Below are 60443 nucleotides of genomic sequence, written 5' to 3'. Positions count from 1 at the left end.
ATGACTCCTTGTAAAAAAGGTGTCAGTTTTGTTGCCACATAAAAGGATAAAAAAACAATTATCATATTTTGTTACTGGCAAATGAGGTTTCCAATACTGTAAGGTGGGGCTTGTCAACAGCGTGGTGGTGTTCACTCTAGATGCTTGGCGGTGTTCACTCTAGACACGTGGCGGTGTTCACTCTAGATGCTTAGTGGTGTTCACTCTAGACGTGTGGTGGTGTTCACTCTAGACACGTGGTGTTCACTCTAGACGTGTGGTGGTGTTCACTCTAGACGCTTGGTGGTGTTCACTCTAGACACGTGGCGGTATTCACTCTAGACGCGTGGCGGTGTTCACTCTAGATGTGTGGTGGTGTTCACTCTAGACGCGTGGCGGTGTTCACTGTAGACACATGGTGGTGTTCACTCTAGACGCGTGGCAGTGTTCACTCTAGACGTGTGGTGGTGTTCACTCTAGACGCTTGGCGGTGTTCACTCTAGACGCTTAGTGGTGTTCACTCTAGACGTGTGGCGGTGTTCACTCTAGACACTCGGTGGTGTTCACTCTAGACGCTTGGTGGTGTTCACTCTAGACACGTAGTGGTGTTCACTCTAGACGCGTGGCGGTGTTCACTCTAGACGCTTGGCGGTGTTCATTCTCTACACGTAGAGGGGAGACCGGGGGATCGGGAAGGAAATCCACACGACCACGGAGAGAGAGAGAGACACGCAGCCTCGGCTGTGTTGATTGATCCTCAATTAACTACTTGGTGGAGTGAGGAAGCATTAATACTGAGCAGGTGAAGGTGGCCAGGCGTGGGTCTGGACACACCACCTGTGAACCATGCCAGTATGTGACAGTGGTGGAGCCAGTGGGGGGTGGAGTGGCACGTGCCCCCCCAACGATCCGATAGAAATCCCTAATTTTGATAGGATCATTTGGGTTTATTAGTAACGAGCTTCACTACCCAGCTTCGCCAGGGACTTGGATTCTTGTCTTTGGTTAACTTCGCATTCCCTTCTATTTCACTGAAAAACCTTGGAAAAAATTTATGCTTGCAAGAAAGAAAAAAACCGAAACAATCAATTTACCTAAATTGGATGTTTTCACTCAAGGAAATTCAACCTTACCCCACTGCTACGTAAGGCCGATTTTGGCCACTCGGGGAAGGGAATAATGACGTGGCGAGCTGAAAATAGTCAAATTTCGATTTAAAGCTTTCGTGACTGCAATTATTCATCTTCTTTGGTTCTTTCGGTAAAGTCACGTAGAATGAGAATATTATTGTGTTATTTTATTTTATCAATTTATTATTTTATTCTCATTCTACGTGACTTTACCGAAAGAACCAAAGAAGATGAAAATAGTCACATTCACTTAGAAATTCCAGACAGCGTCAGCTGTGCAAATTTTCACGACGCCAGAGCTCAGCGTTGGAGAGGTTTTTGCTGCTTCGCACAAACAAACAGATGGAATGTTCTGCTTCATATTTTAGATAGCAGTTCTACCCGTTCTTCGCACGGAGGATATGTATTGAACTCCCGAGAAACCAATGGCTTCATCGGCCAGGAGCGAAGCGCCACCTAAAATCTCCCGGCACGCTGTTAACAGCTCTAAGCATTGCAGAGCGCTTAACTCAGAGGTGTTGCGGGTTGACGCCAGACACTTCATGGTCATTCCCCCCCCCCAAAAAAAATACAAAAGACTTTTTATATTTTTTTACATTGTGTGCAGTATGGAACATACCCACATGCCAAATTTCAAGTGTGTGGCAGGTTGGGAAGTATGCTAAACATTTCGAACAGACACACGTATCCACACATTTCCCTTTCATATATATAGATAAATCAGCATTTTGCGTCCCCCACTGCCACCGTGTGGCATATTATTACGTGCCAGGGACTCTATGAGAGGACAACAGACCGAGTCCATAATTGGCAATAAGTAACGGCAAAGCAGTTGTAAGTGACTCACAGAATTTTGCGCATTTGCGTATACAGTACACGACTTCCCTGAAGGCAAACACCTTCAGTGAGCGCAATGCCGATCACACGCGTCGAATAAAAAGCAAGGGACAAGTCATTACTTACTAACAACTCCTTACTTACTAACAACTCCTTACAACTCCTTACTTACTAACAACTCCTTACTAACAACTCCTTACTAACAACTCCTTACCAACAACTACTTAGTAACAACTATCATTTTTCATTGCTGGAGGGGTTGTCCCCCCTACCTGAAAATCCAGGCTCCGCCTCTGAGTGTGTGACAGTGTCAAGTTTGTGTTTGCAGTAAAGTCTATTAACTCTATTGAGCACGGAGGTTATATCAAAACAGGAGTTTAGTTTTGTTTTCCTCTGCAACTCTTTGTAAGAATGGAGTCAGGAAGTTAACACAGCACACACGTGCAGCTGAAGTCAGGATCTTTTCATCCCCAGCATTCAAGGACATCTGTGCTTGGCTTCACACCTCTTAAGTTCCTTTTGAAGCCAGACAGCTGAAATTGTGTGCTCGGAGTTTTGGGTGAACATTCATTTTGAAGATACGAGGGCTTCCAGGCATGTTTATAACCATTTGCCCTCTCATTGTGTGCCATAACAGACCGTGTGATGAATTTGAGACACTTTTCCACTATATCATGAATATATGAATGAGTATAGGCGTGTAAGTCACGTGTTACTGTATATATATGCTTTCCTCTGTGCATCGATACTGACGTGTCGATGGTGTGGATATTATTTTTTCTGTCTGCAGCTGACGCTTCTTCTGACGCTTCCTCTGCAGAATTGGTCTGATGGAGCAAATGCACTCAGCGCAGCTCGGTAGGACAAGGCAACAATGCGACCGGTGCGCATACAGCACGGATCGTACTGGAGATTTCACACGGCACAAGAGAACTCACACAGGAGAGAAACCCTTCAAGTGCAGTGTGTGTGGGATGGCGTTTGCACATTCATCTACTCTAGTAGAACACCAGAGAACACACACAGGAGAAAAACCATTCAGGTGCAGTCTGTGTGGGAAGGCGTTTACACGTTCATCTGCTCTTGTAATACACCAGAGAACACACACGGGAGAGAAACCCTTCAAGTGCAGTGTGTGTGGGAAGGCGTTTGCACGTTCATCTCTTCTTGTAGTACACCAGAGAACACACACAGGAGAGAAACCCTTCAGGTGCACTCCGTGCGGGATAACGTTTGCACAGCAACCACATCTTAAAGTACACCAGAGAACACAGAAGCATCAGAGGATCCACAAGGAGTGGAGTCTGAAATCAGCTTGTGAAAGTCAAAGTGCCACCATGAGCTCATCCCTCATGATAGAAGAACCGGAGGAAAATCCCAGCTTTGACACTTTTAAAGGTATCGAGGTGAAATGTGAAGAGGTGAAGGTGAAATGTGAAGAAGTGAAGGTGAAATGTGAAGATGAAGATTCAACTCCAAAATGGGACCTTCACATCGTGAAGCAGGAGGAGAATTCTGACTGTGAGGCAGAGCGAGGCAACTCCCAGCAGTTTGTGGAAGTGGAGGTGTGGGTGGACTTGCTCCTAGACAATACAAAGTCAAGTGGAGACCCGGTAGATGTGTAAGCCAGAGACGATGTCGCTACAATAGATGCACCTTTGTCACACACTTTGTGGGCCCGTGGGTTGGGTAGATCTCTAACCAGGAGCAAGAGCCAATAAGCTCCCAAGCATTCACTATGTTATCATAATTGCTTTTACATGGTGCTTGCTTAATCGCCTCAGCAACTCGGAGTTTTGTGTCGTATCTCGCCTGAAACACTCGAAGAGCATCCCCAAGTAGCAGCTGTCCCTGTGTGGCACAAGATGGTGGCTCTGCACCGGCCTGCGTGTGGACAAGAGCCTGTCAGTAGGGGGCGATGATTGATGCGTCATCTCAGTTGTGTAGTTTGTAGGTAATGTTTAGAATTTGCTACATTTTCACTCAGACGCCAGCATGCAATGACCTACTCGTTTTGAATGACACAATAGTATGTTTTACATACACTGTGAAGCAGACTGCAACTTTTTTGTAAAAGCTTCTTGTTAATACGATGTAACGTGATGCAGTATATTTCACTGCATTAATCCAATTTTGTTAACATGCCTGTCAATAATTTAGAATGAATACTTGTCTGGTTTTGTGCATACTTGTAACATTTGATCTGTAAGGGTCAAACATTGAATAAGTGATGTTAGGACAAAGTGTGGGTGTGTGTTTGAAAGTAACCTGTACAGAGAACTCAGGTGAGACCCGTTGTTCTTGTGATACAGGTCAAACGGTGTTTTTGTGTTCCATGAAGCATCTGCCTCTGGAGCAACTCATCGTCTTTGAAATAGGGAGCATGCTCGGATCATTCATCAGTTACAAGGCATACCACTTAAAAGTTACACGTATAGGAGGAAGTACATTCTCTACAACACGAATTGTAATTTCGTCTACGTGTTGACGTAGATTTTGTCTAACTGAGACTAGAAATGCACCTTGCTGATTGACGTCTGGATGTTCGTAGCCATCGGTTGAAGCAAACCCCACTGCTGTTGTTGAGACGCTGTGCACCAATAAGGGTCCAACACATTGACTGCCTTCAGGCCAGGAAAGTCACAACATTTGCACACGAAGGACGCATTCACGCAAGTACCCCATGCTCCGTTTTGAAGTTTTAAAATGAAACATCTTTGAATTGTGTTATGTTTTTAATTAGATAATTGTATTTCTTCATTAAAAGCTTGTATCAATTTACATGTGGAAGACTTCATTGAAAAGGACATTTCGTGTGAATTTTCTCTCAACGTTAAGTAGACGGCCTTGCCGGGGGTTCGGTTCGATGCGGACTTTCACCTGGTTGGGATTGTGGGATCGAGATAAGGCGACACGGAGCTGGCCGTGCGAGAAGACCGCCGTCTGCAGATCGATTCCAACGTAATCGAACGTCTGTCCCTGCGCCTCCGTCGTCCATGCAGGGGGTGCGTAGGTTTGCAGCGCCCCCTGCATGAAAACAACGGAAAGTGCAGCGCTCATCACAGATAGATAAAGTTGTGCGCTTATATTTAAAATGTTATTCTTTTATAAGGTGATGTTGAAATTGGAAAGCGTTTGATGATTTCAATCAGATTGATTCATTATTATGCAACACATCTGAGCTTTTGTGGTCCTGTTGAGATCAAGTAGTAAAGAGTCCGTGACTATAACTTCGCTCAATATTGTAAACGTGTTTCTATTATTTAGTTATTGTTGTTTAATACCAACTACTTCAGATAATGGGTTTCAAGATGTACTTGAATGGCACGTTCGTTGTTCCGGTGTTTAATGGCTTGGACGTCATGGCAAATGGCTTCCATCGATGTGGAAGTCAATGGTGGATGATGATTTGACATTTCGGTGTTCATTTGGAGTAGATTGTTTAACTGTTTCATACCGGGTGGTGAAATGCTTTGCCGAGTACCTGAACTGTTTGACCAAGTGAATTCATGAAGAGTTCGATACGAGTTTGAGCGTTAATATTCTTGCGGAACAACAAAGGTCTGATATTTTAAAGATTCCTGATCGTACGTTTATTGCGACAATGTTCAAGGGGAACACGTGTGGAGGAGAGTTCCGGGTGAAGTCTCCCCTTACCTGGCAACCATGGTGGCTGTCCGCTCATCACTCTCGCTCCGTCACAGCTACGAGCTGTAGGGATCGGGACGCTCCACCCTGTCGCTGTTTTAATTCATCCCTGCAGTGCCCTCCTGTTGTGCCGCAGCATTTACCGCGTAACGAGGCAACGTTTTCATGAGCAGTGCGTTCCACTACACACCCGCACAAGCGAACCATGTGCAACAGTGTGCGTACATACAAACACGAACAAACTTCCGGGTGCACATACACACACGAGCGCTTACTTGCAGACACGGACGGGTGGAGATGCACGCACGAGTGTGGTCACCACCTGGCTAGCTACACTAGTCACGTGATAACTAGTATACTAAACTGTACACTACACTATACACTACACTATACACTACACTATACACTACTATACACTATTAACTACACTATACACTACAATAAACACTATTATACACTACACTATACACTACACTACTATAAACTACACTATACACTACACTAAACACTTATACACTACACTATACACTACTATACACTACACTATACACTAGTATACACTACACTACTATACACTACCCTATACACTTATACACTACAATATACACTACACTATACACTACTATACAATACACTGTTGTACACTACACTATACACTACAATATACACTACAATATGCACTACTATACACTACAATATACACTACTATACACTACACTATACACTACTACACACTAGTGCTGCACTAGTCCCCAAACTGCAAAGACAAAGGCTCCCCAATGTAGACTGACGCATCCACAGACCCACACATGGACCCACGGACTCGCACAGAAACCCACGGACTCATCGACTCCCACTGGGCGTGCGCTGTTAGCGAGCACCGGTGAGGGTCGCAATGGAACAACACCAGGGGCTGGTGTCGACCGAACCACGGCTGGCCGTTCGTCTCTCAAATTCTGATGTTAGCACCCCCACCCACCTCACCACCTCCTTAATTATGGCTGAGTCCACCTAAGTGACGCTCAGGACTGCTTCAGGTAAGGGGCCGACCTTAAATGACGTCACGTGATTTTAGAGGATTTTTGACCCCCCCCCCGCCCCCATCGTCACATGACGTCACAAAAAGTCAGACCCCTCCCCCCTCAAATATGACGTCACAAAGCTCTGCCCCCCCCACCCCCCCAAAAAAATAAAACATGCTTCAAATCGCTTTAAACTATTGTTGTCACTGTAGTGCGTTGTTAATGTGACGCTGCACTCTGATGTAGGTAGAAAACATTACAAAGTCGATTTAATTAAGTAGAACGTGTTTATATTTATTTAAAGTTGCGCAATTTGATGTGACGTCACTTTTCTCAACCCCCCCCCCTCGTCACACATCGTCACAAACGTCTGACCCCGCCCCCCCCCCCCTCTAGGTGCGTGACGTCATTCACGGACGGCCCCTAATTGTCGCTGGTATTGGCCGTGAGCGAGAATGGCGCAGCGCCGCTAACCGCTACGCCGTGATGGTGCCCTTACCTGCATGAACGGAGACGCGGTCGGACGATGGGTGAGCCGTTGGTGCGGGCAGGACGAATGATCTCGGGCGTACCTCCTGATGTGGAAGGCGAGGGAGGTCGGAGTGCGCGTGTGAAGAGAGACGGCAAGGGGCGGGAGGAGAGGGGGGCGATCGGACGGAGCGAAAGCAGGAGGACGAGGGCAGGAGAGACAGCGGAGCCGTGGAGGAGTCTGGGCGCGCTTGATGGTGAAAGTTGACGTGGACGCACGCTGCAGAAGAGAATAAAATCTTCATGCTCGGTGCCACACACAGCCAGACGTAGCTCACCTCATCCGTCTTGCTGATGATGTGTAGGACGACTAGACTCTGATTGTCTTGTAGCTCTGTGGAAAGAAGGAGAGGTATCAGGTACCACTAGTCAGTATGCCTGCTGTAATCATAGCAGGTACCACCACAGTCAGTATGCACTGCTGTAATCATAGCAGGTACCACCACAGCAATATGCACTGCTGTTATAGCATAAAAAATATAACGATACTATCATAGAATGTTAACTAAACGAGCATAAATTTTTAACTAATTTAGGATAAACATTAAACTTAATGAGTATGGATAAATATACTGCATTAGCATACAGATTAAAATTAACTAGCATACCAAAATTAGCATAGGACAACCGTTGACCAATCGCTGCGCACCATCGCCGGAGACGCGCCCAGGTTTGCCTCTCGACCAATCGGATCGCTGGCCCTCCCCCCCTCCCCACTTTGGAACGCGACGACCAATCAGATCGCGGGAGGACGCTACCATTTTTAATGCCCTACACGCTGAACGCCGCGCGCCCATGTGCGTGTGAGCGTTTAGTTTTGTTTTAATTATTTTAATCATTAAAGTTCGCGAGTGTCAAGGTAAGCTACGTTGACTTTTTTTAAAAGCATTTTCTCAAGAGAACTGTTGTTGCTGCTGCTGCGGCTGCTGTTGTGAAAGGCCCGGTACACCCTGAGGCCTTGCCTAGACTAGGACAGCCTTGATGTCACGTGGGTCCACACTCTTTGCGTCTTTCGGTAAAGTCACGGAGGTAGAAAATAAAATTTATTTATTATTACATTTTATTACATTTTATTTAAAAATTTTAATTCAATTAAAATGTATTTTATACCTATGTATTTTTTTGTGTATGCTCTGACTTCAACGTAACTATTTCTGTAGCAGTTACAAGCGAATCACTCAGCCATTTCAATGCTAAATTCTATGCTAATCCCATTATCAAAGGGTGCCTCTGCGGATGTGTATGCCTTAATTTAGCTATTTCAATGCTAAATTCTATGCTAATTCCTTTTAACAATGGGTGCCTCTGCGGATGTGTATGCTTTAACTTTTAACATAGCTATTTCTGTGACCAGTCACAAGCTAATCATTCAGCCATTTCAATGCTAAATTTTATGCTAATTCCTTCGTCAAGGCTCTTTGTTCCTCTCACACAGCTTAAAAGCCGTGATCTGAACGTGGCTCTCTCACTCCAGCGCTGTCCTACCAGACAGTCTCGCTCCCTTCACCTGATGAAGGCCGCTTGTGTTGTGGCCGAAACGTCGTGAGAATATTATTGTGTTATTTTATTTTATCAATTTATTATTTTATTCTCATTCTACGTGACTTGACTGCATCACGTTACATCGTATTAACAAGAAGTTATTTTACAAATACGCACCGTCTGCTTAACAGTGTATGTACAACATACTATTGTTGCGTCATTCAAAACGAGTAGGCCGTTGCATGCTGGCGTCTGGGTCAAAATGTAACAAATTCTAAACATTACGCTACAAATAATAAATCAAGGCGTTTCGATGGCAACACAAGCAATCGTCATCAGGTGGGACAAGCACAGCAGCAAGAAGAAACTGCTGAAGTAGGTGCCTACTACTTCAGCAGTTTCTCTTGCTGTGGTTGTCCCACCTGATGACGATTGCTTGTGTTGTGATCTAAACGCCGTGGTCTGTTATGTTTCTACCCACGTGATGACTTTACCGAAATAACTAGTGAGTGTGGATTCCTGCAGTCACAAAAGCTTCGAATCAAGATTGCCGACAAACTACACAACCGAGATGACGCATCAATCATCGCCCCCTACTGACAGGCTCAGGGCCACCACCCTGTGCCACACAGGGGCAGCTGCTACTTGGGGATGCTCTTCGAGCGTCTCAGACGAGATACGACACGAAACTCCGAGTTGCCGAGGCGATTAAGCAACCACCGCGTAAAAGCAATTATCATGAGAACATCGTGAATGCTTGGGAGCTTATTGGCTCTCGCTCCTGGTGAGAGATTGACCCAACCCACAGGTCCACAAAGACTGGCCGCTCTTTACTCTGCAGGTTGAACCTAGGAATTGAGTGTTCATTAAAGGCCTGTGACAAAGGTGCATCTATTGTAGCGACATTGTCTCAAGCTTACACATCTACCGGGTCTCCATTTGACTTTGTATTGTCTCGGAAGAAGTCCACCCACACCTCCACTTCCAGTCAGAATTCTCCTCCTGCTTCACGTTGCCTCCATCGATGTGAAGGTCCGATTTTGGAGTTGAATCTTCATCTTCACATTTCACCTTCACTTCTTCCCTCTTCACTATCACCTCTTCACATTTCACCTTCACCTCTTCATATTTCACCTCGATACCTTTAAAAGTGTCCAAGCTGGGATTTTCTTCCGGTTCTTGTTTCATGAGGGATGGGCTCATTGCGGCACTTTGACTTTCACAAGCTGATTTCAGACTCCACTCCTTGTGGATCTTCTGATGCTTCTGTGTTCTCTGGTGTACTTGAAGATTTGATGAATGTGCAAATGCATTCCCGCAAACACTGCACTTGAAGGGCTTCTCTTCTGGATGTGTTGTCTGGTGGGTTTTAAGAGCAGATGAATCTGAAAATGTCTTCCCACACACACTGCACTTGAAGGGTTTCTCTCCCGTGTGTGTTCTCTGGTGTTTTTTAAGAGTAGATAAATCTGAAAATGCCTTCCCACACACACTGCACTTGAAGGGTTTCTCTCCCGTGTGTTTTCTCTGGTGTGTTTTAAGAGCAGATGACTGTGAAAATGCCTTCCCACACACAATGCACTTGAAGGGTTTCTCTCCCGTGTGTGTTCTCTGGTGTTTTTTAAGAGTAGATGACCGTGAAAATGCCTTCCCACACACACTGCACTTGAAGGGTTTCTCTCCCGTGTGTTTTCTCTGGTGTGTTTTAAGAGCAGATGACTGTGAAAATGCCTTCCCACACACAATGCACTTGAAGGGTTTCTCTCCTGTGTGTGTTCTCAGGTGTCTTTGAAGATCAGATGAATCTGGAAATGCTTTCCCACACACAGTGCACTTGAAGGGTTTCTCTCCCGTGTGTGTTCTCTGGTGTTTTTTAAGAGCAGATGAATCTGAAAATGTCTTCCCACACACAGTGCACCTGAAGGGTTTCTCTCCTGTGTGTGTTCTCTGGTGTGTTTTAAGAGCACATGACCGTGAAAATGCCTTCCCACACACACTGCACTTGAAGGGTTTCTCTCCCGTGTGTTTTCTCTGGTGTGTTTTAAGAGCAGATGACTGTGAAAATGCCTTCCCACACACAATGCACTTGAAGGGTTTCTCTCCCGTGTGTGTTCTCTGGTGTATTTTAAGAGCAGATGACCGTGACAATGCCTTCCCACAAACGCTGCACTTGAAGGGTTTCTCTCCTGTGTGTGTTTTCTGGTGTCCTTGAAGATTAGATGAATCTGGAAATACCTTCTCACACACAGTGCACTTGAAGGGTTTCTCTCTCGTGTGTGTTCTCTGGTGTTTTTTAAGAGCAGATGAATCTGAAAATGTCTTCCCACACACAGTGCAACTGAAGGGTTTCTCTCCCGTGTGTGTTTTCTGGTGCGTTTTAAGAGCAGATGACCGTGAAAATGCATTCCCACACACACTGCACCTGAAGGGTTTCTCTCCCGTGTGTGTTCTCTAGTGTTTTTTAAGAGTAGATAAATCTGAAAATGCCTTCCCACACACACTGCACTTGAAGGATTTCTCTCCCGTGTGTGTTCTCTGGTGTGTTTTAAGAGCAGATGACCATGAAAATGCCTTCCCACACACACTGCACTTGAAGGGTTTCTCTCCTGTGTGTGTTTTCTGGTGGGTCTCAAGAACTGATGGCCATGCAAATGCCTTGTCACACACAGTGCACTTGAAGGGTTTCTCTTCTGTGCGAGTTCTCTGGTGCTGTGTCAAATTTCCAGTCCGATCCATGCTGTATGCACGCTGGTCGCATTGTTGACTTGTAGTACCGCGCTGGTGTGCTGAGGGCCTTTGCTCCATCAGACTAGCGTCAGCTGCAGACAGAAAATAAGAATATCCACACCATCTACACGTCAGTATCGTGCCATGGAGGAATGAATATAAACAGTCACACGTGATTTACACGTCTATATTCATACATGTATTCATGACTAGCTGTACTACCCGGCTTCGCCCGGGACTTTGATCCACCACGTCCGGCCGCCTTTGTCTCCCCAGTGGCAATGTTCACACCACAACAGTTACTCGTTTGAGGCTGAGTCGACCTAGGGGAGGCCCAGAAGCGGTTCAAATAATCGTCGCCGGTGGTGGCCGTGAGCGGGAATCGAACTTGGGTCGCCGGGTTCGTAGCGCGGCGTAGCGCTAACCGCTACACTACAATGAGTTACTCTTCCACACACACACAGACACACAGACACACACACACAGACACACACACAGACACACACACACACACAGACAATGCTAACCACTACACTGCAATGCATTACTTTTCCACATGCTAGGGTCACGTGACAGATTTGACGTCACGGCTCACTTGCCGTGCAAAAAATGTATACATTATTGAGCTCCCCCCTAAAAAATCTAAAAATGTATTTGTATAATGTTTGCACGGTGTACAGTCTGGAAAGTACCCACATGGCAAATTTCCAGTTTTTTGCATGTCGGGAAGTACGCTAAACATTTTAAACAGACAACACACACAATCACAACTTTGTCTTTTATATATATTTGGAGATGCAGTGAAAAACTTTCCCAAAATTCATCACGCGGTTTCAGTATTTTTGATTTTCAGTTTGATTTATTTTGGTTATAGTCCCGTGAGCCATTCGGCTCTTGAATCGGGTGCAACCACAACAAGCAAAAAAACAAAAACACGACCAAGAAAAACATCTTACAGTGACTATGTGTGACTATGCAAACAGCACTGTCATGGCACGCAATGAGAGGGCAAATGTCAAATATTCCTGTAAGCCCTCGCATCTTCAACATTAATGTTGCCATAGAAACGTCGTGGGGGTTTTTGCTTCATTTAAAAAAGAAAAATGATTATCTGTTATTTTTATTTTATTTTCTATCTACGTGACTTTACCGAAAGAACCAAGAATATTAATTCCTACAGTCACCAAAGTTTTAAGTCAAAACATTCACACACGTTGACAAAGCCTCACCTTGTGTTGTTGTGGGCAGGTCGCTTCTGATAACAAGAGCGGTATAGCAGCTCAAGCGGGCTTGGCCTGGTGAAAAAAAGAACGAAAATTAAAACTGCGTGAATATTTACAATAAAACAAAGTTACAAAGTGGCGAGCCGGGTGAAGACAAATTAAACTTAAGCGAGATAATTAAAGTGAACGCAATCAGGTGAGGGCAGGAGGCAAGGCCCCGCGTGGCTAGGCACCGCGTTGTAAAGTTCCAACCTGGACATCGATCCCCATGCTCGCTGCTACTCAACTGACATCCCTACGAGAGAGCGAGGCTCTACCTTGGTAAACAACAACCACCACCACAACCACCACCATGAGAATTTCTCACCTCGGATTTCAGTGCAAGCGTGGATTGGCAGCCTCCTGTTACCTCGCGACGTCACGCGGGTAAGCAGGTAACATGACGTCACTTCCGGGGGTAAGAGACACGCCCCTCCCACAAAGAGCGGCTCTGTAACTGAATAAATTATGTTAATGAGCCCGGGCAATACGTCGAGGGATGGGGCGTGGCTGCTGAATCCGTTGCAATAAACTCTCGACGGCTTAAACGGATACATTATGTTAATGAACCGCCAGTCACTGGGCGTAGCTTTGCCCAAATAAGGATTGCCACTGGAACGATATCGGCAGTGACCCAAGCGGAGGTGACGTCACGCTCAAGAACGCTGTGGACGGGGTTGGGGGAGTGTGAATACCTTGGTGACATGACATCACTAGCGAGGTACACCTCCCGCAGGCACTTCATGCCGATGAGGTCATGCTGAGTGGTGACGTCACAGAGCGGAGATGGAGTTTAAGTTGATTTAGATTAATTTTCCATTGCCCCCTCCCTTGGGTGCGTGAACTCAGCAACAACAACGTGGACATTATTGTGTATACAGTGTGTGTGTGTACACACTGTGTGTGTGTACACGTACACACTCAGTGTGTGTGTGTAGTGGAGGGCAAAGGCGGTGCATTGGCCAGTCATCTGAGTCAGTCGACCCATGGCATCTTATCATCAATTAATTTTTTAAAATGTATTATTTTTATTTGTTATTTGTATTACATTTTTAAATCTTTTATTGTTTATTTTTTGTTTTCTATCTACGTGACTTTACCAAAAGAACCAGGAATATGGTAGCGCATTCTCTATTTGTTGCAGAGGTTCAAAGTTCAAATCCGACAGGCACACCTGGCTACCCCAGTAACATTCACCACAATATGCGCTGTTCTGCTTCACGGCGGATGTAAAACAGAGTATTGTGTCACTCACAACGCACAGGTCATTGCATGTTGGTGTCACGGTCAAATTTGTGGTTAATTCCAGACATTATCCGGAAACTCCACAATGTAGATGACGCGTCAATGATCGCCCTCTACCGACAGACTCATGCCACGTGCAGGCCGGTGGAGGGCCACCTTGTGCCACACAGGGGCAGCTGCCACTAGGGGGCGGCCTTCGATTGTTTGAGATGAGATTCGATACGAAACACCGAGTTGCTGAGGCAATTAGGCAAGCGACTTATGAGTGAAAATATGTTTATAACGTAGTGAATGCTTGGGAGCTTAATTATCTCTCGCTCCTGCTCACAGATTTACCCAGCCCACATATCTTACATATGAAAAGCTAACGGTCAGTGAGGTCAGCAGCACTGTAGGTTCTGGTGTCAAGGACATGGGCCTGCATTAGCTGGTCCACTGCTATATAGTCCAGCGGATGTTCTTGCTTGGACCCGGCGTGAATCCATGATGTTGTCTGGATGCACAGATGCCAGAACAGTGTGTTGGCAATGACAAGCTCACAGGCTGCACAGAAGTCTAACAGCCTCCTACCGTTGTTATTGAGTTGATCTGGCCCATGCCTTCCAATCGCTCCAGACCAGGTGCCAGCATCATCACCAAGTCGGGCATTGAAGTCACCCAACATGATGACTTTATCCCAAGGGGCCACTTTTAGCTAACACCTGTGACAGGTTATAGAAGGAATCTGAATCCACGGGCTTGCCTGCATCCCTCCACTGATGTTCGTCTTCGGTGGGGGCGTAAGCAGCCACCACCACCACCATTCTCTGCCTCCTGTTGATGGGGAGGCGAGCCCATAGTAGCCTGGGGCTTACAGCTTCCCACACCTCGCCGCCACCTTCCCACGCCGCCTTCATTCTTTTTTTCAGAATAAGAGCCACTCCTTGTTGTTTGGCAGTCTCCTGCCCCGAGTGGATGACTCTGCACCTCTCATGATGATTGGAGTCAGAGCCGGTCCACTGGATCTCCTGAATGCCACAGAGATCCAGGCGGTACCGGTCCAGCTCTGTACAGAGTAGCAGCCTCTCCTCCACGTGGCCACTCTCAGTGACTTTTTGCCATTTCTAGAGGAACCCCAAGGGTAAGGATTCAGGCATTGCTCCTCACAACGTTATCATCTGGCATCACAACCACCAACAACACACCTGTATTTGAATTGCAAGTAACTTTAATGAACACAACGCAACCCAAACAACTGTTCGTTTGAAAAACATAATATCCTAAAGAATCGTCACTGGGTGTTGGCTGTGAGCGGGAATCAAACTCGGGTCGTCATGTTTGTAGAGCAGTGCACTAACCGCTAGACTACCGCCACACACGTTACACACACACACGTTACACACACACGCACAGTACACACACAGTACACACGCACGCACAGTACACACACACAGTACACACACACACGCACGGTACACACACGCACGGTACACACACACACACACGGTACACATACACGCACAGTACACACGCACAGTACACACACACGCACAGTACACACACACGGTACACACACACACGACATACGCACAGTACACACACACGCACAATACACACACACGCACAGTACACACACACTCACGGTACACACACACACAGTACACACACGTACGCACGGCACGCCCACACTCCTTCAGTCACGTGACCAAGGTTGACGCGCCGCCGCGTCTCCCGAGGTGACCTCTTGGCTCTCTCGTCTCTCCTCGACACGTAGATTTATTTCTTAATCTTACCTAGAAACCTCATTGTCTGTCTGTCTCTGTGGACGCAACTTCGAGGAATTGTACTCACAAACTGTGGGGTTTACGTTTCAAATAAAGTGCCCAGATACCACGCGATAAGCCCCGTGGTGAGCCAGTGCTATTCCTATTTCCAATCCGTCAACTTGAAAGTAGTTAAATTAACAATTTATTACTAATCTCCATATATACCAAAGGCAAAGTTGTGAATGTGTGCGTCTGTTCAAAATGTTTAGCGCACTTCCCGACACGCACCAAGCTTGAAATTAGCCATGTGGGTAATTTCCAGACTGTATACCGTGCAAACATTATAAAAATAGACTTTTGTATATTTTTTGGGGGGGGTGCGCAATAATGTATAAGCATGAAAACACCACGATACATAGGACTTACTTTGATTAGAATCTTGGAATTGATTGTGTACATGTTGAAATTGTTAAATGAGCATTTTGAGCACACTGCTGTTTTAATAAATGTTCATGATTCTGAGAATATAAGTGTAATTCTGAGCATCATAATGACCATATTGGAATTGTCATCATGAATGGGGGTACAATGATTTTTTTATAATAGGAATGCAGTTTTGAGCATGACTATTCATATTTCAGACTCATTTATGACAATAGATTCACGATTAAATTGCGATTTTCTTTTGCTCATCAATCAGGATACTGTTAATGATGCGCATGCCCATAAATTGTTGAAATGACTAGAAATGCAAGTTGTGTATACTCTCCAACCCCATTCCTCTACCTACCCATTCCCTTGACGGGCTCCGTGCCCACTTAAACCCATGACGATGGCGGTGATGATTCCGCATCTCGCTTTAACAATCAAAGCACCTCCAACTTCTGAATGCAAAGGTGCTGCTTGATGTAACGCCAAAACACATCGTCAACGCCGCTCCCAAGCCCGCCCTACGTTAGTTACATCGTTAGGATCAACAAAATGAAAAGTTCCACGGAGGAAACTAAAATGACATTACGCAATCCCCAAAGTCGCACGCGGTAGGCTACACGACTCGGAGAACAGCGTCAGACTTCAAGACTTGCATCGCCATCATCAGCATCATCATTCTTCCTCTCCACAAGTCATCGCACGTCAATATTCAACAAGCTGCACACACGTGCAAGTCACCTCTCGACCCGCCACCTGCACAGTTAACGCGATCAGATCCGGGGGTCAAATTAAAATTGTGTCGTCTTTGGTGACGTATTGCAATCGGTGTAATTTTAATGATGTATGTACAGCAACTGCTGTACGTACATCGAATTATATCATTGACAACGGGGTCCGCTTTTGCGATATCTGCGTGCGGCCTTTTAATTATATAGATACGTAGTCAGTTCATTAGTATGGGGTTCCTCTATAAGGAATTGTAAAATGTATTACTTAATAATACGCTTCCAGGCCGCACTTAGCTTGTAGCAGTCAGAGCAGTTAAAATGACTGTACATGTGTAGGTATGAAATAAAATAAATTTAATTTAAATAAAATACATTTTATTTATTAAAACATTTAATTTAACATAGGTATAAAATAAATTTAAATAAAAAAATAAAAAAAGATTAACGTAGGTATAAAATACATTTTAATTAAATTAATTAAACATTTTAATTACATTTAACGTAGGTATAAAATAAAATGTAATTAAATTAAATAATAAATAAATGCTATTTTCTACCTCCGTGACTTTACCGAAAGATGCAAAGAGTGTGGACCCACGTGACATCAAGGCTGTCCTAGTCTAGGCAAGGCCTCAGGGTGTACCGGGCCTTTCACAACAGCAGCCGCAGCAGCAGCAACAGTTCTCTTGAGAAAATGCTTTTTAAAAAAGTCAACGTAGCTTACCTTGACACTCGCGAACTTTAATGATTAAAATAATTAAAACAAAAACTAAACATTCACACGCACATGGGCGCGCGTCATTCAGCGTGCAGGGCATTAAAAATGGTAGCGTCCTCCCGCGATCTGATTGGTCGCCGCGTGCCAAAGTGGGGAGGGGAGGGAGGGCAGCGATCCGATTGGTCGAGAGGCAAACCTGGGCGCGTCTCCGGCGATGGTGCGCAGCGATTGGTCAACGGTTGTCCTATGCTAATTTTGGTATGCTAATTAATTTTAATCTGTATGCTAATACAGTATATTTATTAATACTCATTAAGTTGAATGTTTATACTAAATTAGTTAAAAATTTATGCTCATTTAGTTAACATTCTATGATAGTATCGTTATATTTTTTATGCTATGATTACAGCAGTACATACTAACCGTAGTGGTATATGCTATGATTACAGCAGGTATAGTGACTGTGGTGGTACCTGCTATGATAGCAGGCATACTGACTAGTGGTACCTGCTATAATTACATCAGTGCATACTGTGGTGGTACCTGCTAAGATTACAGCAGGTATACTGACTAGTGGTACCTACTTTCACTACAGCAGTGCATACTGACTAGTGGTACCTGCTATAATTACATCAGTGCATACTTTGGTGGTACCTGCTTTCACTACAACAGTGCATACTGACTGTGGTGGGTACCTGCTAAGGTTACAGCAGTGCATACTGCTTAAATGCTTTATCACGTGTCGTGAATGTGATAGATTCATCCCAGAAATGGTGTCCTTGACCGGCCCAGAGCAGACATTTCACTTTGCCTTCGAACCTGAGGTGGCACAGCATTAGCAATTCCAAGTTTTTTATGTGACCAATAGCAACAAATTATCTGGCAAGCATTTGAAATGAGTGGGTTATGACGTACTGTACTTCACTCTTATCGACCATTAACAAAAGTCTGTGTTACTGGCGTTGTGCTGCCTCGGCTGGCACCAACTTCTTCTTTGACCACGTGGACCACGCGGATGAATGGTCTACACGAGTCGAGCGACCGATGGAGAAGACCTATGGGGGCACGCGGCGGGAGACTCTCAGGCGAAATCGTGGAAGCGGCGTGACAGAAGCCACGAGTGGGGGATAGACGCATGCTGGCGAGACGTCGTCTTCAGTTTAATTTAAGTTTCATGTGTCAGGTGTAGAGCCCTGTGAGCCGTGCGGCCCTTGACTCGGGTGCAACCGCAACAAAAACGTGAACATATTCATGTTGTGGGTCACTGTTGACGATGTGGGTCCCTACTGATGAGGTGAGTGAACATATTCATGTTGTGGGTCACTGTTGACAATGTGGGTCCCTACTGACGAGGTGAGTGTCCATATTCATGATGTGGGTTACTGTTGACGATGTGGGTCCCGATTGAAGATATGGGTCCGGATTAAAGAGGTGAGCATCCCTTTTGATGTGGGTCTCTATTGACAAGGCGAGCATCCCTGTTGACGATGTTGGTCCCTGATCACGATGTGGGTCCGTGTTAACGATGTTAGCACTGAATTGGTCCTCGTCTAATAGCCTATATGTTCTACCATATGTAAACCCATACGACAATAAATGTTACAATACATAGCATGTGTAGAGGTGTTAACTACACGCTGTTGCGTAACCTGCGTTGCCACCAGGGCAGTGCAGCATTACCCCTGGATACAACGGTTGGGGTCAGTCGAGGTGAAACGGATCGTGGCCAGGGTTTGGCGCGAACCAATCAGATGGTTCCACGTGGGAATGTATGATTGGTTCTACCTGGCCACGAAGGGGTATAAGACGGGTGACCCAACGGACCTCGGGGAGTTCTCTCCCTGCACGAAGATAGAAGACTGGGCTGAAGCCTAGCTAGGACCCTGGACCAGCCTTTCAGCCCTTCTAAGGGCTAAGGCTCGGCATACCCAGTGGTCAGGACCCACCGGGCCAGCGGTGGGTCAGATAGCCTCCCCTAGGTCCTAGCCGGAAGACTAGGATAGCGGTAGACGTGTGAGTCCCGCCAAGTCCGGAGGTTGTACCTCCTTAGGTATCAAGGAGCTTAGCGGTAGACGTAAGAGTCCCGCCAGGTCCGGAGGCTGTACCTCCCTAGGGTATCGGGTGAGGGGACCGAATATCCCTCTGTGCGTGTTAAGCGTTGTATAAGGAAATAATACAATAAACAGAGTGTGCCTCCTAAAGAAGTATGCTCGTCCTTACAACACTTCAACTGGAGTCAGAAGTGGTTGGAAATGGAAACCAGAAGTTCAGCCCACGCGCGGAGCCAGAACGAAGATAACGCTGTCTCACCTGCAAGCACCGCCAGCTCCGCTGAAAACGCTGCCGCGTTGACGGCCGCCCAGCCACCGGTTGAGCAGCCGGTTGCTCCCCCTGCCATGGGGGACGGACTCAGGGCAGCACACGGCCGTCTCGCTCAACTCCTACACGCCGCGGCCTCCATTCTCGAAGAGATCAACTTGGAGGTTGCGGGCAGGCCGAGTCAACCGCCGACAGACGTTCCCGCCATCGGCCAGGGCAGACATTTTGATTTTCCCGCCGGGGAACCACGTCATTCCGCCGGAAGCGGAAGCCAGGGGCATCCTGGGAACGCGGGGGCCAATCACAACCCGCAACGTCATCAGCACGCGACGCTGCGAATTCAAGTTCCTCAGCGGACGCCGCGTCATCACTGTACCGACACGGTACAGTAGACTCTATCGGCCGGGAAATCGCCGATCTCCGGCTCGAGACGGTACAAGCTGAGGGGGAGACGACGTCCGCCCTCCAACAACGCCTGCCCATCTTCCGAGAATTCACATCTGAAGGTGGCGACTGGGCGGCGTTCCAGCGTCGCTTCCTGAGCCACCAAGAGATGGTGGGCTGGTCGGACGCACAGGCGCTCCGAGCACTACCAGCCACTTTGGATGACGACGCTCTCGCCTCGCTCCTCACCATCCCCAGGCAACAAAGGGCGACGCTTCAATCGGCCCTCCGACGGATGTCTGACGTGTACGGGCCTCCATCCGACATCCGCAGCCGATTTTACGACAGGCGACGCCGCCCTAAAGAGTCTCCGTTGGCATTCCGGACCGCTCTACTGGCGATGGCAAGAGCGGGTTACCCTCGCATGGACGACGAGGCCATCGATGCCATCGTTCTCCAGAAGATGCTGGAGCTGGCGCGCGAGCTGCGCATCGTCATCCAAGCGGTGGACGACGACGGTATGTGCTCGCTACGAGCCGCTCGGTGCATCCACGCACATCTGCTGCTCCACACGGAATCGACCATCGCCGCCTCGGCTTCGACGTCGGAGCCTGCCAGCAGGGACGCCGAGTTCTCCCCCGACCGGGCCTTCATGGCGACCAGGTCAACGGGCCGGCGATCGTCCGACCACGGTGGTCGCCGCAACGACCAGCAGCGGGGACTGCCTGCTCCACGCGGCGACGTGACGTGCTTCAACTGTGGCCGACGAGGCCACATCTCCTCTGACTGCCGTGCGCCTCGACGACGCCCCTCCGCATCCCGGGGCCAGGACTACAGGACGTCCACGGCATCGCGGCAAAACCAGGCAAGTCGCGACGCCTCTCACGCTCGGCCCTCATTCACACCATACACACTGCAACGCACCATAAGAAGGGCTCGCGATTCGGCGTGTGATGGGGGGTATTCTGGCGTTTGTTCGCGGCCACTCGGACCTGGGCAGTGGTCTGAGTTGGCCCATAGGGTAGTCGCGGCGACGGCAGGTTCGTCCGTGGTTGTCGGATCAATCGAGGGTGTGGAATTTCGCGTGTTGATCGATACTGGTGCGTCGGCTACGATCATTTCGGATTTGATTTACAATATACTGCCCGTACGATGCCGCCCCTTGGAACGGGTTTCTATCCCGTGTTACGCCGCTAATGGCAGTTCACTTGGCATTATTGGGCAAATTCGGGCGCAAATTTCGATTGGAGACATTAAATTGGCAGGGCCTATTTTGGTCTCTTCTTCCCTCGCCGTGCCGTGTTTGTTAGGCACTGATTTTCTCGCGAAAATGCCAATTAAGATCCTTGTAGATCAAGGCTGCATCGAACTCCCGTCGGGTCGACGGATGGCGTTCTTGCCCACACCCTCACATCCACGCATGGCTAGTGCCTCGGTGCAGGCGTTTGTCGCGAGCACAGTCCGCATTCCGCCAGGGACACAAATGCTCATGCCCTTGCAACTTAAAAAACCGCTAGCCCCGGAGGCCTCGGCACATGGCATTTTGCTGGGGCCTTCAAACGCAGCTGCTAAGGGGTTAGATTTGGTGGCTGCACAGACCCTCGTAGCAGCCGACAGGGAGCTGTTCTTGCAGGTTTTGAATGTCGGATTGTCCACAACCGTCATTCCGCAAGGAACTGTGCTCGCTCACGCGACCCCGGTGCCGTTGGGGACCGGAGTCGCGGGACACGTGCATGACACGCCGCAGGTCCCACCTCCTTCCGAATCGGATGAGAGATGGTTGGACGCGCTCTGCACAGACACGGGTGATCTGTCTCATTCGCAGCGAATTAAATTGCGCGCTCTTCTGTGAGAATTTTCCGATGTCTTTAGTAAATCTAAATTTGATATTGGCTGCACCAAGCTGCTGCGTCACCACATTGATACTGGTGATGCTGCCCCGATTCGACAAAACCCGTTTCGGCTTAGCCCGGCGGAGAAACAGCATGTTAAATCGGCTGTGGATGACATGCTGAAGGCCGATATAATTTCTCCCTCCACTAGTCCCTGGGGTGCTCCAATAGTGCTGGTCAAAAAGCACGATGGCAGTCTCCGTTTTTGCGTTGATTTTTGGCGCCTAAATAAAATCTCGGTAGCGGACGCCTACCCTCTCCCTCGTATGGACGAGTCATTGGATGCCTTGGCAGGGGCGCACTATTTCTCCACCTTGGACCTTCTGTTGGGGTTTTGGCAACTCCCCCTCGACGAATCGTCAAAACCTAAGACTGCTTTTCGGACACCACAGGGCCTTTTCGAGTTTAATAGATTGCCCATGGGTCTCCACTCGGCCCCAGCGACGTTCCAGAGGCTCATGGAGCTGGTCCTCGCTGGGCTCCAGTGGGACTCATGTCTCATTTATCTTGACGACGTCATCGTCTTTAGCCGCACGTCCGGCGAACACATCGAACGGTTGCGTGCTGTCTTCTTGAAAATGCGAGCCGCTATCTTGAAATTCAAGCCGCAGAAGTGTCACCTTCTGCGTGAGTCTGTGCGCTATCTGGGCCACATAGTTAGCCGCTTGGGCATCTCTACCGACCCTGAAAAAACCAAATGTCTTCAACATTGGCCGACCCCTACATCTGCGGGCGATGTTCGTAGTTTTATTGGTTTTGCGTCGTACTACCGCCGGTTTGTTGCTGGCTTCGCGACGATTGCCAAGCCGCTCCACGCCCTTACGTCAAAAGGGGTGGCGTTTCATTGGGGGGACGCAGAACAGGCTGCGTTCGACTCCTTGCGGAACGCGCTCGTGACGGCACCGTCCCTTGCGTACCCCGATTTTTCCGTGCCATTCGTGTTCGACACCGACGCTAGCAATACGGGGATTGGGGGTGTTCTGTCCCAAAAAGTTGATGGCATTGAAAGGGTTGTTGCCTATGGTAGCAGAGTCTTGTCTCTTGCTGAACAAAGATACTGTGTGACCAGACGTGAGCTGCTGGCCATTGTTTTTTTTATTCAGCAATACAGGCCGTACCTGTATGGTCAGCATTTTACCGTACGATCTGATCATTCGGCTTTACAGTATGCTCTGCGGGTTGACCAACCGTCCGGGCAGCTTTCTCGGTGGCTCGAAGTCCTTCAGGACTACAATTTCAATGGCACTTACCGTAGGGGTGCACAACACACGAATGCCGATGCGTTGTCTCGCCTTCCGCCGGCTCAAATATATGCGTGTTTTTTGGGCTCGGGCCGTTGTAAGCCGCCACTGCCTGCGCAGGTCGCGCCTCTCACAACGGTGTCAGCCGCACTTCCCACCACCTCAGCGCCGATGTTGGATCATGCAGATCCAATGGCCAGTGACGATTTGCTGGGGCTAACTTTGGCCGAATGGGGTCGGCACCAGGGCGAGGACATGTCGTTATTGACGTTGCGTCGCCACGCGAATAATGCGGTTCCAAGACAGGGCAAATTTAATTCATTTGTCATGAAGCGCGGCTTGTTGATGCATTGGGATGCTGACTCGTGTCAACATAAAATCGTCGTGCCATCCGCCTTGCGATGCAAGGCCGTATGGGCGACGCATGAGCGTTTATTGCACCTGGGTGTTCATAAGACCATTGGGTTGTTGCGGTTGCAATTTTTCTGGCCGGGCATGCTGCGCGACGTCACTGACATTTTGCTGGGATGCACCCATTGTGCGCAACGTAAACCGCCGGCTAAACCGGCATGTCCACCCCTGCAACCCATTTCGGTCTCTTGTATAAATGAGTTGGTGGCTCTCGATATTTTGGGCCCTTTTCCTACTACGCCACGGGGTAATAAGTACCTTCTGGTTGGGGTAGAGTATTTTACACGGTGGCCTATGGCCTGGGCCCTCCCCAACCAGTCGGCGGCGGCCGTTGTGGACGCCTTTGTTCAAGGCTACGTCCTGGACAAGGGCGCACCAGAACGGTTGCTGACCGATCAGGGAAGACATTTTTCGGGAGCCTTGCTGACTGATGTGTGCCGCCTGTTGGGCACTAAGAAAGTGCGCACTTCGCCCTACCATCCCCAGACCGACGGCATGGTGGAGCGCCTTCATAGAACTCTCACCGCTATGTTATGCCATCAGGTCGATGAATCCCACCTCGATTGGGACTTGCAGGTTCCGGGGGTCCTCGCCGCATACCATATGGCACCTCACGCGGCGACGGGATTTTCCCCGTTCTTTCTAATGTACGGCAGGGATGCCTTTCCTCCCGCCGACGTTCGGCTGGAAATCGAACAGCCACCGCAAAAGTCAAAGCTCGTTGACCACTTGCGATTCAACCTCCGTAAGTTGGCCGAGGCACGGGAGGCCGCCATTGAAAATTCGGCTTCCCGCCAACGGGCGAATTTGCGACTGCGGGACCCTCGGTCGTACACGCATCGGTGGGCACCGGGAGACAGGGCATGGCTCCACTGCCCCCAGGTGCCGGTGTCCACGTCGGCCAAACTCCTCAGACCATGGCGAGGCCCGGTTGAGGTAGTGGAAGTCCTGCATCCCCAATGTGTTAAAATTAGCTGGGGACGGCGTCGCTGGTGCGTTCACCCCTCTCGGTTAAAACCCTTCGTCACGCCACGCGTCCCTCCACAACACACACGACATGGGGGCCGAGTGTGTGACGCGTCCGACGAGCCGGATGTTGCCCCGTTGGTGCCTAACCCACAGCGCAGGCGTGTCATTCCTCCTGCAGATGACGCGGGAGTGACGGCTCCATGCAGGCCACGTTCGGCCTCAATGGACCGTGGAGCAGCAGGTGTCCCCGTGGAGATGCCTAAAGGCCCACCGGATGCTCTGGCTCATCCTCCTCCTTCCCTTGTGCCGCCGACAAAGCCTGCCATCCCCTACGATGGTCCCGCGAAACGCACGCGCGCGAAATCTCGCCGGTTGTTGTAATGTTTTTTTGGCATGACTAGTGCCTTGTACATACGTTATGTTGTTAAGGGGGGTATTTATAGGGGTTTAATTGTTCTTGTTGTTCGTGAGGCACACTCACAATTCTTCTACCGTTGGTAATTTCGGAGTTTCCCATTGTTGCAGCCGGGACGGCTGGAGCTTCCGAAGGAGGGGGTGATGTAGAGGTGTTAACTACGCGCTGTTGCGTAACCTGCGTTGCCACCAGGGCAGTGCAGCATTACCCCTGGGTACAACGGTTGGGGTCAGTCGAGGTGAAACGGATCGTGGCCAGGGTTTGGTGCGAACCAATCAGATGGTTCCACGTGGGAATGTATGATTGGTTCTACCTGGCCACGAAGGGGTATAAGACGGGTGACCCAACGGACCTCGGGGAGTTCTCTCCCTGCACGAAGATAGAAGACTGGGCTGAAGCCTAGCTAGGACCTTGGACCAGCCTTTCAGCCCTTCTAAGGGCTAAGGCTCGGCATACCCAGTGGTCAGGACCCACCGGGCCAGCGGTGGGTCAGATAGCCTCCCCTAGGTCCTAGCCGGAGGACTAGGATAGCGGTAGACGTGTGAGTCCCGCCAAGTTCGGAGGTTGTACCTCCTTAGGTATCAAGGAGGTTAGCGGTAGACGTGAGAGTCCTGCCAGGTCCGGAGGCTTCACCTCCCTAGGGTATCGGGTGAGGGGACCGAATATCCCTCTGTGTGTGTTAAGCGTTGTATAAGGAAATAATACAATAACCAGAGTGTGCCTCCCAAAGAAGTCTGCTCGTCCTTACAACACTACACTATTATCAAACAAATAAGTTGCCAAATATTACAATGATAATGTTTGTGTGCAGATAAGAACTTAGGTTCATTGTTTACTATTCCCAAACAAATAAGTTGTCTGATATTACAATAATAATGTTTGTGTGCAGATAATAACTCGTGTTCATTGTTTACTATTATGAAACAAATAAGGTCGCAGATATTACAATAATTTTCTTTGTGTGCAGAAAAATACTTTTTCATTCTTAGGTTGCTACATGTTTCCTTTTTTAGCTGTGTTTTTATGACGCTGAGACCGCGTACTGCCAGTCTGTGATGTGGCTTGCTGCCTGCTGCTAATTTAGCTTTTGCCCATTATGAGTGTATGCCAGTCTATAATCTGTTGCCTGCTTCTTTACCTCACTCAGTGTACTGCCAGCCTTTCATGTCGACTGTATCCTGCTTTTTCAGCTGCTGCCCGTATTGCCAGCTTTTTATGTTGATTGTAGCTATGCTTATGTCATTGAGTCCACGTACTGCCACTCTATAATCTAGACTGTAGCCTGCTTCTCAACTTACCTGTGCATACTGATGCTCTTTCATGTACACTTATTTCAGCTGATTTCTTCTATGCATTTCTACTGTTTCGATTGCTCACGTCACACTATTTACTGATACGTAGTACTGCGATGCCATAGCTGTGCCATCATCGGGGATTGCTGTGCACGTCGATGTGTGTGTGATTTGATGTGTGTGTTTGAGTCCATATGTGTGTGCGTGTAGGACCATGCGTGTGTCTGTCTTTTTCTAACGGACAACCCCCGATGTGTGTGTGTGTAGGTCGATGTGTTTGTGTGTGTGTGTGTCAGTCCAAGGGTGCGTGTCAGTCCATGTGTGTGTATCAGTCGATGTGTGTGTAGGTCGATGAGTTTGTGTGTGTAGGTCGATGTGTTTGTGTGTGTGTGTCAGTCCAATGGTGCGTGTCAGTCCATGTGTGTGTATCAGTCGCTGTGTGTGTGTGTGTAGGTCGATGTGTTTGTGTGTGTGTGTCAGTCCAAGGGTGCGTGTCAGTCCATGTGTGCGTGTATCAGTCGCTGTGTGTATGTTAGTTGATGTGTGTGTGTGTTAGTCAATGTGTGTGCATGGCTCCATGTCAGTGTGTAAGTCAATGTGCGTTTGTGTGTCTATGTGTGTCAGTCGATGTGTGTGTGTACGTCCATGTGTATGTGTGTGTCAGTCCATATGTCTCTATGTTTATCCACGTGTGTGTGTGTAAGTCCATACATCTACTTTAGATACACATGTGTGTGTATCTAAAGTAGATCTCTGTGTGTCCATATGTGTGTAGGGCAATGTGTGTGTCAGTCTATTTACGTGTGTGCGAGTCTATGTGTGTGTGTGTGTAAATCGATATGTGTGCGTGGGTCCATGTGTGTGTATATACGTCCATGTGTTTGTGTGTCTTACTCGATATGTGTGTGTGTGTGTAATGACATGTGTTTTTACGTCAATGTGTGTGTGAGTTCACCTTTGTCTGTGTGTGAGTCGATGTGTGTGTGTGTGAGTCGCTATATGTGTGTATGTCGATATGTGTGTGTAACTCAATGTGTGTGTATCTAAAGTGGATGTCTATGTGTGTGCAAGTTCATATGTGTGTGTAAGTCGATGTCTGTCTGTGTGAGTCTATATGTGTATGTATGTGCGCGTGTAAGTCGATGTGTTTCTACGTGTGTGCGTCGATGTCTGTGTGTACGTTGATGTGTGTGTCTATCTTTTTCGCCCGGGCAACGCCGGGTACTTACCGCTAGTAAGTACATAGTTTAGTCCTTGTTCAGTGTCTACTCGGTGCTTCTTGGCTTGTCTCTTTTATTCATAAAAAATGGAGCATCTCTTGACACCGTCAAGCAATAGTCTGCAAGCATTGATGGGGCTCCATTGACCCCGATAGCGTTTCTCCATTATTGCAATGTCCTGGGTGAAATCGCTCGCGATGCTCGTTGCTCGCTGCTCCGCAATTCGGTGAGAAAAAATCTAGATGATGAGAGTGCAAAAAATGTATCTTTAGTGACATGGTGCAAACCAAGGCTTTTGTATGCCTTGAGGTTTTCCACCGACTCCCCTGTAGTTGCCTGCCTTGTTGTTTCCGAGAAAATGTTGCTACTAACTGGAAAGCTTTCCATGCCGTCTTTTCCTTTGCCACACAGCGCACTGTCAAATGCGTCATCCCGAAAAAGTTCACGAATCTGAGGACCAACAAAGACACCTTCCTTTATCTTAGCTTCACTTTGAGAATTTTTCCACAGAGGTACTTGGAAGTTGCTTGTGTTTGGTCCACGGCTTTGACAAAGTTCTTCATCAGACCCAGCTTGTGGTCTGATGATGGGGGGTGGTGGGTGCGTCAGCAGTTCTCCTGCTGCGTTTGTCTCACCTGAAGACGGTCGCTTGGGTTGCCATTGAAACGTCACGTGATCTATTTATTTTCTACCTACTACGTGACGACTTTACCGAAAGAACCAAAGGGTATGGATTGCTGCAGTCACGAAAGCTTAAAATGAAGATTGCTGTAGTTATAAATGGGTCTATTGGATTTTTTGTTATAATTACTTCTCAAAAAGGTATTTGTACTAAATTGCTGCCAAAAAACTACTTTGAATCCGTGACTCATCAAACGAGGATTCATACTTTCATGCAGATTTAAAGGTTGCTGGACCCAGTTGTATAGTGGAGGTGTTAGTCATGGCATAGCCTGAGTAAGCTGTAAATGTTGAGCTTTTTGTAATCTTCTATAGCGGATAAGTGACAATTTGCTATGAAGCATCGCTGTGTCCCAAGATCTTTAAAAAACATGGCAGGCTTCCAAATTCTAGATGAGTCCAAGTAATGTGCTGTTCAACCGAGCATGGGCAACAATCACATGCTGGTGACCTTGGCAATGGAGAGGAAAATCCCAACGTCTGTGACGGGGGCCATTCTCCATCGGAGAACCACTGTGGATTTCCACCAAAGTCTTACAGTGTTCACCAGCATGTGAACATATTAATTAAATAATTAGAGATACAATTTCAGTGATTAATAATGAAGATCAGGCAATGAAATCGTTCCGTTGTGTAGGCGCCAGGTGAATTATTGTATTGCAGAATCACGAGAGAAAGCGCCGCATTGGGAAGTCCTTTGTCCAGCAGCCGGTTAACCATGGAGCGTGGCTGAAAATTACGGTGAACACATTAGGACTTTTATAATGCAGTCACAGACACTAGGTCCCATGAATTTTAATGGCCATTCACTGGCACTGGATGCTAAATGTTTTCGAGTACAGAAGGAACAAGACCTGCTTTCAAATGAGCTGTAACAATAAAGTAATCCATATTCTTAGTTTTTTCGGTAAAGTCACGTTGAAGAGAACCAACAAAATAATAAAATATATATATAAAACAATTTTTGTTTTATATTTATTTTATTATTTTGTTGTTTCTCTTCAACGTGACTTTACCGAAAAAACTAAGAATATGAATTACTGCAGTCACGAAAGCTTTAAATCAAAATTTAATAAAGTAATCCTCTACAACCATTAATTTGTGTAGTGCACTGTTATGTCATTAACCTGTTTCCCTCTTTATTCAAGAAAGGGATGCCAATCATCTCGATTTAAACAACCAACTGTTATGTTTTTGAAAGTGATACTAATTTTAAAAAAATAATAGATATCCAATCAGTATATACACTACCGCATTTTCCCGCATATAACCCACGGGGTATACCACTTTTTACAAACAAGACCCTGCGGGGTATATGGAGGTGCGGGCTATCCCAAAAATATTTTACACGTGTGACAAGTCATGACTCGTTTACAGTTTTTAATGGTAGGACTGTCCACTATGCAACACTTACCTTTGACTAAAGCACTGCTGAATAAACCACTCACACTAATATTGCACGTTATCAGGTTTTAAATGATTCGAATTGTTTGTACAATGAAATGATGTTTGAAGTGGGCGTACTTTGTTTACCGGCGACAGGAGAGCTGGGGGAGAGGTGGGGGGTGGGTGAGGCCACGGCGTTACCGTAGTGCCGCTATTGTCTGCGCAGTGCGCAATCTACCAGTGCTAAAACTATTTACTTATCTACCAGTTACGTGTTATTTATTTATTGGATATTTACTTTTCTTACTTATTTACTGTTTTAAGTTCACTCGTTTCTGGTTAATTTGTTTTCTTTGTGCAAGTTATGATTTTAATGTTAACAATTGATAGTGTAATGTATTACAAATGTAAACTTCGTTTTAATGATGGAATTAAGCTGCGGTAACGACGTTAAATCTATGAATGCATGCGGGGTATATGGAGGTGCGGGCTGTCTGAAATTTTGATTCAAAGCTTTCGTGACTGCAGTAATTCATATTCTTAGCTCTTTCGGTAAAGTCACGTTAAAGGGAAACAACAAAATAATAAAATATATATAAAACAATCAAAATTCTCACGACGTTTCGGCCATAACACAAACGGTTATCATCAGGTGTGAAAAACCAACGGCAAGAAACATTTGAAAGAAGTGTCGGTAGAATATCTGAAATTTGTTTTACACAAAATGCTATTTTTGCGGGGTATATGCGTCTGCGGGCTATATGCGGGAAAATACGGTACCAACCTTAAAATTGTATGTCGAGCACTCTAAAAACAGTCTTACTGCCCTAGACTTCATGCAGACATGTGAAACCTGGTCGTGTGATCACATGAAAGTGATAATAAAATTACTCATCTTGCTATCCCACCTATTTATGAAAGCCACCGTCAAGGAAATAACTCCATGTGTGGAATGTTCTCAATTCCCCAACCCACCAGCAAAGAAACAACACGAAACAAACTGCTTTATTTTACATTGTCGTCAATGTGTATTTAATTACAACACCGTAACGTCACACACCACCAGAGCATACAAAAGTGGGGCCAACACCAAAGAGCAATAATACGACACGATCTAACCCAAAAACAACGTCTATTATGGTCAACATTGGTCACGGAAGCCTACAACTTCTGAATGTTAATGTAGATGTTTATTGTTCACGTTATTCCTCGTTATTAAAGAAGCCTACTACTACTGGAAGTTAAACAGAATTGCAGACGTTTTTTTTTATTGGTCACTGGGTGTTGGCCGTGGGAAGGAATCGAACTCGGGTGTCCGGGGGTTCGTAGCGCGGCACAGTGCTGACCGCTACTACAACTACCGCTCCCCACCGCTCGTTCAAGCAGCAGCAGCAAGGCAATGACGAGCGTATATCACTCGCACTGAGACTTAAACATCATGAAACTATGTCCTAATTGGCATATAAAAAAAACAATCAAACTGTGTTGACTATGTAGATTAGTGACTGCAAGGGTTGCGATTCGAATCTACGCATCAATTAGATTTGAAGCTCAATGATACTGGTAGGAACCTCCTGGTTACACCACCAGCCCACAGGGGATTATTGTGTCCGTCCGTCCGTCGTGCATCCAAAAATGGGAGGGGTGGGGCTGGGTGGAGAGGGGAGGGTGGGGAGGGGCTGGGTGGGGAGGGGAGGGTGGGGAGGGGCTGGGTGAGGGGTGGGAGGGGTGGGGCTGGGTGGGAGGGGTGGGGCTGGGTGGGGAGGGGCTGGTCACCCCGTGGTGCCCTTATTAAACTCAACGTGTAACCTACTCACGCCAGCTAGTGCCCGCCCTCACAGTCGGGCATATTTGCGGAATACACCACGTGGTGCCGCCGTTGACCCTGGCCATTGACCGAGCAACCCAACGTTCCTACCAGCTCCCTCCGCAAGAGAATGTGTTTGTTCATAAACCCACTGGACTATTTGGTGACCAGGTGGACGGCGGAACAATTTCATTCTAGGAATGGATTGCGTCGAGTCAAATTGCATTCTGAGTGTGTGGCGTGTGCCAAGTGCATTCATTGCATGTGCGATGAAGACTTGTCACACTTATCTTGAGATGGTTTCTTTACTGTAGAAACGCGTTCACTCAAACAGGCGGAGACCTCCACTGCAACAGCCCCGATTCTCCCACGCATCTCCCCAATTCCCGAACGGTCTCGCTTGTTCCAGAGGCTCGCTCCACCGGCAGATTCTACCGTCGTTACCTCGTTCCCATAGCCCACCAGTCGAACGACATCAACATCTTTAACAACAAAATCAACATCATCAACATCATCAAAATCAACATCATCAACAACATCATAAACATCAACAACAAAATCAACAACGCCACAGCCACGACTGCTCCTACTACCGCTGATACTGCGGCCGCTGCGACAGACGCCACTGCTGCCACTGCTGCCACAGCTGCCACTGCTGCCACAGCTGCCACTGCTGCCACAGCTGCCGCTGACGCTGACGCCGCTGCTGCTCGAGGAATCTTTGTGACAGGAAGTGCTCCCTGTCCCAGCCGTCATTCTTGTAGCTGGCGTGGAGCTTGCGGTGAGCCCAGAGAGCGGTGAGCAAAGCCCTCGCTGCAAATACATCCTGGCTCCATGCCGTCCTGATGCAGCACACACACACACAGATGCACAAAGGTAAAGACAAAGATCCCCCGTGTAGCCTTAACAGACTGTAGGGGCGAGTGCTGTTTGCGAGCACCTATGAAGGCCGGCACAGTACACGAGGGGGTGGGTGGCCAGCACCACGCCCGGCCGCCTTTGTCTCCCCAGTGGCGATGTCTACACACAGCACCAGGTACTCATTTGAGGCTGAGTCGACCTAGGGGAGGCCCAGGACCGGGACCGGTTCAAATAATCGTCACCGGTGTTGGCCGTGAGCGGGAATCGAGTCGCCGGGTTCGTAGCGCAGTGTAGCGCTAACCACTACACTACCGCTCCCCAGACACACACACAGACACACACACATACACACAGACACACATACAGATACACACAGACACACACATACAGACACACAGACACACACACATACACACACACATACACAGACACACATACAGATACACACACAGACACACACAGATATACACACACAGATACACACAGACACACACAGATACACACAGACACACAGACACACACAGACACACACAGACACACACAGACACACACGGACACACACAGATACACACAGACACACACAGATACACACAGACACACACTGACACACACAGATACACACAGACACACACAGATACACACAGACACACACAGATACACACAGACACACACAGACACACACAGAGATACACAGACACACACACACACAGACACACACACAGACACACACACACAGACACACACACACAGACACACACACAGACAACAACAACAACCGCCATTCGCCACTAAGTGGCGGTGACGTCACCACGACGCTTGTGCCAGGCTATGTGCACCCTGAGGCCACGTGAAGTGTCGAACGCCCGCTGGCAGGAGGTCACGGGGCAGACCCAGGTGCCACGGGTCGACTGACTGAGATGACTGGCTGATGCACCACCTGTGCCCCCTACTGTGCCAACCTGCTGTGCTTTAGCCACCCGGCGCTCCGCTCGTTGTTCTGAGCGTCGCTCCTCCGCCCTCCGTTGTTGTTGGAGGGCGACTGCCTCCAACTGCCCAGTAGCATCCTTCACGAGCCTCCTCCACAGAGGCCGATCTTGACACCGCTGGTACCAGTCATCGGCAAGTCCACTCAGCTCCACGTCCTCCTGTACCACATCACTCCATCTCTTCTCTAGCCCGTGCCGCGCCCGCTTAGCCCCCTCAATCCGGCCGAACAAAAGCTGTTTCGGCATGCGGTGGCTGGGCATGCGGGCTACATGACCCAGCCATCGCAGCCTTGCCTGCCGGAGGAGCTCACCGATGGGACCTTGCCCAGATCTTTCAAGGATTTGTGAGCTCCTCACACAATCCAGTCTGGTTAAACCCAGGATGGATCGTAGGCAGGCCAGCCTAACTGTTTCTAACCGGTGAAGATGTTCCATTAGGGGGGTCCACGTTTCGCAAGCGTAGAGAAGGGAGGGAATGACCGTGGCCGAGAAGACCTGAAGCTTAGTGCGGAGCGATAGAACAGGTAGCTTCCACACAGCGTCACGCAACCGATGAAAAGATATTGCTGCTCGACTGATTCGGAGTGAGACCTCTGCTGTTAAACTGGAGCCGGTCATGAGCACACTGCCCAGGTATGGGAAACTCATACTATTTGGTTCTATTCGGTAAAGTCCCGTAGGTAAAAAATAAATATGGGAATCTCTCTACTCTCTCCACAACTGCCCCATCACCGATTGGGAGTTGTGGGGGTGGAGTGTCCGATGGTACAAAATACCCAGGCAGGTGCTTAGTTTTGGTGGGGGTGATGGTAAGGCCCCATCTCTTAGTGGCACGCTCCAGTCTCAGCAGCCAGCATCTCCAACTCCTCCTCTGAATGAGCAGCAATTACCAAATCATCGGCATACATAACGTGGTTGAGCAATAGGGAGCCATCCCTTGACCACACCTGGGCATCGATCAGACTCCCTTATATCTGTACCAAATGGAGATTCCCCCGGTACAGCTATTGAAGGCTTCACGAACTACGTGGTCAAAATAGATGTTAAATAATGTGGGAGCCAGAGGACATCACTGTCGCACCCCGGCCACGAAGTTCTACCCGGGCCCGCTCACCATCATGAAGGTCCTTAATGACCATGAGCAGAGGGTTAGGGACTCCAAAAGCACTAAGAACAAACCAGAGCCCAGGCCTACTGATGGTATCATAGGCCTTGAGCAGGTCAAAAAAGCAGAGATGTAGAATTTCCTACACTTCTGCTGTAGCAGACCGATAGAAAATATGGCATCTTTGCAGGACCGTCCTTTCCTGAAACCGCAATGGGGCTCTGCAAGCCTCGCCTCAGCGTGCCTGGCAAGGCGATGTTGAATAATCCTTGCCAGGACCTTTCCCGGCACACTGAGGCATGAGATGCCCCTGTAGTTGTTACAGTCTGTGCGGTCCCCCTTCTTAAAGAGGGGGACCACCAGGGCATCCTTCCAATCCTGCGGAACCCGTCCAGTGGTCCAGACTGCTGTTATGATGTCATATAGGGCAGTCTGTGCACAAACGCCACCCTCCCTCAGCATTTTGCTTGGGAGATAATCTCTACCCAGTGCCTTTCCTGGTCTCAGACTCCGGATCGCCTTCAGTACTTCTTCAACAGATGGCACCTCAGCCAGCCACTCACAGGGGGTGACTTCCTCTTCCAATATATGAGGCACCGCAGCCTCAGCAGGGTTATCCCCACTTTGTCCCACGATGTTTTCCAGGTTGGGGGATTTCCCCTCCCCTAGGACCTCCCAAAAAATGCTCAGCAAATCTTCAAACCTGTTCCTGGGGGTCGGAGATTGGATCACCGTTTTTTCCCCTAATGATGGTAATAGTTGTGGCACTGCAGGTTACTTTTTTGATGGAGTTAAATATAGATTTGTGATCACGGGCCACTGAGGCAGACTCAATCTCCTCAGCACCCCGCGACCACCACCCATCCTTGCAGCACCTCACGGCTCTCCGAACCTCCGAGCGAAGGCTGCGGTAAGCCTCCTCATTCTCTGACGTTGTTGTTGGAGGGCGACTGCCTCCAACTGCCCAGTAGCGTCCTTCACGAGCCTCCTCCACAGAGGCCGATTTTTACACCGCTGGTACCAGTCATCGGGAAGTCGACTCAGCTCCACATCCTCTTGTACCACGTCACTCCATCTCTTCTCTAGCCCGTGCCGCGCACAGACAAAGATACCCCGTATAGCCTTAACAGACTGTAGGAGCAAGTGCTGTTAGCGAGCGCCTTTAAAGGCCAGCACGGCACACGAGGGGGTGGGTGGCCAGCACCATGCCCGGCCGCCTTTGTCTCCCTAGCGGCGATGTTTACACATCGCTCCAGGTACTCATTTGAGGCTGAGTCGACCTACACACACAGACACATATCCTTGTGCGCCCCACCCATGGTCTCACCTGGTCGTCGTCCTCACGGTCAGTGAGCAGCGTGAGGAGTGAGCGCGGCGTCCCAGCCGCCCTCACCACCGCCACCGCCCACTCCTCGGGTTGCTCGCAACCACCACCGCCACCACCGCCACCACCACCACCAACACCACCACCACCGCCACCACCACCACCAACACCACCCCCACCACCACCATCACCACTGCCACCACGGCCACCACCCCCACCAACACCACCACCACCACCGCCACGACCGCCACCACCACCACCAACACCACCACCACCGCCACCACCACCAACACCACCACCCCCACCACCACCAACACCACCACCGCCACCAACACCACCACCGACAACACCACCACCACCAACACCACCGCCACCAACACCACCACCAACAACACCACCACCACCAACACCACCACCGCCACCACCCCCACCAACACCACCGCCACCACCGCCACCAACACCACCACCCCCACCACCACCAACACCACCAACACCACAGCCAGCGGCGGTGGTGTTGGTGGTGGTGCAGCAGCAGCAGCGTCTGAGAGCGCCCAGGAAGCCGCGCCACCAGCGGCACAGCGGGGAGCCAAGCGGCAGTGCGGCAGCAGCAGCAGGGACAGCAGCAGGAGCAGCAGCAGGGACAGCAGCGGCAGCGGCGGCAGGGGCAGCAGCAGCAGGGGCAGCAGCAGCAGGGACAGCAGGGACAGCAGCAACAGGGACAGCAACAGCAGGGACAGCGGGGGCAGCAGGGGCAGCAGCAGGGGCAGCAGCAGCAGGGACAGCAGGGACAGCAGGGGCAGCAGCAGCAGGGACAGCAGGGGCAGCAGCAGCAGGGACAGCATCAGGGACAGGGTGCGGAGCGTGAGACAGGAAGGCCGCGTTGGCCATGGTGGTGACAAAGTCCCTCGTCCTGGGGGGGAGGGAGGGGGAGTGGGGGAGTGGTGAGTGTACTTGTGGTGAGTAGTGGTGCGTGTACTAGTGGTGAGTGTACTAGTGGTGAGTGGTGAGTGTACTAGTGGTGAGTGTACTAGTGGTGAGTAGTGGTGAGTAGTGGTGAGTGGTGGTGAGTGTACTAGTGGTGACTGGTGGTGAGTGGTGAGTAGTGGTGAGTGTACTAGTGGTGAGTGGTGAGTAGTGGTGAGTGTACTAGTGGTGAGTAGTGGTGAGTGTACTAGTGGTGAGTGGTGAGTGTACTAGTGGTGAGTAGTGGTGAGTGTACTAGGGGTGAGTAGTGGTGAGTGGTGAGTAGTGGTGAGTGTACTAGTGGTGAGTGTACTAGTGGTGAGTAGTGGTGAGTGTACTAGTGGTGAGTGTACTAGTGGTGAGTAGTGGTGAGTGTACTAGTGGTGAGTGTACTAGTGGTGGGTGGTGAGTAGTGGTGAGTGGTGAGTAGTGGTGAGTGTACTAGTGGTGAGTGTACTAGTGGTGAGTGTACTAGTGGTGAGTGGTGAGTGTACTAGTGGTGAGTGTACTAGTGGTGAGTAGTGGTGAGTGTACTAGTGGTGACTAGTGGTGAGTGTACTAGTGATGAGTAGTGGTGAGTGTACTAGTGGTGAGTAGTGGTGAGCGCTGAGTGTAAACTCACCAGGCGATGCTGAACCCCCCGGACCCGGATCCAACTCCACATGACGAACCGGTTCCAAACACAAGTCGACAAGGAATTGATTCAGACTCTAAGTCGATTCCTCATGCAATTCAATGAGCAATCGATTTCTAATACAACTCTACAATCCGATTCCCCGTGCAAGTCAATGGGAGTCGATTCTTAATGCGATTAAAAAGGAGTCGAATCCTCACGAAACAATGTTGAGAATCAATTTGTACGGTGGAGTCACGGAGGTAAAATAAAATAAAACAAAATAAAAGAAAACAATTAAATCACGACGTTTCGGAGGCAACACAAGTCTCCTTCTTCAGGTGGAACAGACACACCGGAACATCAGTGTCAAGTGGACAGCTCAGTGACACAGAATTAGTAAAGTTGGACTACATGTTTATTTCTCGAAAGCATTTTGGCTGTAGACCAGTGTAACAAGTCAAAAATTTAACTGGAGGCTTTATTTCTTCCAGCAGAAGACACATGATATGGTAGCTGCAGTAAGCCACCCACCGCCGACACACACACACCCACGTGTATTTGTGGATGCACTAAGCCGACACACACACACACACCTGTACTTGTGGTTGCACTAAGTCCGACACACACACACACACACCTGTACTGGTGGATGCACTAAGTCCAACACACACACACACCGACCCACCTGTACTTGTGGATGCACTAAGTCCGACACACACACACACCTGTACTTGTGGATGCACTAAGTCCGACACACACACACACCTGTACTTGTGGATGCACTAAGTCCGACACACACACACACACCGACCCCCCTGTACTGGTGGATGCACTAAGTCCGACACACACACACACCGATCCACCTGTACTTGTGGATACACTAAGTCCGACACACACACACACCTGTACTTGTGGATGCACTAAGTCTGACACACACACCGACCCACCTGTACTTGTGGATACACTAAGTCTGACACACACACACACCTGTACTTGTGGATGCACTAAGTCCGACACACACACACACACCTGTACTTGTGGATGCACTAAGTCCGACACACACACACCCACCTGTACTTGTGGATGCACTAAGTCCGACACACTCACACACCGACCCACCTGTACTTGTGGATGCTAAGTCCGACACACACACACCTGTACTGGTGGATGCAGTAAGTCCGACACACACCTGTACTTGTGGATGCACTAAGTCCGACACACACACACACCGACCCCCCTGTACTGGTGGATGCACTAAGTCCGACACACACACACACCGACCCACCTGTACTTGTGGATACACTAAGTCTGACACACACACACACACCTGTACTTGTGGATGCACTAAGTCCGACACACACACACACACCTGTACTGGTGGATGCACTAAGTCCGACACACACACACCGACCCACCTGTACTTGTGAATGCACTAAGTCCGACACACACACCTGTACTTGTGGATGCACTAAGTCCGACACACACACACACACACACCTGTACTTGTGGATGCACTAAGTCCGACACACACACACACCTGTACTTGTGGATGCACTAAGTCCGACACACACACACACCTGTACTTGTGGATGCACTAAGTCCGACACACACACACACCTGTACTTGTGGATGCACTAAGTCCGACACACTCAAACACCGACCCACCTGTACTGGTGGATACACTAAGTCCGACACACACACACACACACCTGTACTTGTGGATGCACTTAGTCCAACACACACACACCCACCTGTACTTGTGGATGCGTTAAGTCCGACACACACACACACCGACCCACCTGTACTGGTGGATGTCCTCGAAGGACTTGGAGTTGTTGATGACGAAGACGCAGAGGAAGCGCTGGCGGTCGGAGACTGAAATGGTGGCGGCTGAGGAGCTTGTTCACTAGCTCACTCCTTGTTTAAAAATGTTGCTTTGAAGGTCTCGCTCTCAAAATAACGCTCCCAAATAATCAACAGATATTGGTAGTGTGCTGCTATCGACCGCCTAGTGGGAAGGATGTTGAAGCTGCGTCTGCACTGAGAGAGCTTTTTGGGCGCCTCCCTAAAGGTGAAATAGTTTTAGTGGGTGATCTAAATTGGAATTGGCTAAACCCGCCGGCCGTGGCCACACATTTTGCAGATGAATTTAATCTGTTTCAATTAATAAATGTCCCCACAAGACCCAACCTAAAATATTCGGGACAGTCAACTCTGCTTGACGTCCTATTGACATATGCCCCTCACAATTTCACACTGACTGGTGTTCTGGGTAATAACCTTAGTGATCACTCCTTCATTTTTGGAGTGAGATCATCAGCCAGACCCAAAGCCCCCCTAAATTGGTTGAGAAGCACTCTATGATCACTTCAGCACTCAGGCATTTGCTAATAATGTGCTTCACTCGGATATTGACAAGGTCTGTGATATCCCCAACCTGATTACGGCTTGGGAGACTTTCAGGTACACGTTTCTCCAAATTCTTAACAAACATGCTCCGTTGGTTAGATTTAAAACTAAATGCAACCGCCCACCATGGTTTGATCATTTGATTACAAAGCTAATGAAAACTAGGGACAAGGCTTGGGCATGTGCTGAGAAAAGTAATTTGGTCAATGACTGGCTAGAATACAGGATTTTAAGGAATAGATGCGTCAAAAAAATACGGCATGCAAAAAATGCCTACTTTTCCTCCACTCTCCTGGAATCACATGGAAATGCCAGGATTTTCTTGAAAACAAATATATCGAAAAGGCATCCAAAACAGACAATCTGCCCGTTGAGCTTAACCGAAATGGGGAATATTTTTCAGATCCCCAAAAAATAGTTGACAATTTTAACCTTCATTTTTCTGAAGCTGGTAATCTTTTTTTATAATGTATTGGGAGTCACCTCTGCTCATGCAAATTCCTACACCCCTGTCCAAACATTAAACGAATTTAGTTTCCAGACAATCCACGAAAGTAATGTTCTGAAACAACTGTCTTACCTCAAAGGGTCTTCCTCTTCCGGAGCAGATAGTACTCCCGTCTTTGCTCTACTAACTGTTGGTCACCTAATATACAAACCTATAGCCCATATTTTCAACCTGTCCATCAAAGAAGCATCAGTTCCTCTAGAATGGAAACATTCCTATGTCCGTCCACTTCACAAAGGGGGCCCTAAAGATGATCCAAATAACTACTGACCTATCTCAATTTTGTCCCCGTTGATGAAAATTTTTGAAAAATTATTGACCTACCAAATTAGCAGTTTCCTGTCCACCAACAATCTACTACATCTAAAACAATCTGGGTTCAGAAAAAAATACAGCACCACATCTGCTGCATTAGACTCTCTGAATCACATTTACAGTAGCCTTGATAATAAGCAGTACTGTACCTGTCTTTTTCTAGACCTGTCCAAAGCTTTTGATACAGTAGACCACAACACCCTGCTTAGTAAATTAAGTTGCCTCGGTTTTTCCGAAAACACAGTAAAATGGTTACAAAATTACCTCTTTTCTCGCACCCAAACTGTATTCACAGATGGTTGGAGGTCAAACAGTGTTAAGATAACAAAAGGGGTTCCACAGGGTTCCATCCTCAGCCCCCTTTTCTTCTCTCTTTATGTCAATGACTTGGGCACTGACCTGGATCATTCCAGGGTAAATCTTTTTGCAGATGACACAATACTGATTACTGCTGGCCGCTCTCCGGATGACGTGATTGCTAAGCTACAGGGTGATTTCAACAAACTACAACATCAGCTAGTTGCTCTTAAACTAGTCCTGAATACCTACAAAACCAAGGTGCTATGCTTCTCACCAGGACTAAAGCAGGAAGTCATGTTTCCCCAATTACATTCCTTAAATAATTATAAAATAGAGCAAGTCAAGATCTATAAGTATCTTGGGGTCATCCTGGATTCAAAACTGCATTTTGAAGATCACATTGATTATATTGGTAAAAAGACAAAAATAAAAATTGGTTTTCTGTATCGACACAAGCACTGCTTCCCCCCAATGTTCCGTTTGGAATTGATAAAAGCTACCATACTGCCTCTACTTGACTACTGTGACATCGTGTATAAATCAGCCCCAAGTACTGTACTGAAGAAGCTTGATTCCATCTATCACTCGGCCTTAAAATTTACATTGAACTGCACATATAGGACTCACCACTGTGATCTCTACATTGGGTCAAACTTAACGTCTCTTAATGTTCGACGGCTTGTGCACCAGATCTTATTTATTCACGATGTACTTACCAAAAAATCCACAGACTACCTGCTGGATCTCCACTCTATTTCAAATAACAAATTTGACCTCAGGTCTTCGCTCATTTACCAGCTTCACATTCCCTATTGCCGTAGGAAGGGCCTTTGCTATTGATGCCCCCAGAGTCTGGAATGCTATTGCCAATAAACTGCAACTTGAATCGCTACCAATGAGATCTTCTCTCAAAACTGCTCTCGAGGAGTTGTACACCCCTATCTGCCACTGCTATTCATTGGCGTAACATAAAATAAAATGTTTCGCTCCGGATGACGCTGCAAAGTATTATCTGTATTTTGATTTAGCGTGCTGATCTTAAAGGTACATTGAGTAATTTGATACGCAGACCGATGCTTCTGTTGTTGTGGAGTAACTCATGCAGCCAACTATGGCTCTAGGATTTGGTGTTACATGTTATTTATGTAGTTAATTGTAAAAATTCGGTCACAGTCCCTGTGATCACTGTTACGCTGCAATTATGGCTTTATTTTTTGGTGATTTGGAAAACGTTTTTAGGTTTGGACATGTTTGTTTTGTTGTAGTACGGAGTTAAACTGATGGCCTTAATCTAAGTTTTTGTGGTTGTTGTTTGACTTGCATCCCACTGGGATTTTTTGCACACAGCGTTGGTGTACGGCTACTTTTTTCAGGAATATTTTGCTGTTTTTTTCATGGATTTTCTGTTTGCAGAGTCACATAGTCACTTTAAGATGTTTTTCTTGTTCGTGTTTTTGTTTTTTTTGTTTGTTTTGTTTGTTGTGGTTGCACCCGATTCAAGAGCCGAATCGCTCACAGGGCTAAAATAAACTGAAAACTGAACTGGGCCTTCAAACCGTCACGGAGAGACGCGGGTGGAGGAGGGGCGGGGTTTGAAGGGGGCGTGGTGGAAGGAGGCGGGGCGGAGTGGAAGAGGGCGGGGCGAGTGGAGGGGGGCGGGGTGGAGTGGGTGCAAGGGGCGGGGTGGAAGGAGGCGGAGCGGCGTGTAAGGGGGCGTGGTGTAATGGGGCGGGGTGGGGGTGCAAGGGGGCGGGGCGGGGTGGGGAAACGCCCCTTGGTTTAAAAAAACGCCGCGTATTTCGATTGGTCGAGAGGCGTGCACGTGACCCGCTTTATATTTCATGCAGTTCACATTCCTGGTTCTTTCGGTAAAGTCACGTAGATAGAAAATAAAAATTAAATTAAAAATAACTAAAATGAAACGCAAAGCAAAAAACCCACGACGTTGAGCGGAAGAGAAACAAATCCCCCTCCCCCCACAATCCCGCCCACTTGGCGCTACCCAGAGTGCATTGCAGTGCCAGTGGCGTGTCCGTGAACACGTGGGGGCCACGCGGTGGGTTGTTGCCATCATCATCATCACCACCATCATCATCAACACCATCATCATCATCATAAACACCACCATCATTAACACCATCATCATCAACAACACCACCATCATCATCACCATCATCATCAACACCATCAACATCACCATCAACAACAACACCATCATCATCATAAACACCACCATCATCAACACCACCATCATCATCAACACCACCACCATCATCAACATCACCATCATCAACATCACCATCATCAACACCATCATCATCATCAACACCACCATCATCAACACCATCATCAACAACACCACCATCATCAACATCATCATTAACACCACCATCATCATCAACACCATCATCATCAACACCACCATCAACACCACCACCACCATCAACACCACCACCATCAACACCACCATCAACAACACCATCATCAACACCACCAACATCAACAACACCACCACCACCATCAACACCACCACCATCAACAAGACCATCATCATCAACACCACCAACATCATCAACACCACCACCATCAACAACACCACCATCATCATCAACACCACCACCATCAACACCACCACCATCAACACCACCACCATCAACACCACCACCATCAACATCAACACCATCAACACCACCACCATCATCACCATCGTCGTCGTCTCACGATCCGGGCCAAGTTCCCCCCTCCCCCCCCTCCTCCTGCCCGGCCCCACCAAGGCGGCCCCACCAGCCCCTCTCGTCGCCCGTAGCCAGAGCCGGCGACCATGGCCACTTGGGCGGCCTGCATGGGCGTCAGGATGAGCTTGCTCTCCATGGCGGGCATCCGCTACGAGGGCATCCTCTGTGACATCAACACGGACGACTCCACCGTCGTCTTGGCGAAAGGTTACGCACTGGGGGGTGAGGGGTGGTTCACGGGGCGACTGTGGACACCCCGAAGCTGCGGGTTAGGGGTTTAATGAAGCCGCTTGAGTCGTCCTAACAGGCGACTCGCTCGGGCAGCAGCAGCAGGAGGAGGCCTTGGGGCTGGGGAAAGTTTGCCAGGAGGAGGTGAACGTGTCGGCGACGTTGTCGCCTTCTGGACAGATTGGTGTGGGTGTCGTGGGGTCAATGTGTGGGGGGGGTTTTAAGGAGGGGTTTGACCCTTTTCAGGGCAATCAAACAGGAGGTGTTAAGATGCTCAAACGACAAGATAGTCTTTGTTTTTTTTCGGTAACGTCACGTAGGTTAAAAAAAATGAAAACAACTAAATTAAATCATGATTGTATTGGATTGCTGTATGTACTTTTGTGTTTTCAATTAACCTGGATTTGTAAGAGAGTCCTTAATCTCAGTGGGAATTGCCCAGAAATGTTTAAAATGACAGCCATTGATGCGTCACGTGGGGGTCAGACATTTGTGACGATGTGTGACGAGGGGCGGTGGGGAGTTGAGAAATGTGACGTCACATGAAAATTCGCAACTTTAAATATAGAGAACACGTTCTACTTATCTTCTTGGTTCTTTCGGTAAAGTCACATAGAATGGAAATAAAATAATAAAAATAAAGCAATAACATTTTATTGTTAAGAAAATTGTATAATGTTTTATTATTATTTTTTAATAAAATAAAATGTTATTTTATTATGTTTTATTTTTATTATTTTATTTCCATTCTACGTGACTTTACCGAAAGAGCCAATAAGATGAATCCCTGCAGTCACGAAAGCTTTAAATCGAAACGTTCTACTTAATCAAATAGACTTGTTAATAAATGTTTTCACCTTCAACATCGGAGTGCAGCGCCACATTAAATACGCACTACAATGATAATAGTTTAAAGAGATTTGAAGCGTGTTTTATATATTTTTTGGGGGGGGGGGGGGGTGGCAAAAATCGTCCAAAATCGCGCGACGTCATTTATGGCCGGCGCCTCTAGCTGTGCTGGGGCAAAGTTCTTCAACTCGTCACCCGCTTAATCACGAATGTTCTGAGGTTCTTGCTGATTCTGGGTCGCAGTGGTTTCAAGTATTTTTCAACGAAGGTTATTGGGTGCACAGCCGTTTCAATACGGGCACACATTGTTTCGTCCGTCTGTTTGCGTTTCTCCCTTGCGACGGGACCTCGTTGTCTAAACGTTGATATTTATAAGGGCAGGGGGTGACCAATAAGGGTTTGAATCGATCTGTAACAATCTAGGGGCACTGATAAGGGGTTGACAGCTATGCCAACACGAACGCGCGATTAACCCCGTTGACCTGAACAAGTTTGTGGTTTCGGTGCGTGCGCGTGTTCAAGTTTCATTTATTAGGTATAGTCCTGTGAGCCATGCGAGCATCTTAAGTCGGGGTGCAACCGCAACAAACAAAATTTGAACACAGAACATCTTAAAGCGACGACGCGTAACAGAAACATTCTGGAATAAACCAGCAAATAATTCCACACAAAAACAACGTATTAAAACGCTGCGTGCAAAAATCAAGTGTTGAAGCCGGGTCGGTAGTCACAGGGCAATAAGATGCGGCTGGTCATAGACGGCGCGTGACCCCGGCCAAAAAGCCCGGCAGGGTGCCGCTTAAGGGGCCGTCCATAAATGACGTCACGCGATTCTGAACGATTTTTTTGACCCCCCCCCCCGCCCTCAAATATGACGTCACAAAGCTCTGCCCCCTCCCCCCCGCCAAAATAAAACACACTTCAAATCGCTTTAAACTATTGTTGTCATTGTAGTGCGTATTTAATGTGCCGCTGCACTCTGATCTTGTAGGAGAAAACATTAAAAAGTCTAATTAAGTGGAACGTGTTGTCTATATTTAAAGTTGCGCATTTTGATGTGACATCACATTTATCAAACTCCCCCCCCCCCCCCCCCAGTCGTCACACGTCGTCACAAATGTCTGACCCCCCCCCCAGGTGCGTGACGTCATTTCTGGACGGCCCCAAAACACTCCAGCGCTGTCCTACCAGACAGTCTCGACCCCTTCACCTGATGAAGGCCGCTTGTGTTGTGGCCGAAACGTCGTGAGAATATTATTGTGTTATTTTATTTTATCAATTTATTATTTTATTCTCATTCTACGTGGTGACTTTACCGAAAGAACCAAAGAAGAGGCCCCAAAACAGTTAATTTGGAAATGTTCCAGATTCATTTTTGCCTTCGTTCACAGATCTGGGCCAACGGCACCTGTCTGGATTAAATTGGCACAATGGAGAACTTCTTTGCGACGGTGATGATAGGGATTTGTGATGTTGATACCCATAAACATTCAATACCTGCAGGCATATGGCTTATGGATGACGGGCTATTGGTTGGTTTTAATACAGCTAAGACATAATAAAATACATATAAAATAAATTTCATTTATATTTTATTTAAATAAAAATAAAATAAATTTCATTTTTATTTTATTATGTTTTATTTTTATTATTTCCGTTCTACGTGACTTTACCGAAAGAAACAAGAATATTTAATACAGCTTCTGGCAGGAAATAAATGAATCTCAATTTTTGGCTTGCAGAGTTGAGAAATGTGTGCAGCTCGGAACCCCGCGAGCTAGATTTGATTCCTGGCTACAGACAACGTCGTCGGTGGTGGCCTTGTATCCCAACTCATTCTGGTTTTCGTGTAGGTAGACTGCCTTCAAGTGAAGTTACCTGGTGCGGTGTGTTAGTAAAAAAGATGATTAAATCAGCACTGGGGAGGATGAAGGTAGCTGAACCAGCTAGAAACTATTTTAAACAATTGTTTAGGTTGCGGGTAAGGCCCACTTACTATACTGCTCTTTCAGAAGCGACCTCCCCACAAATGGTAGGTAACGCAACGAAGTGGCTTATCGAAGGACCTGGAGGAGGGGGGGGGGGAAATCCACTCGACCCATGGGAAGAGAAAACCTCGCTGACTCCAAATATACAGCAGGTGTTGTCAGGGTTGGGATGAAACGCATGACCTTCGATATATACCAGGCGAGGTAGTTAACTTCTCACCACAGTGGCGCCCAAAACCCACAACCACGCACCTGCTCCGACCTGCATAGGTGCTCTCGACCGTAACAACGCTTGACCAAACGGGTACGTGGAGGTCTGTACCGGCGGCGGGCGTCTTTGTGTGTGCGCAGTGCGCTTGCGCGGGACGGAGGGGCGCCCCGCCGACCGTCCCATTGCCCCTCGCGAGGAGGTCTTCGAATACATCGTCTTTCGCGTCAGCGAGATCAAGGACTTGACCCCGTGCGAGTACATGCTGTCCGCTCTGCACCACGACGTGGCCATGGTGCAGGTGAGAGGTGCAGGCGCTCTTTACCATTCAACTATTTATTGTACCATGTAAGGCCCACCGAGCTACTTAACTCTCTTTTCAGAAGCGACCTGGCCACAAATGATTTGCTCAACGAAGCGGCTTATCGCGTGGACATTTCCAGCAGCCAAATGCTCCAAATGCACGTCGGTTCTAAAACGTGGAGGTAGAAACTGGATGACCCAGAGAAATCCACGTGACCACGGGGGAGGACGTTGCAAACTCCAAAAATATGCAGGCGTCGGGGGTCTGGATCAAACCCCACGACCTGTTGTATTCCAGGCGAGGTAGTTAACATCTTGCCATGGTTTAGGGGAGCGGTGGCACAGTGGTTGATGCGCTGCACCACAAACCCGCCTACGACCCACCGGGGTTTGATTCCCACTTACGGCCAACGCCAGGTGACAATTATCTGAAACGGTCCCGGGCTTTTCCTGAGGTCTATCCAATGAGCACCTGATGCGATGTATAAACATCGCCACTTGGGAGAAGGCGGTCGGGCGTGGTGCTGGCTTCCCCACCTCCTCCGTGTGCTTTGCCGGCCTCGTAGTTGCTCGCACTGCACTTGCCCCGAACGTCCTTTAAGCCTTTAAGGGACATCTTTGGCAACATGTTGACAAAATGTGGAAAAAAAAGTCAACGCTGATCGGCTGCATTTCGGGCAAATTTTCCCTTCACGGCACTGGAATCGAGGAAGCCAGAGATGGTGGAGAATACGAGGTTGGAGACTGCACTTCACACTCGGGGGGCTTGATGAAAGTTGCATTTGAGAGTTACAATAGTTAGCTAACAGTGGTAGCTGTGGAGGGTTTTTACAGGTTGAGGAGGAGGAGATGGAGGAGGCTACCAAGATCCGAGCCCGGGTGCCAGCGTGCCAGTGGCTGAATTGCGCAACCCTTGGCACCTGGTTGGCTCTCGGGTGATGACATCGCAATTATCCCTCCTAAGACCAGAGGTTCTCTGTAAGCCATCTGGCTACCATGAGAGATTCGTTCATGAGGCTATCCACATATACAAACACAGAGACAATTTCAACCGAGAGGAAGGAATTCTGGCTTAGCAATCATTGGAAGGATTTGATAAACCATTTCGGGTCTTAATTGATTGTTCACGCTTACGGTGGCTTTCAGACCGCATCCATTATTTTCGTCTCCCCCCTCCTCTTTTCCGAACATAGATGGACTCGTCCATCTGAATAACTGCCAAATCGCTCTCCGTGGTGCTAACGTAAAAAAAAAACCCGCCACTTTTTAAAAAAAAATGTCTTGCTGTGGTTTTTACACCTGATGATGATTGCTTGTGTTGCAGTCGAAACGTCGTGAGAATTTTAAAGTTTTATATTTTTATTATTTTATTGTTTCCCTTCTACGTGGTGGTGACTTTACCGAAAGAACCAAGAAGGTGCATAAGAAGTTTGACATGCGTACGTCGTCCGTCGTGATTTGTTCTAATCGCTGCCTAACCCACCCTCACCCCCCGTCCAGTCCTCGCCGGGCACCCCGGGGGGGGCCGCTGCTCGCTGCCACGCGCGCGGTATCGGAGCGGCGGCGAGCTGCCACTCCGCGCCGGGCACGCCGACCGGACCCCCCCGCGGTGCCACGGGCGGCCACCCGGGCCACGCGCGGCACGACGCCTGGGCCACAGCGGTCGGGCACCGTCCCTTCGTGCAGCCTGCGTACGGAGGAGCTGCGGGTACGGGAGGGGGGGGGTGCGGTGTGCGGTAAACATCGGCACTGCAGGGCTGCACCTTTGCCCTCTTAATGCCACGTGGTTTCCGTTGCCCAGTGGCCTTGCCTCGGGTCGTTTTCGCCTTTTGCTCGTTTAGAGGCAACTGCGTGATTTCAATGCGATCTTAATTGAACGCAGTTGAGTTGCAGCTATCTTCATGGAATTATTTCTGTAAGCGCATGCAGGAAAATAAAAGGCTCTGTGTATAACAGCTCGATGATGATGATAATGCGTAGTGCATGCGGACGAGCATTTTTGTTTTTACTTTGCGCTTGATGGTGATACCCAGTGATTGTATTTTAAATTGTCGCCTTTTCAAAATAACCCGTCATTTAAAGCGTTATTATTTGGTGCCCTGTCAATGAACTGCTCGGCGAAGGCCGCGCTGTCTTGTCATGCGGGGTGGGGTGGTTATTTCACCTGCCACGCTTCACTTGTGCGGTTGTGGTGAATGGGAAGGTGGGGAGCCAGCCACCGATTTGGATATAATTCGCTCGTGATGTGGCTGAAAATCGAGTTATTTTTTGCGTCGTTGGGTTCGTAGTTGTGCGAGAGCCACTCTTCTACCACGAGATAATACAAATGTGGTGCTAAATGGGTTTTGTTGTTTGCAATAACGGCGTTTATCAAGAAAGCCGCTTTATTCAATGATCATTTGTGGTAAAGTGGCTTCTGAAAAAGTGCAAATATAGCTCGGTGTCTTGCCTGATAAAAAATAAAAACTTTTAAAATTACCCCTCTTCCACAACTTAACCCAATTAAGATTTGCACCAACAAAATTTAATTGCGGCTTCAAGGTCCTGCACGATGCATTTCTCCATGGCGATGATGAACGAAGACTTTCTTTTTTAAAATCTGTGGTTTTGTGAGAAACGAGGTTGCCAGAGGCAACTTGCTATATTGATCTCAACGAGGTGCTATCGTGGTGCTGAGGTTGTGGCCACCCTGTTCACTGGCTGGGTATTGAGAGAAGAGAGGATTTCTGATCGGATCTCCACCTGCATCTTTTACCAAACACCTGATGCCCGATTTTGTAATGTCCAATGAGACGTCGTACGGAAATATGATTGTTTTTTTGGGTTTTTTTCAACATTCTGGTTTGCCGAAACCACATAAATTGGTGTGGTGCTCCAGGTGACAAATTTGATTTATTGGGTGGCAGATGGTGTAGCAGAACATTGGGCATTGTAGAGCAGTACCCCAATTTACATTGGTGATGCGTTCCTGAAATGTGCGACGTAAATTTAAGCAATTTTTTCCCAAAATACCGTACATCAATAATGTATTTTGTTATCGAAAGCACAGTACATGTCGTCATGCGCGCGACACCACAGGGTAGTTTACAGGGTAGGTGAAGCAAGAGGCGATGGGGATACGAGAAAGGATCGATGCTGTCACCGACGTAAATTGTGTTAGCGGTGTTCATAATAAAGCGACGACGTGAAAGGGGTGTGAGTTGGAAATTGATATTACTGTGTTACCCCACGATCGTCTCGCCCAGTGGTTCTTAACCCAGGGGTGCACGCACCCCTTGGGGGTTGCAAGATCCCCTTTCTGGGGATTTCTTTCGAAGGTATATCATCGAAATACAGATTGGGCGCGGGCGCGCGGGCCGAGTGCAACCGCTTTGTTTCATCAAACCCCTTACGTCTGTTGACGTTGCACGTTGTTTGTGAACGATTGGGAACCAAAGGGGTTGCAAGGCTGCGGCAAAGGTTACAAAAGCCACCGACTTTAACGGAAGCGTCGTGAATCCTCGTGCCGCCCGTGTTGGTGCAGCCGAGGCCTCCCTCTGCAGGTGGGAGGACGAGTCGTGAAGTCTGTCGTGGCTTGTGGACAAGAGCCCCGGTGACCCTCGTTCCACCGTCTCGTTTATTAATGTTAACACCCCCCCAATGTAATGCTGCCCGACCCATAAAAGTTGCGCGCAAACGCCCCTAACGACAAACGTGTGCTAATATTTTTATATTTTAAACCCGTGCGAAATCATCATTTTTGACAAAATATATGAATGGTGGTGCTATGGCAATTCTAGATTTAAAGCTTTCGTGACTGCTAGGATCCATACTCTTTGGTTCTATTGGGTAAAGTCACGTAGGTAAAAAATAAAATAACAAAAATCACGACGTTTCGGCCACAACACAAGCGGCCTTCCTCAGGTGAAGGGACGAGACTGTCTGGAGGACAGCGCTGTCTTCCAGACAGTCTCGTCCCTTCACCTGAGGAAGGCCGCTTGTGTTGTGGCCGAAACGTCGTGATTTTTGTTATTTTATTTTTTACCTACGTGGCTATGGCAATTGGTTGCATCAAGAGCAAATGAAAGCGGAGTTTCCTTTTCGAAAATGTTGGAGACGCAAACGGGGTGGTCGGCAAACGCTGCGCTTGGCCGCTGAGTGATCTGTGCGGTTTTGACGGCCTCGCTCGAAGCGACGTAAAAATGGCACGCTCGGATACGCTGGGATTTGTGTGCGGTGAGCCCCTCTGCCTGGTGACAACACAAACGTGTGACCTGCAGTCGTGAGGAACGATAGGGGGGGAGGGGTGGTGGTGGTAATTATGATGATGACACTGACACCACGATGGGTGATGGAGGGCTATGGCACTTGTGTCTTGCCCACACAGCTGTTGTAGAACGCCCCCCCCCGCCCCATAATACCAACAGCCGCCTTTCGCCACTAAGTGACGGTGACGTCACCACGGCGCCCGTGCCAGATGAAGTGTCGCCGGTCGTTGCCGGGAGGCACCGGGAGGGTCCCACGTGGCCCCCCCCCGACGGGCTGACGAACCGAGACGACCGGTGGGTGCGCGCCGGCTGTGCCCATCGCCCACAGGTGCGGCAGCGCCCACGGCCGGCGCGGCCGCTGCGCGCGTCAACGCCACGCCGCAGCAGCCGGCGAGGAAGAGCGGCACGGTGGAGCGGGGGGTGCAGACGGCGCCCCGGCGGCGGCGGCGGTGGCGGAGGGCCCCCGTGAAGCAGATTGCAGGTACGGCTACGGGTGGTGTGGGTGGTGTTCGCCCTCCCCACCCGCCACCCCCCCATGCCGTCATTCATCTTTTCATCAAATTTGTAAGTTCGTTTTGAAGCAACGTGTCCCAATTTACAGTCGGCGTCTCGTACCGACGGAGACTAATTAATGCGTTTGCGTATTGAAGGCTCGCCGTGCACAGCTTTTGTGGACGCATTCGTCGTGGGGCTTTGTAAATCGCAGTGGGAAGGCAAAAAACCCCTTGCCGCTTTTATCACTGACGTTGCCTCAAAGGCGACGCGGTGCATTAGCCTGGACTTTGGCAATGGCCTTTTGAACATTTGCAGAGGGCGGAGAGAATAACAGATTCTTGGCCGCTGGTGCCGACCTGAATACCGGGCAGCCGGTGCGCTATTTTTTTATGGTCGTGAATATTTACCCAGGAAACCTGGGTCGAAAGTAAGAGACTCACATTTGTCCATGAGGGTACAGCAAAAGTGTTTTTTTCTTTGCAGCAGGGTGTACTCATTGATGCATTATTCCAATGGAGAAAGTTTGCAGGAAATGTTTCACATTTGGGGAGAACATGCAAACTTCCAAGTATACAGCAGGGGGTCGGGATAGAACCCACGAGCTCTTGCGTACCAGGCTAGGTAGTTAACATCTCACCACCGCCACCACCGCGGCGTTGGTGGATCACAAACCGAGCTGCCGTTTATTTTTCTCTCCCCGCAGGCTCGAGCCGCCATGGGCGCCCCCAGAAGGCACAGGCCCTGAACCTGGGCGATGAGTTTCAGGCGGAGTTTGACTTTGAGAGCAGCAACGCGCAGCTGGACCGCGAGGAGCTGGACAAGGAGTTCCAGAACAACAAGGCCAAGCAAGGAGAAGGTGGTGGACCTTTTTTTTTAAAAGGAGCACTTTGAGGGACCCGGTTTCACACCACCACCACCACTCCTGTGGGAGGTCTCCTTTTAGAATCAGAATATTTATTTGTCCACTGGGGGATTTCGATGCGCTACAAAGGTTTTTTTGTCCACAGATGTTCAGTAGGGGCGGGTCAGAATGTAACAACATACAATACAAAAACACAATGGGAGTGCACAGTCTATAGGTCAAGTGAACAAATCGCTTGAAAAAATAAAAATCAACTAATCTTGTCTTACCAGGTAAAGATCACTGAGCTATTCGCTTTTTCAGAAGCGACCTGGGCACAAATGATAGCTCAATGAAGTAGCTTATGTGGACATTTATATTAGGCCCTTTTTTTCATACGAGTTAGAGTAATCGTGAGGAATGATAACTTGAGAAACTCTCCGCATGTGACAGCCTTTAGTAAGCTTGGCTGTCACTGCACTTGTGGGTGAGGGCCTCGCATCACTCTGGTCAGGTGTGGGTTGCAGAAAGAGTGGAGCTTGGATAATGTAAAGCATGGATGTGCAGTGCAACAGTGGATTTGTCTTACACCGCCTCTCTTGTGCCAACAAATTATTAGGCGGCTGTGGGGGGGGGGCTACCTTGCCTCGTGGGTTTCACCAAAACCCTGACCATTGTATATTTGGAGTTTGCATGCGTCTCTCTCCCCGTGGTAGTGTGGATTTTTCTCTGGGTCGGTTGAACATGTAGGCTTTTGCGACCAATATCATCCATGATAGATTTTTTTTTGGGTTGGATCACGATCTAACCCAAAAAAACCTGTTTTCTCTGAGTCATCCGGTTTTTCCCTCCACATTTTAGAATCAACGTGCACTTATTGGAGTTTACCTGCCAGAAATTTTCATGTAATAAGCCACTTCGTTGAGCTATCATTTGTGGCCAGGTCTCTTCTGAAAAAGAGCCATATAGCTTGATGGGCCTGAAATATAATGCAAAGTTTATGGTCTTATTGTTTTAGCCCTGACTCGCATTGGTAAATGGTTGTATTTTAACAAATGGTAAACATTTTTGGAGAATCCCCTGTGCTAAATGTTGGTCCCTTTAGGACCATGATGCACTTTTGACAATTTTTGTTCACGAGGAGCAATCTCCACGAGCGTCCATCACGGTGGCCTGTTGCCACTGCTGCCACGGCGGTTTCTGTTGAAAAGTTTGGTTCAACAAATCTGTACCGTCGCCCCCCTCTAGTGGCTCACCTCAGCCATCGCCATGAGGGAGACGAAGGTGGCCGGGCATGGTGCTAGGCCCACCCATGCCTTCGTGTGCCGTGCCGGCCTCGGGGTGCCACTCACTAAGAGCACTTGCCCCGATAGTCTGAAGCGAAACGGGGTGGGGATCTTTGTCTTTAATTGTCCAGGCCATCCCTTAATTAGTTTCTGACATTGACGTCTCCCTTTGTGCTGCAGACATGCAGAGGGGTCCCAGCAGGAGCTCTGCCGTGTTTCCTGACAAATGCTTCTACGACAAAACAAGATGCTTCTTTGACAACATTTCCAAAGATGGCGGCAGGTAATGGCATTTCTGCCACTTGTGATTTTTAATTGGGTCTCCTTGCTCATCGCGGGGTTGATGGTCTCGGACGGGCAGTGGTGGCGGCACACCTTTATATACAGCGCCTGGAGGAGGCAACGGGTTGGTGGTTCACAATCTTCTGCCATGTGCACCGACTTGCCAGGAGGTAGCAGTACAGCATGTTGATTCATCTCCATCTGTACGGAGATGGGGTTGCTGTTCCCCCCCCATTCACTCTCCCACCTTTGCACGTGTGGGTTTTCTTTGGTTTCGTCCCTCGTGTAATAAAAACTCACAAATGGAGTTGGCCTAACCATCCTAATATAGGATGACAGATCTCGGGCAATTGTTGGTGCCGTTGCTGGCTGCCTTCTCACTCGTATGCGGTTGACTACGCCTCCTGAATATCTGGAAACTTTGGGGCGTTGCAAATGTGTGACGTTAACTTTAATTACTCTGCGCAGAAAATGCACGCCGCGTGAATTGCGGTGTTGCGCTTGATTCGGGAAAAAATCCTAGCTCGAAAATAAGAGGAAGAACCGTGTAATTATTTGACTGGGCACGAGGCGAACATTTCTCTAAAACGCAGGATGGTGTGGAACCGTGCAGGGAACCTCTAATGTAGGGTTTAGCGTTCACTCGAGCAATTCTGTAGTACCGTGATCTATCGTCATCCACAGGCCACTCTTCAACATGGTGTGGGGTGAGCCACTGCTCGGAGCGTCAGACAGAGTCGTTGTCGCGTAACAACAAAACTATTCGCAGTGCAAATCTAGTGGCTGCTCTGATTTATAATACTGCGGGCGCATTAACCGGGATGTACGCCTGCTGCTTGGCAGGGAACATTCAAAGAATCCCGTGACGTGTTTTACAAGTGGCAGGCATTTTTCGTGTGCCGGTGTAAAAACTGCGATATTTGCCAAAATGAAAATGAGTGACTTACTGTGGCCCTTCTGCCAGTAGTAGTGGCACGAGCAAGAAGTTGTAGCACTGCATCTTTATCTCCTCCCTCCACCTCCAATACCAACACGCGCCATTCACTGCTCGGTGAAGGTACACGTGGAATGTCGAAGGCTCGCTGACAGGAGGTCATGGGACAGACCCCAGGTGGCCATGGATAGACTGAGATGACTGGCAAGATGCACCAGCTGTGCTCACAACCCCCGCCACCCCCTTCCTTCCATCTTGTAAGGAACTGCCGCGTGACGTTGGCGGAGGAGCAGCGCTTGAACATGCAGACGTTCGGGGAGAACCTCCCGGCCGCGCGCAATCGCCGCTTCTGGCACAGTTGGGGCCACGCGTCCTGGCTCAACCGCCGGACCCTGTGGGGTGGGGACGGGCGGCCGGGCATGCCCAAAGCAGGGGTGCGGTCTCCTCTGCCGGCCAAGGTGCAGGCCTAGACAGATGATGATGAGGAGGAGCACGTGCAGGTAAGGGCAGCTCCCGCTCCTGCACTCCCGTTAAGCTGCAAAACAAAAATATCGAGAATCTGCTCGTGCCTCCCTGAGGAAGTCACGTGACTTGTGTGGCCATCCCTGCTGAATCCCTTACCCTCTGCCCCCAAACCCCCCCCCCCTGTGAAAATACCCTGCTCCGTGGAGGATGATAGAGAGACCCTTTTAAGGTATTGTCTCTGATCCCATTTTTCTGCTCTACCCCTTTCTATTCCTCTTCCCATTCATTACGTCCTTGACTCTACTCGCCTTCTCGTGGTTGTAGCCATGGGTACACTTCTAGATTTAAAGCTTTCGTGACTGCAAGGATCCATACTCTTTGGTTCTATTCGGTAAAGTCACGTAGGTAAAAAATAAAACAACAAAAATCACGACGTTTCGGCCACAACACAAGCGGCCTTCATCGGGTGAAGGGATCAGGCTGTCTCGAGGACAGCGCTGGAGTGAAACACAGCCACGCTCAGACCGCGACCTTTAAGCTGTGTGCGAGGAAACAAGGTGCCTTGACAAAGGAATTAGCATAAAAATTAGCATTTGATTGGCCGACTTAGCATAGAGATGGTGTACGTGCGGGTGAACATGCCGTTTGGCGGGGGGGGGGGGGGAGTTTACCTATTGATGGTGTGAATGGGGAATTTTTAAGAGCTGCGAAAGTTTGGGGTACCACTACTTGAAAAATATACTGTACCATTGAAAATTAGTTTAATGTTTAGTTCGATTTAGAACATCTTTCCAATGGTTGCTTAATTTGAAACCATCTTCTCGGTAAAGGGATCAGGCTGTCTCGAGGACAGCGCTGGAGTGACTTTACCGAATAGAACCAAAGAGTATGGGTACACTACCGCATTTGCTCACATAATATAATTTGCATATTATATCGTGAAAAACTTCTCAATCATCATTTATATAAAATCTTAAACATGACTAGATTTTTTTTATCGATCAATCGCATGCCAAATTTAATGCTTTTGTACGATCTGACCTGCTGGAGGGCTACATGTGTAGTGGCCTTATTGACGTCGGAGACTGTTTACTTGAGGCAACACGTATTTATTACAGACACTTCTGTTACAGTTGCGAGTCTTATACTTGAAGAGGTAACGGCCTCTTCACCCGTACTTTATAGAGGGAAACGTTCCCCGAGCTTTAGCCCACGCTAGCTCCCTGGTTCCCTCTATCCTGTTCCTCTCCCGGGAGGCTATCTGACCTGGCCCAGCTTCGGCGCAGGTCCCGATCACCAGCCACACGAGTCCGGCCCTCAGAGGGACATCGGCCCTCGCGGCTCCGGTGTCGCACCCTGGCTTGCTTTGCCCGGCCCTCAGAAGGTCAGCGAATCAAAGAAGTTCCAGGGTCTGGCTAGTCAATCTTCGTTCTTCACTGGCTCTTCATCTTGCTTGAGTTGGACTGCCTCTCAGCTCCCCGGGTCCCACCTTTTATACTGTCTCTCACTGAGGGGCGGGGCTGGGAGTGATCACAGCATCCCCCACAGCCCCCCAGGGTGGTGACCGTAGCGGACGTGTTTGTGGCCACCGTTATACAACCGCGTGTCACCCTCCCGTAACACCTCTACACGTGTTTGGAAGATCAAGAGGTACAAGAATGGTTATGGCCAAGATTGGTACAGGTTTTCTTCAAGTGTCAGAATGTCCTCTTGACGATTCTATTTGGATGCCACGGTGGCTAGGAGATGTTAACTCACTTTGCCTGGTATGCAGCAGGAGGTCTGGGGTTCCATCCCAACCCCGACGCCTGCTGCATATTTGGAGTTTGCAAGTTCTCCCCGTGGTCATGTGGATTTTTCTCCGGGTCCTCTGTTTTTTTTTCCCTCCCACGTTTTTAAAAGCATGCGTTTTAGAGTATTTTGCTGCTATAAATGTCTACACGATAAGCCACTTCGTTGAGCTATCCATTTGTGGTGGCTGTCTCGGCCTCACTACGCTGCGTTGCATCACTGTCCGAGTAGTAAACCTTCAGAGCCAGGGTGACCATCCGACTCCAACGTATTTAACGAATAGAACGACATAAAACTCATGGGAAAACACAGCACAAAATAGAGCATCTGTTAATACTTGCAATATCAATATAATTAATTAACACTGCAACATCATAACATTGTCTTGGACAACATGAATCTCAATCATAGGTCCTGGATGGACCAGGCACCTACATTAGCACTGAATAGCTCTACAACAAGAGAATAAGCTACTATGTTCAATAAGGTCACTTTGTGTAATCACCATACTGCAGCCCAAATGTACAGCGCTGCTGCACATAACACTGAACTGTAGACGAGATACATCTTCATCCTTGCTCTCAAGAATGCATTAAAGTTACATGGGCACAAGTCTGGCTCGACTTATCTAATTACAAACAACTATTCACAATAATGCAAGTGGCAGGCTTCGTTGTTAACCAGGCCTCCATATTTATCGTAACAATTTAACAGCATTATAAAGGCATTTACAGCATTATAACGGCAATCCTAACATAACAGGAGTCCCAGTAATTATAAGAACACGAAGGGGTTTGGTGGCCAGCAGCACGCCCTGCCGCCTTTATCTCCCCAGTGGCGCTGTTGACACCCAAGCAGTTACTCGTTTGGGCGCCGTGAGCGGGGATCGAACTCGGGTCGCCGGGTTCGTAGCGCAGCGTAGCGCTAACCACTACACTACAATGCGTTACGCTTACACACACACACACAGATACACACAGATACACACACACACAGACACACACACAGACACATACACACACAAACAACGCTAACCACTACACTGCAATGCGTTACGCTTCCACATGCGAGGGTCACGTGACAGATTTGACGCCACAGCTCACTTGCCGTGCAAAAAATCTATACATTATTGAGCTCCCTGCTCCCCCCCTAAAAAAAAAGTGTATTTTTTTATCATTTTTGCGTGGTGTACAGTCTGGTAAGTACCCACATGGCCAATTTCCAGTTGGTTGCAAGTCGGGAAGTATGCTAAACATTTTGAACAGGCACACATTCACAACTTTGCCTTTTATATATGGAGATAAACTAACTTGCAGACAATGATTCTTAAAGTCCCACAATGAGCAGATGCTCCCGTCTTCGCTGAGATGCTAATTGTGCCTCCATTTTGTACTCTTTGTAATGACTGACACCCCTGCCTTGCCTCGTCGCTTCGAGACCCTTAACGCGTCACTTCCAGGTCACGTGACCAAACTCGACACCATCATATCAGGAAGTTCCTGTGTAAACACAGCCCCATATCTGCCGTGGGGCAGAACAGTGGCCATGTCTCTCCGGAAAGAGCGCTGCATAGCTCCGTGGGCCTTACCTGGTAAAATACAAATGTAGAGTAGTTTCTTTCAAATGGAGTTGGTTGGCAACGCTCTCGTGCCCAATTTTAGAGATTGACGAAGGGAATTGGATGGTTTAGAGAGGCACCTTGTCACCAAATCTTGGCCTAAATCGGGACCACGCAAACCAAATTCTCCAAATGAGAATGGAGCCCTTTGTGGGGTCGACGATGATCTGTTGGTTTTGCTTCTTGATGTCGGCAATGCTTGCTTTTGTTGTTGCAGGTTGCAGAGAACTTCCTCCCAGAGTGTACATATATTGGGGGTTTGCTTGATTTAAAAAGTTAAAATTTGTTGGGTCTGAAGAAACGTTACGTAGAGGGGTAGTGCAAGGACTGTATGTGGGTTGTGTTAATTGATATGCGATTCTTTTAATGTCTATGGTGTGTAAATAAGATACACACCTCGTTTAGTTGAACACTTTACACATTTATAATTGTAAGTATAGTTTTAAACTTTAGTCTAATGGGTGTGGTAAAACATTTCTGTAAAGTCGGACTTAACTTTAAAGCTTTAATTGTCTCCTAAAATTGGTTATTTTGTGCGACCGGTCTTAAGCTGTAATGAGCATGGACATGACAATTTAATTGAGTTTTGTTTGTATTTCACAAGACAGCATTAAATGTTGCGGAATTTATATCGGTGCATTCGCTGTGGTGAAATGGCCGGCAAATAATTAAGTTGGCCAACTGTTAGCTTTACAACATTGCTTCGTTGAATTTTTACTGCATTGCTTTAGATTCCTCTAAACTTTGTCCGTAATGTAGTACAATGCATGGCTTTAACAGGATCGGGGATGGTGGGAGGGGGGGGGGGGTTGCTGTATTTGAAAAAAGTAAAGTGCATTTCAATAAATTGAGGCATCTGTTCCAGCTTGAGGGCCGATTTTGAAAATTGAATCTGTGCTTGGTATGTTATGCAGCGTGATGTGGCAGCCCAGCCCCAGCCTGCCAAGGTGCCACCTCGGCCGGCTGGGCAATCTAGGCGAGGCCGGGGGCTCTGCACGAGACTAGGCCTCACCACGGTACTCTGAGTAAGAAGTTAACTGCAATAGAGTCGGTATATACTACTGTTGAGTCGGTAGATACTGCTGCAGAGTAGATGCTACTTTAGAGTAATTAAATACTGTTATAGAGTAAGCAGACACTGCTATAGTCAGCTGATAATACTATAGTCAATAGATATGACTATCGATTCCATAGATACCGTGGTGCCACAGCAACGGAGCAACTCCGCCGGCGCCACCATCCCCTCGCACCCCTCCACACGAACGTACGCACACTCCCACTAAACA

General features: G+C 48.3%; 2 protein-coding genes across 3 annotated transcripts; one reads left to right on the top strand and one right to left on the bottom strand.

The window, feature by feature from the left end:
- Positions 1–30697: 30697 nt before the first annotated feature.
- LOC142910758 (uncharacterized) lies at positions 30698–37425 on the bottom strand. The gene is made up of 3 exons (XM_076060155.1): positions 37362–37425; positions 35780–36686; positions 30698–32342 (listed from the first exon to the last, which is right to left on the bottom strand). The coding sequence occupies exon 2, from the start codon at positions 36616–36618 to the stop codon at positions 35842–35844; it is 777 nt and encodes a 258-aa protein (XP_075916270.1). The 5' UTR covers positions 36619–36686; positions 37362–37425; the 3' UTR covers positions 30698–32342; positions 35780–35841.
- A 5478-nt stretch (positions 37426–42903) lies between these two features.
- LOC142910757 (protein LSM14 homolog B-like) lies at positions 42904–60032 on the top strand. 2 transcript variants are annotated; one of them, XM_076060153.1, is made up of 8 exons: positions 42904–43844; positions 47039–47196; positions 48699–48906; positions 51774–51926; positions 52644–52796; positions 54248–54350; positions 55546–55783; positions 59375–60032. In XM_076060153.1, exons 1-7 carry the CDS (start codon positions 43709–43711, stop codon positions 55751–55753), a joined length of 1119 nt encoding a protein of 372 aa, XP_075916268.1. In that variant the 5' UTR covers positions 42904–43708; the 3' UTR covers positions 55754–55783; positions 59375–60032. The 2 variants fall into 2 exon arrangements, with proteins under 2 accessions (XP_075916268.1, XP_075916269.1); XM_076060154.1 differs by having other exon boundaries at positions 42906–43829.
- The last annotated feature ends 411 nt before the right edge of the window (positions 60033–60443 follow it).

The sequence above is a fragment of the Petromyzon marinus genome, unplaced genomic scaffold (genome assembly GCF_048934315.1).
Source record: "Petromyzon marinus isolate PM22_M1 ecotype Great Lakes invasive population unplaced genomic scaffold, UKy_Petmar_22M1.pri1.0 PM_G_Scaffold_153, whole genome shotgun sequence".
Taxonomy (NCBI): Eukaryota; Metazoa; Chordata; class Hyperoartia; order Petromyzontiformes; family Petromyzontidae; genus Petromyzon; species Petromyzon marinus.
Note: the sequence above shows the minus strand (reverse complement) of the source record. Positions and strands in the feature narration are given on the sequence as shown.

Excerpts from the sequence above, each read along its gene's own strand:
- LOC142910758 (XM_076060155.1), bottom strand. The coding sequence starts at position 36,618 with ATGCTGTCCCTGCTGCTGCTGCCCCTGCTGTCCCTGCTGCTGCTGCCC.
- LOC142910757 (XM_076060153.1), top strand. The coding sequence starts at position 43,709 with ATGGCCACTTGGGCGGCCTGCATGGGCGTCAGGATGAGCTTGCTCTCC. Across the intron at positions 51,927-52,643 it reads CCCCGTGAAGCAGATTGCAG|GCTCGAGCCGCCATGGGCGC; the intron begins GTACGGCTACGG and ends CTCTCCCCGCAG. Across the intron at positions 52,797-54,247 it reads CAAGGCCAAGCAAGGAGAAG|ACATGCAGAGGGGTCCCAGC; the intron begins GTGGTGGACCTT and ends TTTGTGCTGCAG.